This window comes from Prosopis cineraria, unplaced genomic scaffold (genome assembly GCF_029017545.1).
Source record: "Prosopis cineraria cultivar Desert tree isolate PC_DT_omini unplaced genomic scaffold, ASM2901754v1 PC10, whole genome shotgun sequence".
Lineage (NCBI taxonomy): Eukaryota > Viridiplantae > Streptophyta > Magnoliopsida > Fabales > Fabaceae > Prosopis > Prosopis cineraria.
The window spans coordinates 12418432-12484620 of NW_026555341.1; the positions used below are offsets into that span (position 1 = coordinate 12418432).

At 30.9% G+C, this 66189-nt stretch overlaps 6 protein-coding genes across 8 annotated transcripts; 2 read left to right on the forward strand and 4 right to left on the reverse strand.

Annotated features, from left to right (window-relative positions):
* Positions 1–12571: 12571 nt before the first annotated feature.
* On the reverse strand, positions 12572–15964 carry LOC129321653 (probable nucleoredoxin 1). The gene is made up of 4 exons (XM_054967506.1): positions 15574–15964; positions 14479–14958; positions 13847–14326; positions 12572–13445 (listed from the first exon to the last, which is right to left on the reverse strand). Exons 1-4 carry the CDS (start codon positions 15661–15663, stop codon positions 12783–12785), a joined length of 1713 nt encoding a protein of 570 aa, XP_054823481.1. The 5' UTR covers positions 15664–15964; the 3' UTR covers positions 12572–12782.
* A 4165-nt stretch (positions 15965–20129) lies between these two features.
* LOC129323093 (probable nucleoredoxin 1) lies at positions 20130–22580 on the reverse strand. Its single transcript, XM_054969648.1, has 4 exons — positions 22466–22580; positions 22182–22311; positions 21286–21717; positions 20130–20811 (listed from the first exon to the last, which is right to left on the reverse strand). The coding sequence occupies exons 1-4, from the start codon at positions 22543–22545 to the stop codon at positions 20380–20382; spliced, it is 1074 nt and encodes a 357-aa protein (XP_054825623.1). The 5' UTR covers positions 22546–22580; the 3' UTR covers positions 20130–20379.
* Positions 22581–26975: 4395 nt separating this feature from the next.
* Positions 26976–30227, reverse strand: LOC129322715 (probable nucleoredoxin 1). Its single transcript, XM_054969052.1, has 4 exons — positions 29966–30227; positions 28911–29390; positions 28245–28724; positions 26976–27847 (listed from the first exon to the last, which is right to left on the reverse strand). Exons 1-4 carry the CDS (start codon positions 30053–30055, stop codon positions 27191–27193), a joined length of 1707 nt encoding a protein of 568 aa, XP_054825027.1. The 5' UTR covers positions 30056–30227; the 3' UTR covers positions 26976–27190.
* A 15057-nt stretch (positions 30228–45284) lies between these two features.
* LOC129284622 (uncharacterized) lies at positions 45285–46337 on the forward strand. The gene has a single exon (XM_054920147.1). The coding sequence runs from the start codon at positions 45463–45465 to the stop codon at positions 46003–46005; it is 543 nt and encodes a 180-aa protein (XP_054776122.1). The 5' UTR covers positions 45285–45462; the 3' UTR covers positions 46006–46337.
* A 4599-nt stretch (positions 46338–50936) lies between these two features.
* Positions 50937–53366, forward strand: LOC129321737 (transcription factor ABORTED MICROSPORES). 3 transcript variants are annotated; one of them, XM_054967632.1, is made up of 8 exons: positions 50937–51136; positions 51251–51430; positions 51517–51565; positions 51850–51918; positions 52004–52399; positions 52505–52705; positions 52812–52988; positions 53109–53366. In XM_054967632.1, the coding sequence occupies exons 1-8, from the start codon at positions 51114–51116 to the stop codon at positions 53208–53210; spliced, it is 1197 nt and encodes a 398-aa protein (XP_054823607.1). In that variant the 5' UTR covers positions 50937–51113; the 3' UTR covers positions 53211–53366. The 3 variants fall into 3 exon arrangements, with proteins under 3 accessions (XP_054823607.1, XP_054823605.1, XP_054823606.1); XM_054967630.1 differs by having other exon boundaries at positions 50937–51132; XM_054967631.1 differs by having other exon boundaries at positions 50937–51132; positions 52812–52928.
* A 125-nt stretch (positions 53367–53491) lies between these two features.
* Positions 53492–60706, reverse strand: LOC129322412 (proline-rich receptor-like protein kinase PERK13). Its single transcript, XM_054968740.1, has 9 exons — positions 60609–60706; positions 59533–60494; positions 58826–59281; positions 58626–58712; positions 56108–56178; positions 55929–56005; positions 55359–55506; positions 54360–54521; positions 53492–54223 (listed from the first exon to the last, which is right to left on the reverse strand). Exons 1-9 carry the CDS (start codon positions 60704–60706, stop codon positions 53948–53950), a joined length of 2337 nt encoding a protein of 778 aa, XP_054824715.1. The 3' UTR covers positions 53492–53947.
* Between the last annotated feature and the right edge of the window lie 5483 nt (positions 60707–66189).

The following is a 66189-nucleotide window of genomic DNA, read 5'->3' on the forward strand; positions in this document are numbered from 1 at the left end:
AAAAAAATAGACTCACCTGTAATTAAGTAATTATCATGATCCTTAACTGAAATTCTCTCAAAATTTTATGGTAAAATGAACACCCCAAAAAGTAAAAAAGAGTACAAACTGAAAGGGATAATTCCATCAAAGGATTATTCATAGGGCTTATTTACAAATTAAACCCAAAATAATCATAAAACAATCTGAAATATTACTATACTATTTTAGGTCTGAATTAAAATTAAATTATAAAATAAAATTATTCAAATATTTTTCTTCAGTCAAACTGAACAAGACACATAACAGGTAATGGCAGGGGATTAACAGATAATATTAAGCATCAAACATACATTGCTTAAAAACTAACTTGACAAGCATTAATTTGTTACATGTTAATTGCATGTCGTTATTTGTTAAATCAATTACATTATTTGTTTAACATTTAACTTGTCATAATACATTACTTAAGTTACTTGTTAAGTAATGCTTGACATATTGATACCTAATGTTAGTTGTTAATTTTATATTATTGCTTTTTACTTTTATTTATAAGTTACTTTCAGTATATTATATTAAAATTAAGCAAATTATTAAACTTTATTAATTCTATCTTATAATTTAATAAATTTTCATTCCTACCCTCTAGTAAAGATAAAAGGAGCTATTTTTAATAAATTTTATATATTTAATAAGAGTAGAAAGGTGAAAATAAATATAAAAAATAGTAAAGTATTCTATAAATGTGATCAAAATTAATCTTTTCTTCTTATCTTATAAATAAGATTAGAGGAATAAGTCCATTATATTACTTGTTAAACATCTAATATTTAATAAATAACTTTTTGTCAAGTTGCTTTTTAGTAATGTAATTAACTTGTTAGGTCGCTAATATTATTTGTTAATCCCGTGCCGTAACTTGTTAAATCTATCATGTGTCTTGTTCAATTTATCAAAAGAATGATATTTCTGTAATTTTGCTTTCCAATTTAATTTCAATTTAGACGTAAAACCTTGTGCTGATATTTTAGATTATTTTGGTCTTTAATGTCTAAATAAGTCACATCACTGGTTTTTTAGAAATTCTCTCCAAAACTAAATAGTATATTTCAGTGACTTTGTAAGAGTGGGGGAAAAAAACCTGTTCCTCAAATATAAGGATGGCATAAATATACGCTTGGCCACAAAAAAAAAATAATTTAAGATAAAAATACACTAATATTAATTAATATTTTTGTGAACAATATAATTAATTTGTGACAAAAATCTGATCGAAACATGCAAATAACAAAAGAATACTATCAAAGATATTAATTAATATTAAAAAAACGTAGTTGTTAGTTTAGTTTTTTTCATAACAATAGGCTTCATATGCTTAGTTTTTTTAATAACAACAACCACGTTTTTATATTAACTTTATCTTTCTGATAAATAATTTAGTTTATGTTTTAACAATTATACTTTTTATTATTTTTGCGGAGATAAGAAACATAATTTAACAATAAATTCCTATAACTTTAGAGTATTATCTTATTTCATATTAATTTTTTTTATCAGTCTCTTATTTGATGATATTTATTTATCACTCTCCTTTAATTTTTAATGTCAACTATAGATAGATCTAGTGTTTCTTGGAGATTATTCATTTATTGCTCATTTAAGTATTTATTATTTGTCTGGCATAAAAAATATTTACTATTTTATTTGGATATTCCCCAGCCCTGGTTCTCAGTTTCTTTTGAGAGAAAAAAATGTTTAGATGAGTTGGGTTTAAAGATTTATCAAGACTTTGGATATGTTTTTAAACTCCAATAACACTTATAAAAATTATTATAATTATAAATTATCCATCAACAGGAGTTTCACATAAGCCTTGAAAAAGAAGGTAGGAATGATGACCCACAAGTCCCGATTATCGGCCTCAACGATTTAGAATCCAATGATAGATGAGCCAGATTTTTTATTAAAAACAAAAAACAAAGCAAATCAATTTTATTATTTTAGCTTGAAAGGAATAAAAAAAAATAATAACTTATTAACTTTATAGTTAAGTGTTTAAGTAATTCTGTTACTATTTTATTGTATTATGTACAATTTATTCATGAATGTTTCCTTTACTTATAAATTAATATTTTATTTATTTAAATAATGCCCTTATCATGGTTATATAAAAATATTTATATATTTTAATTGAATTATGTTATTTTAATTATGATCAAGTTAATCTCAATTCAACTATGGTTAAACCATTAATTTAAAATTATTACCCTGATTAGCTCAAAGTGTTTAAAATTATTGGATAAATTATACTTTTTATTTTTAAGAATATGAGAAAAATAGTCATCACTATATATATAAAAAAAATATTTAATTATGGGTAAAACGCTATTTTTAAAATTTTTTCTTAACTTTTTATATTTTTTTAGCCCTATATATAAAAGGTATTTACTTTAGTTTATTTTTAATTCTTAAAGAAGTTTGGCATGGATGATAATTAAATAATTATTTAAAAATATTATTTATTTATTATGTTGTTTAGTAGTAGAGTCGGAAATTTGTATATACCCAAATTTATTTTTAAAATTATTTTTAATTTAAAATTAAGTATTTTATTTTTATAAAAAATATAAAATATAATTTTTTGGACAAGAAAATGATGTATATGACTCAACTTTTTTTAAAAAAATTGAGTCTTAAAATATAAAATAAATATTAAAATATATTTTAATTATTATTTTGAGATATTTTATCTTTTATTTGATTAAAAATAATAAAATAGAAAAATATAAATATTTTTATTTTTTTAAAATAAATATAATAATATACTCAATATATGATATTTTAGAATAAAATGATATACAACTTTAAAAAAATTAATATTTATTATATGATATATATTTTTAAAAATTTATTTTTTTTTATTCGGGCATTCGTGCCAAGCCCGAACCCAATCGAGCTTGACCTGAATTTTTTCAGGCCTATTTGGGCCGCCTGAATGGGCCTGAACAATAAAAAATATTTTTTTGAGCTCCAACCTAAATTTTTAGGGTGGGTTCGGGATAGTCCATTGAGCTTGGCCCAAATTACCGGCTCTATATTATAGATAGATAATGAACCTAATGGATAAGCTCTAACTCATATACAGTGAATATTGGGCAATTTAAAAGTAGAGGATTGAGGGTGTAAATGCTTGAAATGGTAATGTTGATAAAATTTAACTTGGTTGATTATAGTTTTGGCTCTTGATCACCTATTGGATTGAAAAATCAAGCTTAGAAGCTAGCAGATTGAGGGATAAATTTTTAACTTCTCAAAGGTTTAAGGTAATCAGGAGAATCATACTTTGGGTAGTTATCTATTAATTGATTGATAATCAATTGTTAAATGTCAATTGTGAATATTACATGTATGGGATTGACTTTCAATGTGAAACCATATATTAGTTTCAATGAGTGTATGAAAATTTGAATGTTCACAATGCTATTTTTGGTTTGAAAATACAAAATGTAAAGTCAATAGGGTTTCGAACTATGAACATGTTGATGCTTTTGAAAATGATGTGATGTTGTGTAAAAGTAATATGTGTTAATGGGAAGTAAATTTTGAGACAAGTGAGAATAATGTTGAGAAAATGATGAGAATACATACTTGGGTAGCACATGGTCGTAAGCCCAACGTGATTATTGTGATAATGAGCAAATGAAAATGAAAATGTGAAAATGAGTGAGTATTGATTATGCATAATCAGTGGCGGGAGTTTGCCTAGGGATTGGGTGCAGAGAAAAATTCATATGATATTTAGGCTACTCTCCAGTGCACGAGGGTATAGGCTTGTCTCATAGTTTATCGAGGGACTGTCCCATAATTTGTCAAGGGACTAGAACCTAGCTATCTCTATCGATTCAATGAGGAGAATAGCCTCGGGGGTATGAGACACCTCAGGGATTTAAGAATGGCAGAAGCCGTGGTCTGAGAGTGAGTCTTGTGATCTTTAGCTGGCTTACACCTTACAATTGGTGAGTTAAGTAGTCCAGTCACACGGACGAAGCCCTAATTAGTGTTAGCCCACGATTTTGGTCTTAGAAAATAAAGAAAATATAAGGTTGGTTGATCATTGCTTAAGTAAATATATGACATGTCACACGTGTTAAGTGGTGGCAAGTCGCTTGAATAATAGGTTATGTCACCTATCTGAGAATATGGTGACAATACACCCAGTTTATGAGAGATAAAGAAGTTATTTAATGATAAATGACAAGTTATGATATATGTGAGCTTGTTTTACATATATGGTTCTTTATGCATGTACTGGTTTAAATTAATATATAACTGTATATGGTAGGTTTAATCTTAATTACTGAGTAGTTAGACTCACCCATTTCATTTAACACTTTTCAGACTCTAGTTTAGTGCAGAGAGAGAGAAAGCTCAAGAGGCTAAAAATTAGCATATTCCTACTATATGCCTCTGGCTTAGATTTATTTTGTGTAATAGTATATAAACGCCAATTCCAGGATGTATGCCATCACACTTGCACTATTTTTGTTGTCGGGAATATTAGATTAATATTTTGGGCCCTGAGTCTTTGCGTATGTTGATAATATATATATATATATATATTAATAAGGCCAAAATACTAGTACAAGTGTAGAAATAGATATTTGAGCATGTTTTGATTGTTTTGGGTATAAAATAATGACAATTTACCTCCCTTTTTATTTTTGGTGAAATGGGGTTGAGGAATGAATTTTTGTTATACTATAGTTTTAATGTGTGTTACGTGTTGTACTAATAGTCCTGAGTCCAATGTATATGGTCCAGGTGTTAGAAAGGCTTTTAACGCATGTTGAGGGTTTTGAACACCCATTTTGTGTGAAAGTTGTGAAAAGTAGTTTAAAATATGTTGGGTGTCCAACTTCTTAGTGTGACTTATTTGAAAGTGAAACCTGTGTCATTAGCTAGTTCATGTAAAGAGCTTTCTGTAGACACCTAAATCACATTATTCGAGTGTCGGACAAAGAATTGAGGCACATCAGAAGTTTCTCGATTCTGTTGTCAAATGACAGTAGAATCAGTTAAATTTTCATGTAACACGCCACGGCACATGGCGCCTGAGCTACAGCGTGTGGCATAGATAGCAACACACCACAGTGCAACATGCATGAGTCACAGCACATTGCCCTGTATCATAGTACATGTTTTGTTTTTCAATCATTTTCAATTTCTTTCACTCCTTTGAGGTATCCTACACTTTTGAAATTTATTGTCACTATGATATAAAGGATTTTGATTGATTTAAACTCATTGTCATTAAAAAACTTAGAATCCCTTGCTTTTGAATTAAACCTTGGTAATCACTCTTTGAGCTAATCATTTGATTATCATGAGTTTTATTTGTTAATTGTATTTAGTGGAGTGAGAATATTTTATTTCACCTTTACTTCTAATAAATATTCTTAAATCTCATTATTGATATTTTTATTCAAAGCATTTTAATAAGGGCAAAAATATAAAGAGAAACATTAAAAATTAGCAAGTGTCCTATAAATAGGACTGAATTTTTTTTTTTCTCTTTATCCTATAAATAGGATTGAAGAAGCACACTGTGAGAAACCACAAAAAACAAAAAAACAAAAAGAAACCATTACCATAACATGTTAGTTATAGTTGTATCAAGAAAAATATTAGTTATAAAATAAATTATTTGATATAAGCTCAAATAATTTATGTCATGGGCAGGGAGACCAAAATATACTATTAAATAAAAATAATTAATATTAAATAATTATTAAATATTTTAAGCAACAATGAATTCTGGATAAGAATAAAAAGGAAATATTAAAGTTAAATATGATGATAAATATAATAAAACATGTAAATATGGGATAATGTAATATAAATAATGAATAAAATGACCCATAAAAGTTATATTGTTGAAATGGTGTGTATTTCTGTCGTACGAAATTGATTAATTCAAACGCATTTAATTTAACTAATATTTTATTTTAAATAAGTACCCATATTTCATTCAAGCACTTAAATTTTTCGTTAAGTAAAATTTTGCTATAGCACTTTTTACTAGAAAATTTACTATAGCATTGACTTATGAGAGAATTAAACATTTTTTTCTTTTGCATGAAAAACAAATTTTCTAAACTCCCACAAACGAAATATCGTTAAAAGAACACAAGTTTGCAGATATGACTCACATTGCTTGAGTTCTTATGGAGACGTCTGATATAACTTAATCTTCCCCTTGTATTAAGACACTCAATAAGACAGTTAATTTTTTTTTTACCTTGACATATCCTATACCATTGTATATAATCTATAATGCACATGAAATAGGTAAAAATCTTTTCTTTTGTAAAATATAATCTTTTGTTACTGTTTGTTCAACACTAAAAACAATAGTAACATATATATATATATATATGTTTTAAAAAACATCAATAACGCTGAGGTGTACCTGTACATCATACAGGGGCATACTCTAGTGTTTATTTATAACATTAAAATCCAACACAATACAAACTCTGAAATACACGCAAGAGGCCTAGGGGCAAATTCAATGCAACAAACAGTCTTCACTCTTAACTCTTGTTCAGGCTTTAGTGCAAACTTCTCCATCACAAACCCCCCCATCTTTCTTATTCTCATCTTCCTCATTGGGACCTTGTTTAGATTTCTCTTCCCTCCAATGCACGTTGTTCTTCAGCTGCTACCTCAAGTTCTTTCACCCTTTCCTCAGTGAAAGGATAGGCTTCATCACCATAAAGCGTGATGAGTCCTCTGGCTTCTTTCGTGATGGTTTAGCCACTAGGTCCGACGGCCACCAACTTGGGAATGCCTTGCACCTTGAACTTGTGACCTAAGAATGCCTTCGTAGAGTCTCCAAAAGGAAGTGCCAGCCATGGCATTTGAGCAAAGAATTTGTCAAACGAGGCTTGGTCCCTGTCACTGGATATGAAGACGACTTCAAGTGCATTGTCTTTGGCCTTGATCTTGTGATATGCTTCTATAAGCTTTGGCTGAAATGCACGGCATGGTGGGCACCATTGAGCTGAGAAGTATATGAGGACTGTCTTCCCCACTAAATCTGACACTGGAATCTGAAATAAGGAAGAGCTACTGTCATTACTATCACAGAATGGAGAGAGAAGAGGATAGGAAGAGAAGCACCATTATGGCACCAGTTCTTCATCCAGACTTCTCTCTCAGTCTCTCCCTCACTCTTCTCAGTCCTCTACTCTCCTTCTCAGTGCTCTCTCCTTCCTTGGCTTTCCTCTCGTTCTCGGGCTCTGTTTCTTTCTTCTCTCTTTTCTGTCTGGTTCTCGTGCGTTTTTTCGCTGAAACTCTCTTCCTCTTTGTTTAGGCTTCTTCTGTCCTTTATTGCTTTCTCCTTCCTCGATTTTCTGTTCTTATTCTCGTGCTCTCTTTTTTCTATTTTTCTGCCTTTTATTCGTGCTCTGTTTTTTAGCATGTTTTCCGTGCATGTGTGTGCTTGCTTTCTGCATTGGTGTTTCGTGTTTCTGTTGCTCTGCTTTGTGTCTGCTTCTTTTTCTGTGTGACTCTTTCTTCTCTCTGGTTCTCTGTCTCTCTTTCTTCATCTCTATCTCTCTGTGTTTTCGACTGGCGTCTGCTCTTCTCCTTCTTTTGTTTTGCTGGGTTTTCGTCTGGTCTTTTCTTCTGTGCTCTTTGGCTAAAAAGTCTGCTCTCTTCATGTTGGTTTTGCTGGCGTGGCTTCCCTTTTTTTCCATGCAGCCCTTTGATTCCTTCGTCTGTGCTGGCGTGGCTTCGCTTTTGTTTCCATGCAGCCCTCTAATTCCTTCGTCTGTGCTGCCCGCGTGTGTTGAAAAAGGGAGGCCCTTTTAGGGCTGTGATGATCAGTGTCATCCGGCCCTCATGTATTATTATTTTTTATTTTTATTAATATTTTTTATTAGATTAACACACACATATTTTAAGTAGAAAATAAGATTTAAAGAGAAAAAAGTTTAACTCTCAAAAAAATAACTTCCAATATTCTTAAATGATTGGAATAATTTGTGAGAGATTTTTTTTTAAAAGATTTAACCTTTGCTTGTTTTGATTTTGTTAAATTATTATATTTTTTTTGAAAATATAATTCTAAAATAGATTAAATTTCATTTTGTGTTTTTTATATTTTTTAATTATTTATTATTAAATTTAAAAATATTCAAATAAAATACGGCCAGCATGATTAAAGACCTCTCCAATAAAACAGCATATCTAGTGGTAGAGTCTATCAAATCTCATGCTCAAAAAAGTCATTCCGATTTATTCTATTTGATTCAGCAGCCTATTTTAACCCATCTTTGTCTTATACTGAAGAACAAGCTGGTGTATCACAACTCACGTGTTTCGTAATTAAAAGATATCCGTGAATCAAACATCAAACATAGAAAATTAAGCAGTTCTCTCTTTTCCCATTGGACAAAGCAGCCACGGAGGGATGACAGGCCAATAAATGTCGTTCATGTTCCAATGACCGAAACGTATAAACGACGACTATTGGCGTCAACCTTCAACGTTTTAAAATCGGATAACTAACGACAGAGAGATGAATAAATTTGTATATAGTACAATCTATTTTAGTTGCGATTTTTTTAATACAAATTTGGACCTTTCAGAATCCAAGTGGCGAATCTTGGAAGAGTTGACATGACATTGATATAATAAATAAATTAATTCCAATTTAATTATATAATAGTGGATTAAAGGATAAATTTGAATTTTTTCACCAAATGCAATGAGTATCCTTAAATTTTGATTGTCATAAAATTATCCTAAAAATTTTAAAAATGATGCAATATTGTCTCGTAATATAATAAGGTTGATTGTTAATTAAACATTTTTTTATAATGGTTAAAAATTAATTTTGCTCCAGAAGTTTTTTTTAAAAGATAAATTAGTATCTTAAACTTTTCAATCAGCGCAATATTTTTAAATTATTAATATTTAAATTATAAAAAAAATCTAACTACACATTATTAATTTAAAAATGAGTTGTGTTTATACCCAAATTATCCTTTTATTTTTGCTTAACAATGTTTATAGATTTTGACAAGAAACATTACTTAATTTTGCTTGAATGTAAAACTAACTCTATTTGAACATTCTGCGAACTTTCCCTTCAATAAAGTCCAAACTTCTCTTTATTTTTTTAATGAGTAAGTTCAAGCATGTGTCCAAACTTAACTGTAAGCAAATATAGATTTTTTTTTTTTTCAAACTGCTTGTGGGCAACATAGATTAATTTAAATTTTGACTTAGAGATGTTTAATATAATTCAATTCAAAATCTTCTATGATTTTAGGTCATAATGACTTGTTAGATCATTCTTTTGATTTAAAAGTTAATAATCTTAAAGTATTGCGCTTGTTAAAAGTTTAGGATGTTAATTTTTTTTAAGATAAATTTCAAGAATAAAATTATCCTTTAATCCTCATAATAACAATAAACATTTGCCAAATGTTATTACAGTAAAGTTAACCTTTAACCCTCATAATAACAGTAAACATTGATCAAATGTTAATATAGGGATAATGTTGCATCATTTTTTTAACTTTTTGGATAATATTGCATCAATTGAAAGGATAACTGTTTCATTATTTAATGAAAAACTTATAGAGCAAATTTGCCCATAACCTTATAATATATAATCATCATCAACTTATTGCTTTGATTTTTATTTCCATTTATTCAACCACACTAATTAATCATATATCATATGATTCATATAATTATTTCAATTCGTATAATAAAAAAGGACGACTACTGGCGTCAACGTTTTATAATCCGATAGCAAAGCGGGCGAACCAGACGCCAAGCAACGAGGTTTAATTCAATAACGTCCTTCTAATTCCCACCCCCCCCCCCCCCCAAAAAAAAATTACTCCTAAGTTTTATTCAAAAAAGAAAAAAAATATGACAAAAGTCAAATATTAGTTATATCGAGTAGGGTTACCACACCCAGTAGTTTTATATCCATGAATAGTTCATTTAATAGTTCATCAATCATAGGTAATATTCAGATCATATAATTTATGTTCTATGTGATTCTTGGATGATTTTTTTTCAAGTTATATAAAAGACTAAAATAGTTCTAATTAGTTATTATCTGTACAAACTAAACTAGAATTTAACCTTGATGTGCTGGACAAAATTTTTTATAGAAAAATGGATTCTAAGTTTTGTGTCGTTAAAGTTTTGATATAATTGTAATTAATATAATTTTTTAAAAAAATTAATTATTCAATCTCTATAATTTTGATTCAATTGTAATTTAATTTTTAAATTTTAACTCATTATGATTCGATCTTTATAATTTTTGATTATAACTATGTCCTTGAATTTTGACTAGATACAATTTAATTCTATAATTTCAATCATTTTAAATATTGGTCCTTCTATTTTAAAAAATAAAATTATCATAATTAAAATTATTTTAAAATTTAGGGACTAATAATTATAATTACCAAAATATTTAATATTTATAAAGAAAATAAAAATTAAAATTTTAAAACAATTTCAAATTTTTAATTTATTTTCTAAAGTATATATACCAATATTTTAAATAGTTATAACTATCGGAAATGAGTTGTGTTGAGTTAAAATTCAAAAATTAAATTAGAATAAATCAAAGTTTAGAGGTTAACCTATAATTAAATTAAAATTATAAGAATCAAATAATTTATTTTTCCTAAATTTGAAGTATTTTACAGTTAAGAATTTTATGTGCAAATTAAATGATTATGAATGGGAAGTGTATCATAACACCTCGTATGTAACAATTAAAAAAATTAAATTGAATTATTAGACCATGAAGCGGGTAGGTTCAATTTATATGGACCCGTAACCAGAAGATAAGGAAAAAAAAATGTTTCTTTAATTCCCTATCCAACCCACAAAAGTGTACATTCCCCAGCAACCATAAAATGAGGTCTCTCATAGGTTGATGCTTTTCCAAACTTGATCGCTTAGGAAGAGTCTGTAACCATCTTTGACTGCATAAATCCTAGAACAATTTCCTTTCCACATTAAAAGAATAACGAAAAAATATAACTTTGAATCTCTATATTTTGTGATAGGTCCTAACACTTCTTTTTGGTGTTTTTAATCCCCATATTTTTATTTTTTTAATATTCTAGATCCTTAAATGAATAAAGTGTAGGAATCTTGAAAGAATCTAAAACACTAAAAAATAAAAATATAAAGACTTAAGAAACCGAAAAAGGTGCAGGAATCAATAGCAAAATGGGAGTAAAGTATGAAAACTTAAAGTTATGTTTTTTTAAAAATATCTCTCACAGATGATATTGCGGCAATATTGTGTATCTCATTTTCTTATGTGAGAATCGAATTTAAGGTCATCTCAAATGAATTTATTACAATAAGAGTTTATTAATTTTACATTTGATATAAAAATACTTATTGTTGTTAAAAGCTGAATTTTAACTTATTAAATTTTTTAAAAAAAGCCCTAACAAAAACAAGTCAAGGTTTAGCTTTTAACAATATATACATGTTTTTCATAAGACAACATCCGACACAGAATTGATAACCTCTTATTGTAATAAATTATCTTAAGAGGGTCTTGTATGTCATTGTATATTTTCCTCGTTATGTGCATTATATGTTTACCCACAATTGAAAGCATTGTATGATAACCTTTCTGCATGAGACACCAGGGGCAGCTAAAGAGGTTAATAATAACATTGGAATCGCTTCCCACTTTCCCTCACAGTTTATGTTGTCAGTTACTAAATTGCCAGATTCTCTAATATATTTTTTTAATTGAAAAAAAAACTAAAATCATAAACGATTACAACCTAACTAATGATCTTCGTACGCACCATTTACTTTATTTAGGTTCTTCAAATTCTAAAAAATACTGTTTTTACTATCTAATTTAAATTTTAGATATATACATTTAAGGTATGTGCATAAAAATTAGGATGTCCATTGTTTGATGCTTGCCATAAAGAAAATAACCTATTTTAATTTTTTTAACACTTTTTTGCTGTATAAAAATTTAAGTGAGTTGTATCCCAAGTCTCCAACTCTAAGGCATGACATAATGTTTAAAAATATATTTATAAATTATCTACTAATAAAATCTTTACATTAATAGTAAGGTTTGAATTCAAAACCTTTGTAAGTTATGAAAATTTTTTACCAACTAGAACGATTAGTCAGTCAAATCACCACTTTTTAATGCCAATATGTCCGCGAAATGACAAAGTAGAAAAATCAGATCAATATACACTTGATGTCATTTAGCTAACATTATTTTCCAAACGTTCACATAAATCCTTACTGTGCGCCTGGCTATCCTGATCATCAGTAGAACAGATTGATATGTATCCCCTGCTTGCTACTTGTTGCTGAAAATTTTTACATTGCATATATACTGCGTGTTGGATTTTTCTTCATTGTGTAATATAAAATAAAGTCTAGCACGTTTCCACAACACCATAACGTGGAAAGTGGACAAGCATGCAAGACAAGTTTTTTTTTTTTTTTTTCGTAATAGAGAAACGCAAGTCAACTTCTTCCCCGCAAGAGATTAAAGCAAAGCATGACCTCTATTTTGTAATACCTCTTTTCCTTTAGGCTTTGACTTGTGCTAGACCATATTTTTATCTCCCGCTAAAATAGAAATTTTTTGGAATAACAAGCATATTATTATTATTATTATAAAAGTTTTGAAATACGCACAAGAAGAAGTCTTCAGACAACTTCGATGCAACAAACAGTCATCACACTTTCACTCTTCTTCAGGCTTTTGAACAGACTTCTCCATCACAAACCCACTCATCTTTTTTACTCTCTTCTTCTTCTTCATTGGTAACTTCTTCAGGCTTCTCTTCCTCCAGAGCACATTTTGGATGGAGATCGAAGTCACATTGGTCACAGTAGAATGACCATGAGTGACCCTCCTCGCCACAACCATCACAGTAATAAATCCTCCTGCGAGTCAACACAAGCTCATGATCATGAGACTTGTGCGTCACCTTCTCAGGCCACCCCTTTGCCATCTCTTCAGACGCTGCCTCAAGTTCCTTCACCCTTTCCTCGGTGAAAGGATAAGCTCCAGCGCCATGGAGCTTGACGAGATCTCTCGCCTCTTTCGTGACGGTCCGGCCACTGGGTCCGATGGCCACCAGCATTGGGATGCCTGACACCTTGAATTTGCGACTCAGGAATGACTTCCTCGAGTCACCGAAGGGAAGAGCCAGCCATGGCATTCCAGCAAAGAAGTCATTGAACGAGGCTTCGTCACTGTCACTAGAGATGAAGACAACTTCAAGTGCATTGTCCTTGGCCTTGATCTTGTGATATGCTTCCATAAGCTTTGGAAGAAATGCACGGCATGGCGGACACCAGTGAGCTGAGAAGTACAAGAGGACTGTCTTCCCCACTAAATCTGACACTGGAACCTGAAAAAAAGGAGAACCACTGTCATTGACTCATTATCACAGAACGGAGACAGAAGAAAACATGAGAGAACCAGCGGAAAGGTTATGAGGATAATGGGTGTAAAATTTCATTTTATCTAAGAGTTTCGTGTTTGGTATGATCTGACAAGTCAAAAGCTGCATTGTAAAAAACATGCTCATCTTTCATCATAAAAGAACTAAATTAAAATTTCAAAGACATCAACATTCAACTCACTGTTATCTTTATCTCCCGATAATTCCAAAACATAAATGTATCTTGCATCTTAAAATATTTTTGGCATATCCAAGACATGTGGATGAAGATGACCAATCACAAGATATTGAACATATCTAAGAAGCAAGACAAGAACGTGAGGTTCGATTGTTTTCAAGAAAAATACCTTGACTCCATCTTTCCCCAAGACAAAATCTAGATCCCCAGAAACAAGAATGGACTCGAGGGTCTGCGTTTCCTCTTTGACCTTCTCTATCTCAGCGAGCTCTGAAAACTTCTCAGGAGTAAAAGGGTATGCAGTAACACCATGCTCTTCAATGGCTTCAACCACGTTGGAATGAAGGGTTTTTCCATCCGGACCAATAATAACCAAAGCGGGTAAAGTCGACAGCTCAAAGTAGCGAGCTAGCTTCTCACAGCTCTTGTCCTTGTACGGCAATGCTAACCAGGGCACATTTTTCAGTCCTTGCTTGAACGATGCTTCATCATCACGAATGGATATCAACACAATCTCAAAGTCCTCACTCTTTTCTTTCAGCTTCCCATAAACCTCCACAAGCTTTTGGGTAAACTCAGCAGATGCTCCGCGCGAAAAAGATGAGAAATACAGTCCCACCGTCTTCCCCTCAAGTTCAGACACGGGAACCTGCGTGTAAATAGAAGGTGAAATTCTGAAATTCAAACAGCAACATTCTAAATATATATTTCTAAGATTTACGCTGGTCTTTAATGTAAATAAGTAAAGAGAACACTTCTTCAGTTGTGTCTCATGAAGAGCATAATGTTACAGAAACTTGCTTGCTTTCCATCAGAAGATATAACGAAGTCGCGTGACTTGAAGACCAGGAAAGATCTCAAGGACTGGTTCCTCTTGGCTTCCTCTTCTTGGTCTTTCAAATCTTTGATCCTTTCTGGTGTGAAAGGGTATGCTTCAGCTCCATACTCAAGTACAACCGCAGTTCCATCTTCAGTGGCTACTTTCCCATTCTCATCGAGGATTACAAGGTAAGGAATCCCCTTAACCCGGAACAATTCATCGAGGCAGCTACGTGTGCCAGAATCAGAAAATGGGATGGCAAGCCATGGCATCTTGGAAAAGTAACCTTTGAAGGCATCTTCATCTCGGTCAGCCGACACAAAAATTATCTCAAAATCACCTTTATGAGAGACTTCATTGTACAATTCCACCAATGTAGGGGTGAATTGTTTGCAGGGACCGCACCAAGATGCTGAAAAATATAAGCCAACTTTCTTCCCTTTCAAGCTCTCAATTTTAACCTGAATATGTCAGGAGCATAAACAAAGACTTCCTCAATTCTTCATGAATACGATCATAATCATTTAAAATAATACCTATGAGCTATCATTTCCAATGAAACAATGTATCTAACAGTAGAGTCTATCAGAGTTCACACTCAAAAAAAATCATTTCGTGTTTTATTTGTTTGATTTAGCAGAAGCGGCTTTCTGTCAAAAGGGAGAAAAAAAAGGCAGAAGCAGCTACGTATTCTATCTAACCCAGAGTATATCTTATATCGAAAACTCTTAAGAACATGCTGGGTCATCACAATAATTCACATGTTTCGTTATTTAAACAAATTTTTGAATCAAACATGACAGAAAATACAAAAAGATAGTGATCAAATCAGACGGGCAGCAAGTATAGGCAAGAAAATAGAAAATTACACACCCTAATGACTCAGAAGACTACAAATCTAGTGCTAAGGCCGTTGATCAAAAACTTCAAATATCACTGGAGTCTGATTGACCTACGATGGGTTCATAAAGAAACACAGAGTTCGAGTTTTCCAAATGCTAGAGTTGGACAAATTTTCGAGAAAATGAAAGGTAGAAATCACGTCAAATTATTAAATGAGATAACCAAATACGTACTTGATCGCCGTTGTTCCGAAGGAGATAGTCCCTCTCTGAAGAAGAGAGGACAGATTGAATATCGTGGGCGACATCATCGACACCGGACATTTCTTTCACTGTGAAACCTCGATGCTCCGACCTCACAGTACCGAACTGAAAAGTAACTTTGGTGAAGAAGATTCACACTCAATCGCTCATTTATAGGGGTAAAAAACTGAGGACAAAAACGTAGCACTATTTTGAACATTCGTAATAAAAGAGGAGACAAAATTCTTCGTTCTTTCTCTCTTCACGCTCTTGGAGGTGACTTCCTTGGTGACCGAGAAAGCAATTGAGCATTTTTGTGGGTCCAAAAATAAATGATTGAGCATCTCTCTCCTACATAGCCTGGATTGGTCGGCCCATGGGATTGAGCAGTGTCGTTCACGGGCCAAATACCCAGTAAAACGACGACGACTTTGGCGTCAGCGTTTTAATTTCACGCGACAATGTCCATCATATATATAAAAGCGTACATATATTGGAGGCCAGCTGGTGCCTAGTGGTTGGGTGTAATAATTTGAAGATTACGTCAGCCATGATGTTGAATGAGTTAGACGTCAGCAAGCTTACGCAACACGATAAGGAACGGTGCAATACCAAACAAGAAAACACGACAGGTACCAACAGGGGAGAAGACAGGAACCAGTACGGAACACGGTCATTTTTATTTTTAATTTTTTTAATAAAATATAAAGGTTATATACTTTCCACCTTTTAAATTGATACATTATAGAATACTTAAAATATTAAATAAAATTTTTATTTTAATTTTATAAAAAAAATTTATACATGTATAATCCAACTGTTTCAGTAACTCAAAAATATAATTATTATAAGATTTATTTATTTTCAACAAAATAATATTACAGTTGCTTTTAAAAGTATTAATGTCATTTAATTTTGTTCTATCGAGCATTGTAAGAAAAATCTTAAAATATATTAAATGCTATATACTTGATATTTATCATAAAATTACTTATCTAAAAGTTAAGAGGAATTGGTTGAGATTTTTTTTAGAAAAAAAAAATTTTAGTAATAATCAAGGTATTGAAATTTATTATATAAAAAATTTTTACTATGATATACTTAAATCTCATAGACATAAAGAATTAGTGACAATTAAGCATTATTATCGTGTTGATATATTTATTTATTATCATTATCAATTAAAAAAATTAAATAGTAAATTCAGTAAGTAAGTGATGAGCGTTTTTTAAATTGAACAGAACTTTAAATTCTAAAGATATATTTAAATTATTCAATGCTCATGGAAAATATTAAATCTTCTCCAGTTTAATGATAGTTTATATTGAGAAAAAAATTATTAAAAATTTTATTTTAAACATGATAATTAATTATTCTCATACCATGAAAAATTGATGAGCAAAACTTAAAAAATAAAGGTATATATTTATTTTTGTTATATATATGTATATAAAATTGAATATAAATAAATATGTTGAAATATATCTGTTATGTTAGTGACATATATAGATTTATTTTTTTTTAATTATCATATATTCTCTCCGTTAAAAAATATAAGACATTTTTAATTGAATCTTATTCTCCAATAAAATAGTTACCTACTTTTAAACTAATCCTATCTTTTCATATTTATCCCTATTAAATAGCTTACAATAAATTTAAAGTTATTATCAATAGAGGTACTTTTAGAAAATACAATGATTACATTTTGAAAGACTAAAACTATCTTATATTTTTAACATTTAACTTCTCTAAAAATATCTTATATTTTTTAATGAAGGGAGTATGCTTTGTTGTCTTGGCTTCCTTTAATGAAATTTTCTGGCTCCATCTCTAAGTACAAAACAAAACTTCTTTGCTAAGGTACTAAGGCAAAGCATGTCCTCTATCTTACTCTACCAGATTTTTTTTTTGTAATGTTTAGATTAGTAAATTTGAATTTAAATTATATATTTGTTGGTCAAAAATAGAATTTAAATTATATATTTAAAATCTCATAGTTAAAATTCATGTATTTAAACTTCATTGTTTAGGTAATTAATTAATTAATTAATATTAATTAATATTTTTGTGAACAATATTAATTAATTTGTGAGCAATATCTGATGGAAACATGCAAATAACAAAAGAATACTATCAAATATATTAATTAATATTAAAAAATGTACTCCCTCAGTTTAAAAATATAAGACATTTTTTGAAGGGTTAGATGTTAACAAATGTAAGGCATTTTTAATTTTTTGAGGTGTAATTGTTGCTTTTAATGACTTTATATTTATTATAGTGTATTTAATAGAGATAAATATAAAAAGATAGAATTAGTTTTATCTTTATTAAATGCTTTGAATAAAATTAATAATGAAATTTAAGAATATTTATTAGAAGTAAAAGTAAAATCTTGTTAAGTTTTAAGACAAAGTTAATAAAATTTATGATTTTTTTTAATTTTGATAAAACATGCTGAAAATAATTTATAAATAAAATGAGAAGGAATATCTTTTCATTAAAGGCAACTATTTGAGGCATCTCTGGTAAGGATTCAAACTTGGTTCATTATGTTGCAGAAGATGAGCCCTTTTCACTAGACTTAACTCCATTACTAGCAAGATTAATTTAGTTAATTCAAATTGATTATTTTTTGTTAGGGTTTATTTTTGTTTTGCTTTGTTTTTTGTTTTTAATAAAAAATCTGGCTCGTCTATCATTGGATTTTAAATCGTTGAGGCCAATAATGGGGACTCGTGGGTCATCATTCCTACCTTCTTTCTCAAGGCTTATGTGAAAATTCTATTGATAGACAATTTATAATAATTTTTATAAGTGTTATTGGAGTTTAAAAATATGTCCAAGATCTTGATAAATCTTTAAACTCAAACTCTTCTAAACATTTTTTTTTTATCTAAAAAGAAACTGAGAACCAGGGCTGGGGAATATCTAAAATAAAATAGTAAATATTTTTTATGCCAGACAAATAATAAATACTTAAATGAGCAATAAATGAATAATCTTCAAGAAACACTAGATCTACCTAATAGTTGACATTAAAAAATTAAAGGAGAATGATGGATAAATATCATCGAAATAAGAAACTGATAAAAAAAAAAGTAATATGAAATAAGATAATACTCTAGAGTTATAGGAATTTATTCTTAAATTATGTCTCTTATCTACGCAAAAATAATAAAAAATATAGTTGTTAAAACATAAACTAAAATTATTTATAAGAAAGATAAAGTTAACATAAAAAACGTGGCTGTTGTTATTAAAAAAACTAAGCATATTAAGCCTATTGTTATTAAAAAAAACTAAACTAACAAATACTCCCTCTGTTAAAAAATGTAAGATATTTTTAATCAAATCTCACCCTCCAATAAAATAGTTACTTACTTTCTAACTAACTTCCTTATAATTTGATTCTTATTTTTTAATTTTTTTAAAAATTTTCTTATCAAATAAAAAGGATAAAAAAAAGTTCATATATTATTCTAAAATACCCTCCTTTTACTTTTTGATGTGAAATTTAAACTACCAAAAAAAAGTAAAATAAAAAAAGGTGAGGGACTAAATTATAAATGATTCAAAAGTTGAGAGACTGAGTCATAGGCGAGTCATAGTTGAGGAACTAAGTCACAGCGAGTCATAGTTGAAAGACTGAGTTACAAGTAAGTAAAAAGTTAGAAGACTAAAAGATTAATTTTTTTTTTAAAAAAACCATTACCATAACATGTTAGTTATAGTTGTATCATCAAGAAAAATATTAGTTATAAAATCAATTATTTGATATAAGCTCAAATAATTTATGTCATGGGCAGGGAGACCAAAATATACTATTAAATAAAAATAATTAAAATTAAATAATTATTAAATATTTTAAGCAACAATGAATTCTGGATAAGAATAAAAAGGAAATATTAAAGTTAAATATGATGATAAATATAATAAAACATGTAAACATGGGATAATGTAATATAAATAATGAATAAAATGACCCATAAAAGTTATATTGTTGAAATGGTGTAATTTCTGTCGTACGAAGTTGATTAATTCAAACGCATTTAATTTAACTAATATTTTATTTTAAATAAGTACCCATATTTCATTCAAGCACTTAAATTTTTAAGTAAAATTTTGCTATAGCACTTTTTACCAGAAAATTTACTATAGCACTGACTTATGAGAGAATTAAATATTTTTTTCTTTTGCATGAAAAAAAAATGCCTAAGCTCCCCCAAACAAAAAATCGTTAAAAGAACACAAGTTTGCTGATATGACTCACATTGCTCGAGTTCTTATGGAGACGTCTGATATAACTTAATCTTCCCCTTGTATTAAGACACTCAAAAAGACAGTTAATTTTTTTTTTTTTTACCTTGACATATGCTATACCATTGTATATAATCTATAATGTATATAAAATAGGTAAAAATCTTTTCTTTCGTAAAATATAATCTTTTGTTGCCGTTTGTTCTACAGTAAAAACAATAATAACATATACATACATACATATATATATATATATATATATATTTAAAAAAGAAAAACATCAATAAAGCTTAAGTATACCTGTACATCGTACAGGGGCATACTCTAGTGTTTATTTATAACATTAAAATCCAACACAACATCATACAAACTCTGAAATACACACAAGAGATACACACAAGAGGCCTAGGGGCAAACTTCACTCTTAACTTTAGTGCAAACTTCACTCTTAACTTTTATTTAGGCTATAGTGCAAACTTCTATATCCCAAACCCCAAATCTTTCTTATTCTCATCTTCCTCATTGGGACCTTGTTTAGATTTCTCTTCCCTCCAATGCACGTCGTTCTTCAGCTGCTGCCTCAAGTTCTTTCACCCTTTCCTCAGTGAAAGGATAGGCTTCATCACCATAAAGCGTGATGAGTCCTCTGGCTTCTTTCGTGATGGTTCGGCCACTAGGTCCGATGGCCACCAACATGGGAATGCCTTGCACCTTGAACTTGCGACCTAAGAATGCCTTCCTAGAGTCTCCAAAAGGAAGCGCCAGCCATGGCATTTCAGCAAAGAATTTGTCAAACGAGGCCTGGTCCCTGTCACTGGATATGAAGACGACTTCAAGTGCATTGTCCTTGGCCTTGATCTTGTGATATGCTTCTATAAGCTTTGGTAGAAATGCACGGCATGGTGGGCACCATTGAGCTGAGAAGTATAGGAGGACTGTCTTTCCCACTAAATCTGACACTGGAATCTGAAATGAAGAAGAGCTACTATCATTACTATCACAGAATGGAGAGAGAAGAGGATAGGAAGAGAAGCACCATTATGGGTTCAGATGATACACAAGTTTCAAATATCATCTTATCGTAGTATAAATAGTTTCATGTTTGGAATAACAAATCAAAAGCCTTCATATAAAGCATAGACTAAAGTTCAAAGATATTCAATTCATATATTTATTGTATCCTGATTTAAATGATACTCAAGTGTCAAATATCAGCATTCTAGAGTTTCATGTTTGAAATGACAAACCAAAAGCTATCATACAGAGCATATTAATTTTTGCTGTAAAAGAATAAACTAAAAAGTTATCAAATTCACAGTTCTTTCTATCACGATTTGTGTTTTTTGACATCCAATACATCAGAATGTACAAGACCATTTTCAAGCTATTGAAAATATCTAAGAAGCAACAGGGAAAAAAATTCGATTGTTTTACTCATACCTTGACCCCATCTTTCCCCAAGACAAAATCTAGATCTCCAGAAACTAGAATAGATTCAAGGGTCTGAGCTGTAAAAGGGTATGCAGCAACGCCGTGCTCGTTAATGGCCTCAGTTCCATCTTCAGTGGCGACTTTCCCATTCTCGTCCAGAATCACGAGGTGGGGAATCCCCTGCACTTGGAACAATTCATCGAGGCTACTGCGCGTGTCGGAATCAGAAAATGGGACAGCAAGCCATGGCATCTTTGAAAAGTAACCGTTGAAGGAATCTTCATCTTCATCAGCCGACACAAAAATGATCTCAAAGTCACCTTTAGGAGAGACTTCATTGTACAACTCCACCAAAGTAGGGGTGAATCGTCGGCAGGGGCCGCACCAAGATCCTGAAAAATATAAACCAACTTTCTTCCCTTTCAAGCTCTCAATTTGTACCTGAAAATATTTACAGCATGATTAAAGACCTCTCAAATAAAACAGCATATCCAGTGGCAGAGTCTATCAGATCTCATGCTCAAAAAAATCATTCCGATTTATTCTATTTGATTCAGCAGCCTATTTTAACCCATATTTGTCTTATACTGAAGAACAAGCTGGTGTATCACAACTCACGTGTTTCGTAATTAAAAGATATCCGTGAATCAAACATCAAACATAGAAAATACAGAAAGACAGTAATCAAATCAGATATGCTGCAAGTACAGACACCCTATTCACTCAGAAGACAAAATTTAGTGAGAAGGCCGTTGCTCATAACTTCAGATATGGTTGGAGTCTTATGGAAGAAAGATGGATTCGTGAATAAATGAAGAGTTCGAGCTTTCCGAATCTCAGACGTGGAAATTTTCCGAGAAAATTAAAGGAAGAAATCGCGTTAAACGTAAGAACAAAAGAAGCACCTGATCGCCGTTGTTCCGAACGAGATAATCCCTCCCCGAAGAAGAGAGGATAGATTGAATATCATGGGCGACATTATCAGCACCAGCCATTTCCGTCACTGAAACTAGCTCTGAAAGCAGCCCTGCACAACTAAAAGAATCGCACTTCCATTGGTTATTTATAGGCAGAAAAAATCTGGGGGGCCTTTTCTCGTTGCTTCTTGTCCGAGACACGAGAGAGAGAGAGAGAGAGAGAGAGTTAACGTAAAAAAAAAAAAAATTAATTGCGTTCATAAACAACTAACTCTTTCTGAAAAATAGTCTCTCTAACTTCAATCTGGGTCCGTAATTTTGTATTACTGATTATCACTGAGGATGAGAACATGCTCTTCTTCCCACTATAATTTCTGGAATATTCGAGCTTTCATTGTCGGCTGATTTTCTTAGTGGCTAAGGGAGAAAGAAACAAAATAAGCAGTTCTCTCTTTTCCCATTGGACAAAGCAGCCAGGGAGTGATGATCGGACAAGAAATGTCGTTCATGTTCCAATGACCGAAACGCATGTCGCTCGCATAAACGACGACTATTGGCGTCAACCTTCAACGTTTTAAAATCGGATATCTAACGACAGAGAGGTGAATAAATTTGTATATAGTACAATATCTTTTAGTGGCGATTTTTTTAATATAAATTTGGACCTTTCAGAATCCAAGTGGCGAATCTTGGAAGAGTTGACATGACATTGATATAATAAATAAATTAATTCCAATTTAATTATATAATAGTGGATTAAAGGATAAATTTGTCCTTATTTTTTTCACCAAATGCAATGAGTATCCTTAAATTTTGATTGTCATAAAATTATCCTAAAAATTTAAAAAATGATGCAATACTGTCTAGTAATATAGTAAGGTTGATTGTTAGTTAAACATTTTTTAAAATGGTTAAAGATTAATTTTACTCTAGAAGATTTTTTTAAAATAAATTAGTATCTTAAACTTTTCAATCAGCACAATATTTTTAAATTATCAATAGTTAAATTATAAGAAAAATCTAACAACACATTATTGATTTTAAAAATGATTTATGCTTGCACCCAAATTGCCCTTTTATTTTTGCAATTTGTACTTACAGATTTTGACAAGAAACATTACTTAATTTTGCTTGAATGTAAAACTAACTCTATTTGAACATTCTGCGAACTTTCCCTTCAATAAAATCCAAACTTCTCTTTATTTTTTTTAATGAGTAAGTTCAAGCATGTGTCCAAACTTAACTGTAAGCAAATATAGATTTTTTTTTTTTTTTCAAACTGCTTGTGGGCAACATAGATTAATTTAAATTTTGACTTAGAGATGTTTAATATAATTCAATTCAAAATCTTCTATGATTTTAGGTCATAATGACTTGTTAGATCATTCTTTTGATTTAAAAGTTAATAATCTTAAAGTATTGCGCTTGTTAATAGTTTAGGATGCCAATTTTTTTTTAAGATAAATTCAAGAATAAAATTATCCTTTAATCCTCATAATAACAATAAACATTTGCCAAATGTTATTATAACCCTCATAATAACAGTAAACATTTATCAAATATTATTATAGGGTAATATTGCATAATTTTTAGAACTTTCAAGTAACATTGCATCAATTGAAAAGATAAATGTTTCATTATTTAATCAAAAATTTATAGGACAAATTTGCCCATAACCTTATAATAAACAATAATCATCGGCTTATTGCTTTGATTTTTATTTCCATTTATTCAACTTCACTAATTAATGATATATCATATGAGTCATATAATTATTTCAATTCGTATAATAAAAAGGAGGACTATTGGCGTCAACGTTTTATAATCCGATAGGATAGCTGGCGAATCAGATGCCAAACAACGAGGTTTAATACGATAACGTCCTTCTAATTCCCCCCCCCTTAAATTACTCCTAAGTTTTATTCAAAAAAGAAAAAACATGACAACAGTCAAATATTAGTTATATTGAGTGGGGTCACCACACCCAGTAGTTTCATATCCATGAATAGTTCATTTAATAATTCATCAATCATGGGTAATATACAGATCATATAATTTATGTTCTATGTTTCTTGGATGATTTTTTATTTTTTTCAAGTTATATAAAAGACTAAAATAGTTCTAATTAGTTATTATTTGTACAAACCAAACTAGAAATTAACCTTGATGTGCTGCACAAAATTTTTTATAGAAAAATGGATTATAAGTCTTGAGTTGTTAAAGTTTTGATCTACTTGTAATTAATATAAGTTTTAAAAAAAATTAATTATGTAATTTTAATTTAATTATAATTTAGTTTATGAATTTTGATTCATTATAATTCAGTCTTTATAATTTTTTATTATAACTGTGTCTTTAAATTTTAATTAGGTACAATTCAATTCTATAATTTCAATCATTTTAAATATTGATCCTTCTAAATTTGAAAATAAAATTATCATAATTAAAATTATTTTAAAATTTAGGGACTAATATTTTCAATTACCAAAACATTTAATATTTATAAAGAATATAAAAAATTAAAATTTTAGAATAATTTTAAAATTTTTAATTTATTTTTTAAAGTATATGGACTAATATTTTAAATGGTTATAACTACAAGGAATAAGTTGTATTGAATCAAAATTCAAACACTGAATTATAATAAATTAAATTTAGAGATTAAATTATAATTGAGTTAAAATTATAAAAATTAAATAATTAATTTTTTATAAATTTGAAGTATTTTAGAATTAAGAATTTTATGTGAAAATTACGTTATTATGAATAGGAAGTGTATCATAACACCTTGTATGTAACAATTACAAAAATTAAATTGAATTGAATTATTAAACCATAAAGCGGGTAGGTTCAATTTACAAGAGCTCGATTTTTCCGGGTCCAGGTCCAGAAGATAACTAAAGAAAAATATGTTTCCTTAATTCTCCGCCCAACCCACAAAAGTGTATATTCCCCAGCAACCATAAAATGGTGGTCTCTCATAGTTTGATGCTTTACCAAATTTGATCACCTAGGAAGAGTCTGTAACTATCTTTGACTGCATAAATCGCAGAACAATTTCCTTTCTACATGAAAAGAATATCTAAAAAATATAATTTTTGATTCATATATTTTGCTGACGTTTAGTATAAATCCTTACATTTTTTTAATATTTTAAATCCCCACATTTTTATTTTTTAATATTTTAGGTCCTTAAGTGAACAAAGTGTAGAGACTTTGAACATCAAAAAATAAAAATATAGGGACATAAAACATAAAAAAAAATATAAAGATCAATAATAAAATGCAAGCAAAATATATGGATTCAAAGTAATGTTTTTTTAAAAATATCTCTCATGAATGATATTGCAGTAATATTTTTATATCCCATTTTCTTATGTGAGAATCAAATTTAAAGTCATCTCAAATTAATTTATCATAATAAGGGCTTATCAATTTTGCATTGGATATAAAAATATTTGTATATTGTTATTAAAAATTGAACTTTAACTTGTTAAATTTTTAAGAAAACTCTAACAAAAAAAAAAGTGAAGGTTTACTTTTTAACAATATGTACGTGTTTTCATAAAATGACACAAAATTGATAACCTTTTATTGTAATGAATTCTCTTAAGAGGCATTAAATGTCATTCTTCATTTTCCTCTTTTGTGTATTATAAGATTACCCACAATTGAAAGCATTGTAGGATAACCTTTCTGCATGAGACACCAGAGTCGGCTAAAGAGGTTAATAATAATATTGGAATCACTTCTCGCTTTCCCTCAAAGTCTAACTTGTCACTTGTCAGTTACTAAATTGCCAGATTCTCTAATATATTTTTTTTTGAATTGAAAAAAAGAAACTAAAATCATAAACGATTACTGCCTAACTAATGATCTTCGTACTTAGCATTTACTTTATTTAGGTTCTTCAAATTCTGAAAAAAATATTGTTTTTACTATCTAATTTAAATTTTAGATATATACATTTAAGGTATGTGCACAAAAATTGGGGCGTCCATTCATTTTGATACCTGTCATTAAACAAATCACCTATTTTAATTTTTTTTTAACACTTTTTTGCTATGTAAAAATTTAAGTGAGTGGTATCCCAAGCCTCCAAGGCTAAGGCACGATTTAAATAGTATTTATAAATATATTTATAGATTATTCACTAAAAATTTTTATATTAATAGTGGAGTTTGAATTCAAAATCTCTGTAAGTTATGAAAATTTTTTACCAACTAGAACGGTTAGTCAGTCAAATCACCACTTTTTAATGCCAATATGTCCATGAAATGACAAAGTAGAAAAATTAGATAATAAAGATAACATTTTATACCAGATCAATACTTGATGTCATTTGGCTAACATTATTTTCTAAACGTTTTGTTGATTTATTTGACATAACGTGTGTAGATAGCACAAGTCATGTAGTAGTTTTTTTTTACTACAATATAAATATTATATATTTCTCGCCTTCAAAATTTATACAAATTATATACATACATATATATATATATATATATTTCAATCTCAAACTCTTTCATACATAAATCCCAACTCTGCGCCTGGTCATATTGATCATTAGTAGAACAGATTGATATGTATCCCCGCCTTGCTATTTGTTGCTGAAAAATTTTACATTGCATATACACTGCGTGTTGGATTTTTCTTCGTTGTGTGATATAAATTAAAGCCTAGCCAAGTTTCCACAACACCATAACGTGGAAAGTGAACGAGTATGAAAGACCATTTTTTTTTTAATCGAAAAACGCAAGTCAACTTCTTCCCTGCAAAAGATTAAAGCCAAGCATGACGTCTATTTTTGTAACACCTCTTTTCCTTCGGGCTTTGACTTGTACTAGACCATTTTTTTATCCCCCGATAAAAAAGTATTTTTTTCGAACAACTAACATACTGTTACTATTACTACTACTACACATGTTTTGAAATCCACACAAGAAGTCTTCAGACAACTTCGATACAACAAACAGTCTTCACACTTTCACTCTTCTTCAGGCTTTTGAACAGACTTCTCCATCACAAACCCACCCATCTTCTTTACTCTCTTCTTCATTGGTAACTTCTCCAGGTTTCTCTTCCTCCAGAGCACATTTTGGATGGAGATCGAAGTCACATTGGTCACAGTAGAATGACCACGAGTGACCCTCCTCGTCACAACCATCACAGTAATAAATCCTCCTGCGAGTCAACACAAGCTCATGATCATGAGACTTGTGTGTCACCTTCTCAGGCCACCCCTTTGCCATCTCTTCAGATGCTGCCTCAAGTTCCTTCACCCTTTCCTCGGTGAAAGGATAAGCTTCAGCACCATAGAGCATGACGAGATCTCTCGCTTCTTTCGTGACGGTCCGGCCACTGGGTCCGATGGCCACCAGCATTGGGATGCCTGGCACCTTGAATTTGCGACTCAGGAATGACTTCCTCGAGTCACCGAAGGGAAGAGCCAGCCATGGCATTCCAGCAAAGAAGTCATTGAACGAGGCTTCGTCCCTGTCACTAGAGATGAAGACAACTTCAAGTGCATTGTCCCTGGCCTTGATATTCTCATATGCTTCCACAAGCTTTGGAAGAAATGCACGGCATGGTGGGCACCAGTGAGCTGAGAAGTACAGGAGGACTGTCTTCGCCACTAAATCTGACACTGGAATCTGTAAAAGAGGAGAACCACTGTCATTAACTCATTATCACAGAATTGTGACAGAAGACATACGAGAATCAGCGGAAAGGTTATGAGGATAATAGTTGTAAAATTTCGTTTTATCTAAAGAGTTTCATGTTTTATATGATCTAACAAGTCAAAAGCTGCATTGTAAAACATGCTAATCTTTCATCATAAAGAACTAAATTAAAACTTCAAAGACATCGACATTCAACTCATACTTTTCTTTATCTCCCTGTAATTCCAAAACAAAAATGTATCTTGCGTCTTAAAATATTTTTGGCATATCCAAGACATGCCGATGAAGACGACTACTCACAAGATATTGATACAAATCTAAGAAGCAGGACAAAAACGTGAGGTTCGATTGTTTTCGAGAAAAATACCTTGACTCCATCTTTCCCCAAGACGAAATTTAGATCCCCAGAAACTAGAATGGACTCGAGAGTCTGAGTTTCCTCTTTGGCCTTCTCTATCTCAGTGAGCTCTGAAAACTTCTCAGGAGTAAAAGGGTATGCAGTAACACCATGCTCTTCAATGGCTTCAGCCACGTTTGAATGAAGGGTTTTTCCATCCGGACCAATAATAACCAAAGTGGGTAAGGTCGACAGCTCAAAGTGGCGAGCTAGCTTCTCACAGCTCTTGTCCTTATACGGCAATGCCAACCAGGGCACATTTTTCAGTCCTTGGTGGAACGATTCTTCATCATCATGAATGGATATCAGCACAATCTCAAAGTCCTCACTCTTCTCTTTCAGCTTCCCATAAACCTCCACAAGCTTTTGTGTAAACTCAGCAGATGGACCGTATGAAAAACATGAGAAATACAGACCCACTGTCTTCCCCTCCAGTTCGGACACAGGAATCTGCATGTAAATGTAAGGCGAAATTCAAACCATGTCCTGTATTGTCCAACATTAATATAGATTTTACGCTAAAACAGAAACAATCTAAATTTACATTTCCAGGATTTGTTGGTCTTTGATGTAATAAGTAAAGGGAACACTACCTCTGTTCTGTCATATGCAGAGAGTAAAGTTCTAGAAACTTACTTGATTTCCATCAGAAGATATAACGAAGTCACGTGACTTGAATACTAGAAGAGATCTCAAGGACTGGTTGTTCTTGGCTTCCTCTTCTTGGTCTTTGAGCTCTTTGATCCTTTCTGATGTGAAAGGGTATGCATCAACTCCATACTCACGAACAACCTCGACTCCACCTTCAATGGTGACTTTTCCATTCTCATCAAGGATTATAAGGTGGGGGATTCCCTGAACCTGGAACAATTCATTGAGGTGGCTGCGCGTGCCGGAATCAGAAAAGGGGATGGCAAGCCATGGCATCATGGAAAAGTAGTCTTTAAAAGCATCTTCATCTCGGTCAGCCGACACAAAGATTATCTCAAAGTCACCTTTGCCAAAGCCTTCATTGTACAGCTCCACCAAAGTAGGGGTGAATCGTCTGCAAGGACCGCACCAAGATGCTGAAAAATATAAGCCAACTTTCTTCCCTTTCAAACTCTCAATTTTAACCTGAATATGTCCAGCAAAGACTTTATCAATTCTTCATCAATACGATCATAATCATTTAAAATAATAACTATGAGCTATCATTTCCAATGAAACAATGTATCTAATTGTTGAGTCTATCAGAGTTGAGAGTTCACACTCAAAATCATTTCGCTTTTTATTATTTTGATTTAGCAGAAGCAGCTCCCTATTCGAACAGTCTAACCCAGAGTATATCTTATATCAAAAACTCATAAGAACATGATGGCTCCTCATAATTCACATATTTCGTTATTTAAAGAAATTCGCGAATCAAACATGACAGAAAATACAGAGAGATAGTGATCAAATCAGACAGGCAGCAGGTATAGGCAAGAAGATAGAAAATTTCACACCCAATCGACTCAGAAGACTATAAATCTAGTGCTAAGGCTGTTGATCAAAACTTCAAATATCACTGGAGCCTCATGGACCTATGACGGGTTCATAAAGAAACACACAGTTCGAGTTTTCCAAATGCCAGAGCAGGATACTTTTTTGAGAAAATGAAAAGTAGAAATCATGTCAAAGTATTAGATGAAAAAAAACCAAATAAGTACCTGATCGCCGTTGTTCCGATGGAGATAGTCCCTCTCCGAAGAAGAGAGGACAGATCGAATATCGTGGGCGATATTATCAACACCAGACATTTTTCTCACTGCGAAACCTCGAAGCTCTCCCCTGACACTAACAGCACCGAACTGAAAGTAACTTGGGACAAGAAGAGTCGCACTGAATCGCTGATTTATAAAGAAAAAGGGTGGATCTGAGGACAAAGACAAGGCATTATTTTCAGCATTTGTCCTTTCTCTCCTCACACTCTAATTTCTGGAACGTTCCGACATCTGGATATTTCCTTGGTGACCAAGGAAGCAATTAAGCATTTTAGTGAGTCCAAAAAATAATTAAGCATTTCTCTCTTTCCAATTCCCATTGGCATTCATCCAATAAAACGACGACAACTATCATTCTTTCCAATTCCCATTTGGCATTCATCCAATAAAACGACGACAACTATCATTCTCCGTCTTGCCCTGCCCATGAAATGTCTTGTCCTGGGCAATCAAGCTCTTTCATTTTTCATCACATTTTATCATAAACTTGGTCCGTGCGATTAGCAAATTTGTTCTATAGTCCGGCACTAAACTTTTCTTTTTTCTTTTGTTTTTTTAGATTCCACATTTCATTTCATTTAAATAAATTCAATTAAAATAAAAAAATACTTATAATAAAAAAAATATACAACAATCTTCAACAAAAAAAGAATTACTTTAATTATAATTTAAATGATTTTCCATGTAGCCGATCCCACCTAGTGGGATAAAGGTTTGTTGTTGTTGTTGTATAATTTAAATGATTTAAATTTATAATTTTAACAACAACAACGTTTAATAAACTTTAACAACATATTTAATTTACGTTACAACAATAATTTAACAATAAATTAAATTAAAATTATATTAAATAAAATAATAAAATGTGAATAAAAAAATGCTATGTTAAATTAAAATTATGTTGAAGAGAAAATGAAGAGAGATCCCTTCAATTTGAATTTGATGGTGTGTTCTCTGTTTTGATTTGTAATGTGTGTTTCAGTTTTAATTAGGAAAAAAAAACTTGCAATAATTTGAATATTACGTCAGCACATGATGTTGAATGAATTCGACGCTAGCAAGTTTCCGAATCCGGTGCTTAGCAAGGTGCTCATCACTCACGAAGATCTGGTCCACATTTTTTTAATTTTAATTTTAATTTTAATTTTAATTTTATAAAAGTAAAATTTATAATTTTTTATAACTATATTTATCATCAATCTGGATGATACTGATTTAATTTGAATGGTTCAATTTAATATTATAATTTTCATAAATTGATCATCTAGATATATTCTGAACAATTCAAATTCAATATTAAATTTTTATTTCAAGGTTTAGATTTAAAATTTTTATTTTAGTTTTATTAAAATAAAAAATTATTAAAAAATTTAATATGAAATCTGTCTTATCCCGAATATATTTAGATTGTTAGTTTATGAAAATTATAATATTAAATTAAACTATTTAAAGGCTTAGATTGAATTAATACTAATACTATCTAGATTGATGATGAATATATTTATTAAAAAAATTTATAAGTTTTATTTTTATAAAAATTAAAATTAAAATTAAAATTGAAAAAAATCTCGGATCTTTCTGGATGATGGTGCTCAGCAGCACCGAAGCCGGATTCCAAGTTTCCACAACAGACGACACCATGAGGTGCATGGCGTGGAAAGGGTATGTGCAGTGCACCCTATCTGTACGTAATGTGTAAACTTCACCTTCGATTCTAAACAAGACAAATATGCAAAACCACTTCGTTAAGGTATTTTTGAACTCGAGATTTCTTTCAGGCAAAGAAAGAAGCGCTGTTACTGGTGAAATTAGAAATATAAGTCAACTTGAATGATATGAATTAACCTATACTCCATCTATTTAAAAATATAAAATATTTTAATTAAATCTCATCTCTCAATAAAATAATTACTTACTTTTAAATTAATTTTATCTTTTTATATTTATCTCTATTAAACAAATTACAATAAATATAAAGTCATTCATCAATAGAGGCACTTTTAAAAAAAAGCAATGATTATGCATCAAAAAACTAAAAATGCTTTACATTTTTAAATATTCAACTCCTCAAAAAACGCCTTACATTTTTTAACGAAAGGAGTATAAGTTAAAAAAATATAAATTGAGTTAAATTTAATTTATTTTTATATAATTTTTAAAAAAATTCTAACTCAACCTTTGTGAGTTGGTGGGTCAAATGGGCCAACTCACCAACCCATTTATTATTTTTTAAAAATATTTTAATGAGAAGTTCTATTATGATATTTTATATAAATAAAAAAAATTATATCATAAATATATGAAATTGATCAATTTTATCATGATTTATTTCAAAATCTACTTGTCTTGTTGGATCTTGGTGCTAAAACTCCCTCCATTTTTTTCAATTTTTTTATTTTTTTAAAAAATATGGATTGAATAAGCTAACGCTAACCTATCAGGGTTAACCCATTTGGGTAACTAATACTTGGTCCAGGCCATAAAAGATCCATTTTAATATTGGTTAATATTTTTTCAACCTGACTTAACCCTTATAATATACTATTTGTGCTAATCCATATAACTCAATCCATATTCTTAACATTCATGGGAACAACTAGTTTCCTTTCATTTTCATTTATTATTATTTCATAGTACTTGTGATTATTATTTTATTCAATAAGGATTGGGTTTAGCAGAATATGCTAGTATTTCACAATATAGTGAACTAGAGTTCAAGTATCCATTAAAAGAGGTGTCTATATTTAATGCCAACTATGCCTAAAATAATATTATTTCCAATAAGAGGAGACATATAAGGAACCAAGAAATATAGGAGACTAGAAAAGAAACAAAATAAATTAATAACTTTGATTTTATTATGAATATTATATGATTAGATGAGTAGATGCCCATAATTCCCAATGCTTAGGATTCTTTATCTCCCATAACCTCTCAATGAATAACTTAGAATGAGTTTCTTAAGGTTAATGCTTTATAACTTTTAAAGGTTACATACTATGTTATTATATTCTTCTTTATTCATTTATAATATTAAGGTTAGGTTTGAATAGTTAAAGGCCTATAAATAAAGGTCACGCAAAAAGAATTGAGTACTCAAGTGAATGACCTATACTCGATTATTTTTTCTCCCAATTTTTCTTGCCTTGTTATTCTCTTTTCTTCCTCTCTTTCTTCTTATTTTCATAATACAATATCAGCACAAATTGGCTCTGAAAATAAGGTATAAGATTTTAGCTAGATTAATGTGTTCTTATCTTATACATATAATTATATTTTATATCATTGTTCTATTAATGTTCATTATATTTTATTGTTTTATTTTCCTATCCCTTTCCTTTTTTTTTTAAGTTACAAAGTGATTTTACATTTCTCCATTTTATTCATTTAAAAATAATTATGTGATTAGTGATTCAATTTAATCAAGTCTCATTAACCATTCATTGCTTTATTTTTATTATTTGTTGTTCTATATTTTTATCAAAATTGATATATTTATTTTTCTTTATTTATGTTTATGTATTTGATGTCGTTTTTTTAGTCCTCCATTAAATTAATACCATATATATACATATTATACATTCTATGTTTGTTTGTTTTTGTGTGTGTTTGTGTTTATATTGATCAATTTATGTTATTAATATAATTTATTTTATTTGTTAATATCATATGAATTGTTTGATCTATCGATCAATTTATTTACTTTATTGCATTTCTTTATCTTTATTATGCTTTATTGTTTAATAAGTTGGGTTGTTTATATTTGTGTTTTTTTTTATCTTGTGCCTTATTATGAATTATATTCTATAATCTTTTTGTTGTTATTAATCATTTTAGTGTGTGTGTGTGTGTGAAGGATTTTTTTACTATAATATTTATTTATTATGCTTTATTTATTAATTTTGTCATAATTCTTATTGTTATTATTATTTTAGTTTGAATCATGACAATCTTATCAAACTTAAATTTATGGCTCTTGATATTATAGGAAAGAATTATCTGTCATGGGTGCTAGATACTGAAATTCACCTAATTGCCAAAGGTCTAGAAAATGTAATTTTACTTGAAAATAAAGTAAGTAGTTAAGATAAGGTCTAGATGGGTTGAGATAACCGAATAACTTTCTCCATTTGATTGTCTATTGTAACTATTTAAAAGTATGGGTATTGTTGCATAAGGAGAGTTTTAGAATATGCATTTTTGCCAAATGAGTTGTCTTGCATGAAATTGATTTCTGAAGATTAGAGTTTACGAATTTGCATGATATAACATTTTCTACATGTGTGTGTATATATATGAGTTTATATGAGAATATGTTATTTATACAAAAGCATGATCATAAGGGTGTGAGTTTACCCGTAAGGAGAAGTAGTGAAAGATCATATGACATTATTTTCTTTAGTACTCGACGGGGTGCGGGATTAGAGAATTGTATCTCCTTATTACCTTTTGAGGTGTGGTATTGAAGATTATCTCTTTAATGTCTATTAAGGTGCGGTGTTGGTGATTTGTGCCCCTTAGCATTTGTAATGCGGTGTTTGAGCCAATGACAACCCATTATGTGAAATGAGGAGAAATCATAGTCTGAAAAGTGTGTTAGAACACCTTTGGTCGAGTGATTCTACTATTGAAGGTGTGTTTAGGGCTAATGAGTATGTACATTGATCTGAGGTGAGCATATTTCAGTCAGGGTGATTCAAAGGTTTGGATGGTAATGATCATGTTATAAGTGGTGAATAGTGGTGAGTATAGTTGTGAAAATGTAAAATACTATATTGATGTAATTTGCAGTGAAACTTGTATTATATAATATGTTTAACTATATATATATATATATGTGTGAAATACTATATTGATGTAATTTGAAGTGAAACCCGTATTATATAATATGTTTAACTATATATATATATATATATATTATGTAACACTTGCTTATGGTTGCATGTAATAATCAGTAGTAGTGAGTTATTCTGTTACTGAGATATTTATCTCACTCCCATGGTTACATTTTTATAGGTCAAGTTAGTGAGCTGAGTAAAGGAAAAGACACAAGACTGACTTAAAGTTGTGAAAGCTGTGTGAAAGTGAAGTTTGTGTAATGAACTTTTCTTTTGTATACGTATAATAAGTTGCCATAAGACTTATGTACATGTGCATAGTAATGACTTGTTGAGATTTGTGGTGACTTTGTAAATCTTAGCCATATATGTGAATATATGGTGAAATGAATAGTAGAGGCTAAGCTTTAGAAGTGAATGTGGATATATGTGCATTAGTAATGAAATTGTGGAGAATATGATCAAACTAGTATTTTTGAGTAAAGTTATAAAAAGTTGCCTGAAGTGAAGTTAGGCTGTTGAGTAGCCAATTCTTGATGTATATGTGTGTATGATATAAATTGTGGTCAATCAAGTGAATAAGATCCTTTTGAACTTGGTTCAAGATCTAGAATAATTTAATGAGACAATGTGAGTGATTTGAGTGCTTGGGTGCCATAAATTTATTGAAAAAATAGCTTTTTACACCCCAAGTATTCAAATTTTGATTAGATTATTGGATTGTGTCCAAGCTTATTTCATTAGCTAGCTTATGAAATGAGCTTCGTGTAGGTGCTTGAATTACTCCAATCGGATCTCGTATGCGGAAATTGCGCACGTTAGAGGTTCGCCTTGCAAACTGTCATTTGACAGTAGATTTTGCTTTTATGTACACCGTAGGGCATACGTGCCATGTCACGGTTAATGGCACAGAGTAGGCTGAACGTGGCTGTGCCATATGTTGCGGCACATCTCTTATTTTCAGACCTTATTTCTTTGTTTTAAAGGCATGCATTGATTGTGATAAATGTAAGAATTAGTCTTCCGCTATGCAATGATTATTGTGTACAGTATTTCAAATGATTATGATGATTGGCAAAATAAGTCTTGGGTCCCAAGTTTTTCAAATGAGATTTGGAATACAGTTTGTTGGTTTGTAAATATGGTGATTTGATTAACCCCTTCTAATGTCAGGTGGATATTAGGAGAGATTATACCTGTAGCAACAATATCGTGAAAAAGGTTTTAAAAACTATTCTGAATTAATTTCATATCTTCTTGTAGCTAAACAAAATAATGAGTTACTGATGAAAAATTATGAAATTCGTCCTGCTGAATCAACTCCATTCCTTGAAGCGAATGTGACTATAAGTAATAATTACCATGGTCATGGTCGCGGTCGCAACCATGGATGTGGTCTTGGAAAGGGACATGCTAGCTACCGTTATCATGATGGTAGTGGTACTAATTATAATCCTAATACCAACCAAAAGAAGAAAAATAATGAAGGGCAAAAAAGAAATAAGAACGGTCCTTCAAAAACTATTGAAAATCAATGTTACTGATGTGATATGAAGGGGCATTGATCACGTGCCTATTGTATGCCCAAGCATCTAACAAAGTTTTATCAAGCCTCCATCAAAATAAATTCAAATAATATAGAATCAAAGTTCACTTTTCAAAATAATGATGTTAAGGCAAATTTTGCATACAAAAATAATGATATCAATGAGTTGGATGATATTAATGGCTTTGATGCTATGACACACTTAGAGGTGGTTGATTTATTTGAAAAATCAAGATTAGATAAGTTTGGTTGAAAAATAATTAGAATAATTTAGATTGTGTTTTCAGATTATGTTTTATTTAGCTTTCTTGTCTTCTTGTAATAAAAGCATTATTTCTTGAAATAAATTTCATTTTATTAAATATTTATTTTAATACATTTTTTTCTTTTGTTGAAGAATATGGATATTTTTTTTCTTTTATTGGACACAAGAATGAAAATATATTTCTCGTGGATAGTGCTACAACTCACACCATACTTAAAAATAAAAAATATTTTACTAATTTAACAATAAGAGATAAAAGTGTCAATACCATAACAAGTAATACTAAATTAATTGATGGCTCCGAAAGAGCAATTATAATATTACCCAAAAGAATAAAAATTAGTATAGATAACGCCTTATATTTATCTAAGTCTTAAAGAAATTTATCAATTTTTAAAGACATTTGCTGAAATGGGTATCATTTTAAGAGTACAAATGAGAAAGATGTTGAATATCTGTATATTGCAGATTTTAGATCTGAAAAGAAATGCGTCCTAAAAAAAATTATCCACATTATCTTCTAGTTTGTGCTATACTACTATTAGTATAGTTGAAATAAATGCAATAAGTTTACCAATTAAGATATATTTATCGTTTGGCATGACCGGTTAGGCCATCCCGACTCAACTATGCTGCAAAGAATTGTTGAAAATTCACATAGACATCCACTGAAGAACTAGAAGATTATTCAATTTAAGAATTTTCCTCGTGCTGTTTGTTCTCAAGAAAAATTAATTAAAAGACCTTTAATTACAAAAGTAAGAATTAAATCCCATACTTTTCTTGAACGTATCTAAGGGGATATATGTGAACCTATCAATCCATCATGTAGACCATTTAAAATTTTTATGGTTTTAATATATGCATTTACAAGATGGTCATATTTGTATTTGTTATCAAGACGTAATTTAGCATTTGCTAGATTACTTGCCCAAATAGTTCAATTAAGAACACAATTTTTAGATTATGTAATTAAGACAATTCGTCTTGCTAATGCAAGTGAATTTTTATTGTAAATTTTTGATGATTATTACATATCAATTGAAATAATAGTTGAAAAATATGTTGTTTATGTCCATGCTCAAAATGGTATGCCAAAATCATTCATTAAATGCCTCCAATTGATAGTTAGAACAATGCTCTTAAGGACAAAACTTCTTATTTCTACATAAGGACATGCGATTTTACATGCAATAGCACTTATGTGCATTAAGCTAACAAGTTATCATAAATTTTTCCCTTACAAATTGGCTTTTGGTCAGGAGCGAAATATTTTCTATCTTAAAATTTTTAGATGTGCGGTGTTTGCTCCTCTTGCTCCACCACAACGCATAAAGATGGGATCTCAAAGAAGGTTAGGAATGTATGTTAATTTTGAATCTTGCTCTATAATCAAGTATTTGGAACCATTAATTAGAGATTTATTCACAGCATGTTTTGATGATTTCCATTTTGGAGAAACAAAAGAGGTCTGAGTACCTGAAGATAATGACAAGATCTCGATAAATTATATCATCATGGGAAAAGATGGAATAGAAACATATAGTTGTTGATGACATATTTTCATATAATGTTGCTGTGGAAATAATGAATTAAAATAAGGATCTAGAATCGAAATGGGTTGAAGAATGTAGACATAAAAATGATTGGCCAAAATGAAAAGATGCAATTCAAGCAAAGTTAAATTCACTTTCAAAATGTGAAATTTTTGGACTTGTAGTCCTAATACCTAATAGTGTAGAGTTAGTTGGATATAGATGAGTATTTTTGTGAAAATGAAATGGAAAAAAATAAATAAAGTTGTTAGATATAAATCACGACCTATAGCGTAAGGATTTTTACAAAAACTTAGTATTGATTATAAAGAAACATATTCTTCTATGGTGGATGTAATCACTTTAAAATATCTAATTATTTGACAGTACATAAAAAACTTGATATGGGGCCTAATGGATGTTATTATAGCCTATTTATATGGCTCTTAAGATACAAAAATATATATATATGAAAATCCTTGAAGGATTTAAATTGCCAGAAGCATATAAAGATTTTTGAGAAAAATATGCAATCAATTTGCATAAATCTTTGTATGGATTGAAACAATATAGAAGAGTTGAATGAAGGTTATAAAAATGATCTAATTTTTTTATGTGTTTTTATAAAGAGAAATGGATAAGAGTTTGTTATAATTTCTGTATGTGTAGATGATTTAAAAATAATTGAAACTCTTAAAGAGCTCCAAAAGGCAGTTGATTGTTTAAAAAAAAATTAAAATGAAAGATCTAGGATGAACAAAATTTTGCCTCGATTTACAAATTCAACACTTAGCAAATGGAATTTTTCTTCATCAATCAACTTATATTAAAAAAATATTAAAGCGATTTTATATGGACAAAGCACATTCATTAACTATTCTGATGGTTGTAAGATCTTTCGATGATAAAAAAAATCATTTTTCTTCCCTCAATAGAAAGATGAAAAACTTCTTGGTCCAAAGTACCATATCTCAGTGCTATAGGTGCACTGATGCATTTTGCTAATTTAATAAGACCTAATATTGCATTTATTGTAAATTTATTAGCAAGATTTATTTCTTCCCCAACAAAAAGGCATTAAAATGGAGTTAAACACTTATTTCAATATCTCTAATGGATAATGAATATGGGATTATTTTATTTTAATAAATTTGGATCACAACTTATTGGTTATGCAAATACATGATTTTGATCATATCCACATAAAGATAGATCACAAACTGAATATTTGTTTACTTGTGGGGGTACAAAAATATCTTGGTGTTCAACAAAACAAACTTTAGCTGCTACCTCATTAAATCATGTAGAAATAATTGCAATTCACGAAACAAGTAGAGAATGTGTTTGGTTAAGATCAGTGATCCATCATATCTAAAAGATGTATAGTTTATTGTTGGAAAAAAGATTTCAAAAATATTATATGGAAGTAATACATCGTACATAGCTCAATTGAAAGGAGGATACATTAAAGGAGATAAAACAAAACATATTTATCTAAAATTCTTTTTCACTCATGACCTTTTGAATGGCGGTGATATAGATGTTTATCAAATTCGGTCATGTGGCAATTTTTCATATTTGTTTACTAAGACACTACCAACTTTGACATTTGAAAAGTTAATGTATGATATTGGAATGCGCAGATTTAGAGACATAAAGTGATGGCGTCACCAGGGCGAGTGAAGTAATATTATTATCAAGGAGAGATTATGAGGAGTAAATATCATATTGTCCTCTTTTTTCCCTTTTAAGGTTTTGTTCTACTGGGTTTTCCTAAAAATATTTTTAATAAGGCAATTTTAACGAGTGATTAAAAATATTGTATACTCGTTTTCTTCACTAAGTTTTTATCCCATTAAGTTTTTTTTAATAAGATTTTAATGAGGCCAATATTTTGTATGAACATCCAAGGGGAAATATTATGAGTGGATGCCCATAACTCCTAATACTTAAGATTCTTCATCTCCCATAACCTCCCAATAAATGACTTAGAAGGAGTTTCTCAAGGTTAATGCCTTATAACCTCCAAAGTAACATATTATGTTGTTATGTCCTTCTTTATTCATTTGCAACATTAAGGTTAGGTTTCAATAGTTGAAAGTTTATAAATAGAGGTCATGTATAAAAATATTGGATATCCAAATAAATGAATTATACTCTATTATTTTCTCTCTCAATCCTTCTTACCTTGCTATTCTCTTTTCTTTTTCTCTGTCTTCTTATTTTCATAATATATTCATATTTAATTCAGTCCATTGTTTTCATTACATTGTTATTTTTTTATATGAAAAGTTTTTGTTCTCAGACGAAAGAAAGCTGACTGGGAGTGGTTGATATTTTCTTTTTAATTCCAAGTCAATTTTTGTATCTAGTACAACTTTTTTTTAAATTTTTTTTGGATTTTAAAAATTACTAGTTAAACACATTAGCACAAGCTTGATAGAATCTTTGAACATGTTAGCAATCTCAACGTTGGTTGTGCTATATTAACATCCCTTTAAAAATAGAGAAATTAATATTGTAGATGAAAAAAATATAGAGACCTAAAATATATATATATATATATATATATATAAAAGAATTTAAATCAAAACTCAAGTAAAATATAAGAATCAAAAATAGTGTTTCTAATCAAATTTGTTATACAGCGTGTTTAATCTATCAAATCAATTTACTATAATATATCAAATGAGTTAAAAATTATAAAATGGGTTCACAAAAGAAATAGGCACTAACAACTTAAAATTATAATAAGAATCCATGACTTCCTACCACACTTTTAAAAAAGATAAGGATATGACTTAATTATTAGTAGTTTTTAATTTTTTTTTGAAATTTCAATTCAATTTAAAAGGAGTGGAGTAGAAATAATTTTAATGGTGAAAAGACTGAATTATTCTTCACTTGTTAATTTTGTTTAAGGTACAGAATCATTAGTTAATAATTTTTTTACTTAACTTGTTGATTTACTAATATAATGTATAAATTACATAAATTGACCTATCAATAATTATACAAGACTTAAACATCAGTTGTTCAATTACAAGTTGCAACATCAATTGTTAAATTGCTAACATTACTTGTTAATTTACTAACACTCATTGTATATTATTGACAGGTCTTGTAATTTACAACTACTGTTAGTAAATTAATAAATAAAGTTTTTAGATTAACAATTGATGTTCCTGCTTGTTTGATAACTGATACAATTTATAACTCGCATTGGTAAATTAATAAGTGAAGTAAAAAATTAATAATTAATAATTTTGCATCTCAAAAAAATTAATAAATGAACGCTACTTTAATCTTTTTATCATTAAAATTATTTTTACTTCAATTTTTTTAAACCAAACTGAAGTTTCAATTTTTTAAATCTATCAATAATTAAATCACATTCCTTATCCTTCAAATTCTCCAATAAAAAAAACCTACGTCTATAAATAGAGGACGTGTTGTACCAGAAAGTAACTAATAAATCTGAAATTTTATATAATTATATTTGTATTCGTTTCATTTATTTATTTTAGACAAAATAAAACTGAAAATATCCATGTTTTGCTTCGGTAGCCATCTTGTGACTAAGCCAATTGTTTCCAAATATCGTAGAAGTTTGATCAATTCAAAGAGGCCTCAAGTTCGGCCCAAAATTGTCCATCGTCAACTTATACGATGTTCCTTCTACTTTTTTAAAACAAAATATCTCAGACTAAATAAATTAATCAATTTTCTGGTTAAAAATAAATAAATAATCAATTTACTATTAGATTATCATTTTAAAATTTTAATATGGAAGTGAGCAATACATGTGTGTGTTTGTGTCATCCAACTTAAACAAAAGGACTATATAAAAATGGAGCAGGTAATCTATTTTTGCTCGGTAACATAGTTGAAATAAAATTAGTCTCAATCTAGGGTGATAATATATATTAAAGTATTTAAAATTTAAAATTTAAATATTATTATAATAATCAAAAATTTTATTTTATTTTTATATAAAAAAGTAAAAGGGACGTTGTATACTTGTATTTTGTTTAAAAATAATTAATTGGAATGTATATACCATGAACCAAAAAAAGAAATTATTAATGTGGAGTAGCACGAGCAAAAAATTATTCTCACGTTTCCGAGGAATCTTCGTGCCTTCTTGGGTTGTTTCAGTATTTGTGCTTTTAATAACTTCCCTTCACATTTAACAAAATAACAATACATTACCAAAAAGTTAACAAGAACATCTCGTGCTTGAATCAATGAGTAAGAGACAATTTAATTAAAGATCTCGAGTCTGAATTTTAGATATAAAGTAGTGATTAAACTTTTGGTGAAAGACATGTTTAAAAAAAAAATATCCATAAGCTATTGACAAAATTAATTTGGATCTGACATGGAATATTAAAGCTCATGAAAACAAATAACAATTAAATAATAGAACGAACAAAAGTGAGAAGAGCCATGACACTCGTGTGAATTTAACTTTCTTTGCTCTTTATTCTCAGGCCTCTTTTTGAGGAGAATCGCATTTGAAGCCTTCATAAGCAAAATAGTTATACTGCAGACTTTTCAATTTTGAAATAGTCATTCAGGCCCAATAACCCTCTTTACAAATAAAATTTTCACTGAAAATACTAAAATACCCTAACTTTGAAGTATAAGTTCATATATTTACTATCAAATGTTCACTTATTCATAAATAAAAGTTCAAATATTCACAATAACAAGTTTACGTGTTCACTTATACGCTAATAGCATAGGTTCAAATATTTTCAGAAATAATTTCACATATTTATAATTATAACTTCACATATTTATAACCATATACTTATATATATATATATATATATATTTATGTTCACAATTAGTGAGTATGTAAACCTATTGTTATAAATATGTAAACACATACTTGTGTTAGGGCTATTTTTGTCTTTTTAGCAGAAATCTTATTCATAAAAAGAGCCCTTGGCCTAAACAATTATTTCATAATTGAAAGAGCATGCAATGGTATTACTTTATTTTTGAAGGTCCTAAGTGTAATTCTCCCTCCTTTTTATTAAACAAAAGATAGTTTATCAAGATTCTCAATGAATAATATTTTATGATTATGCACGCATTTTTTTGACATGATTATATGATGTGAGATTTCTTCTTTTGAGAATGTTAAATTTATGTTTTAATTTCATATATAGTGGATAAAATTTAACTCTAATTGTCTGCTCCATTCTAGTTGCATGTATAATAAAGTAAACAAATAAATAATTTCATAAATTTTAGATTTAGTAACATCATAGACCTTAAATTTATTTACAATAAAAATTATTTTTTCAATTTTTAAAAATAGCACACTCTAACCTATACTTTTAACAAAAATTAACTTTAGCTATTAGTTAATTAAGAAATGACAAAAAAGAATAAAAAAATTTAAAAAAGACTTTTAACTCTTATATGTGTAGTAACCGAAAATATTAGAATTTTTTAAAAAATAAAAAATAAAATCCCATATCATGTCAAATTCCAAACTCATGAAAAAAAAAATTAAATATAAATAATTGATAGTTGCTATTTAGAGGGAAGTACGAACACAAAATTCAACAACTTTCGAGGTGACGTACCTTATGCATGAACCATAATTGGGAATCTTCGTTCGTTCCTTGTTGGAGTGTTGTCGCTTCTCTGCTTTTATTCTTCGTTATCGATCAAAATAACAATAAATTAAAACAAAAAGCAACAAAAAATTAAACCAAAATGAATAAAGGGGCTTGCCCTTGTCAATCAGCGTTTCATGGTCCTTTTGGTATTATTTAAAATCATGAAGCTAATCAGTTAGTTCCAAGCCCATTAACTCAACGTTTCTCTCCCATATTCCCTCCCCATTCGCCAAAAAAAAAAAAGGCAAAAAGGAAACCATAAGCCTGATTAAAAGTGCACTAAATACCCATCTTAAATTTAATTGTATTATAAATAGCTGGTAATTTGGGCACATGAATAAGCCTGAAGAATCTAAGCCAAATCCGAACCTCAATGAATTTAGTTTGAATACTCAGATTTTTTTATTAATAAAATAAAATTAAAACTAGATAAAATTTGAAAAATATTAATTTTTTAACATAAAAATTGAAATTGGCTAATAAAATAATATTTAACAATTCGGATATTTAAACTAGCCCAAATAAATTTAAAAGTTTGATGTGTTAAGGTCAAGTTTGTTTACATGAACTTTTTTATATGTTTAAGTATTTTAAATATAATATAAATAAGTCTAGCATGGATTGAGCCCTGTTTAAACAACCTCACTTTATCTAAATTACCAGCTCTAATGTTATACACTTTCTATTAACATCTTCCCCAAATTTTTCACAAACTAGGAACAAAAACTTTTACAAATATATATATTTGGTGAGATTAAAATCATCTTTCGCCCATCATAATAGAAACTAAATCTCCCTCAAAATAGATAGTCTACAAAGGACAAATCCTTTTCAATTAGGTTTGTTTTCGAAAATCAAATTACTAAGTATCAGTTTACTGAATGAGAATGAGAGTTCTTGTCCCTCACCCATAATGTAAAGCCAGTGTACTGCGGGTAACCACACCAATTTTTTAACTGCCATAATAATTTCTAACCACTGTAAAATCCTATTTTCACTCCAATTGGTTATAGTTGAATTGATGTCAGCCAAGTCGGAGTAACGCTTAAGAGCTTTTTTTTTTTTTTTTGGGGGTGGAGAGAAGCAATGCTTGACTCCAAGTTGAGTGTTGCTACACGCAGAGACTTAACCATACAGTGAATAGCCTTATCAGATGAAGCAATCAATTGCCACATGACATATTTATTTTCTTTGAAATAAATCCAAAAGAGCCTATCTATCACATTCCCATGATTAAAAACTACAGTATATAATGTGTACGTAACAAAAGCTCCGAAAAGAAAACTCAATCTTACTCTCTTCTTCTTGTGTAAAGTAACACACAGAATATGTACTTTTACTTGGGTTGTCTCTTTACAGAAGAAAGCCTCTCGCATTAGGTGTTTGTTGAGCTACTTATTTGAAGTACTTAACCTCTTCTCACAAGGTAAATCAAATCAACTCAATCTACTTGGGATTGCTTCACCACTTAACCATTCCATAGTTCCCTTTCTCTGCACTCAAAGAACAAACCACTTCACAAACTTATACCCAAATTGATCCTTCCTCTTCCTTCCACATCCTCACTAGCTGCTTCCCCTCCTTCTTCTCTCGACTTGTGTTCTTCTCACGGAACAGAACATGTCCTTTCAGGCACAGCCTCAGCAGCCAGTTCAGGTGTACCCCATCAGTGTCACAAACCAGCCACCTTCCCATCATTCCAATGGATCTTTTGGGGCAGTTTTCATTGTCCTCGCTGTCATTTTAGTCATTTCTCTCATTGCTTGCTTTCTCGGTCGCCTCTGCAGCCGCCGCCGTCCCGGCCCCGAGAGCCATGGTGGTGGTCATAGCCATAAGCCCTTCAAGCAGCAAAACATGAATCATAATCACGACCAGAATCAGAACCAAAACCATCTTTTTCAACCCAATGAGGGTGATGTTGAACTTGGGTTCGACAAGAGAATCCCAACCACCAAACCCAATGGACCTGGGCATGGGCCTGGCGGGCGTGGGCTCGGCTACGGAGGCAGAGGACCCAGGCCACTTGTCTTTGGTAGTGGCGGTGGCCGTGGTGGCAGTGAAGAGAAGGGCTTTGAGATGAATGGGGGAAAAGGAAGTCTTAGAGGCCACGGGCACGGCCAAGGGCACGGGCACGGGCACGGGCACGGGCATGATAGTCCTTGAAGGTTTACCTTGTGAATGAATAACATAATTGTTCCTATCATGTAATTGGTTTTCTATTCAAGTTTCTATGTTCTTCTAGTGTTTTAGATTTGAACCGAAAGTTTATCTGCTTTGGTGTGATTTATCTGAATATATATATATATATATATAAAGGAAGCTTACTTTTATACATCTAGCAAGTTAGGATCCAATCATCTTAAGAAGAGTGTTTGACCCATTTTATGAATTGTATGGTTGTTCATGGTGTGATATGAGAGTCTCTTGGCTTTGTTTTTTATGCATGAAAGTATGTGTCACTGTTATTGATTTTATGCAGAAGATGATTTTGGTCATTTGATAAATATGTGACACTATTGGATGCAGATATTTGAAGAAAATAATATCAAGTGAGGTTTATTTAGGGGAAAATTGAAGAAAAGGACCTATTAAACAAACTAATTGAAAAAAGGACTTAACTCGCGGCACATAGAACAAAAGTGCAGGACCATGGAAGATAAAATGCAGGTTGGAGAAGGAAAATAGCAGATTTTGGATTTGGTCCTTTTCCCCCAATTAATTTGCCTATTTAGTCCTTTTCCACAATTTTCCCGAGTATTTACCAGTCTCTTCTTTATGGGAGTAAAAATTTTCATACTGTGTTCGTTTTGTTTTTGTTTTTTTAGTCAAAGAGCAAATTACATTAATGAAAACATAAAACGATTCAACAAAGCCTAAGATATTGATATTAGTGAGCTAATATCCTAAGCCCATAAACAAAAAGAAAAGGCAGAAAACAAAAAGAAAACAGACAAACCCAAAAGAGACCTACAGGAACAAAGAAGAAAGATAAAAAATATAACGAAGTAAATGGAAGGACACAACAACAACGATCCTCCAACTTAACAAATCCACCTAAAAGCGAACCCTTGATAGTGACATGCTTCCTCCGTCTTTATATATATAAAACAAAAAAATTATATCACAATTAAAAAAAATAAATTAACTATAATAATTATGTTTGAAAATAAAAAAATTAAATTAAAATATTTTATATTAATCAACATAAATATATATTAATTATTTTTTATTAATATAAATTATGAGGTGCAATTTAAAAAATGTGTAATAAATGTTTATTGATATATGTAATTTTGCTTATATATAAAAACAAGTAAAAAGTTATATTTTTTTTACAAATAGAAATGAAGTAGTATTGTTAGAAAACGTGTTGGGATAATAACATATTTTATATGTTTTTTACTATGTTAATGAAGGTGGAGTTATTTCATGGGTTATTTTTATTTCCAAACACTCTGAAGCAAACAAGTCTTAAAATTATCCACCTAAAAACTGTTCCAAATAAATAAGCCCTTGCCTTTGTCTCTCTCTCTACACACACACAGAGAGGCAATTATGTTATGAAAATATTTTCTATGCCTTGAGGTAAATTTAAAAATAAAATAAAATAATAAAAATGATTTTATGATTAAAAAAGTGATATTTACACATTTACTTTAAAATTAAAAAATAAAATATGTATAAAAAACAAATAAAATATCACACTACCAAATTACAATAAATAATATAATAAATATTAAGTATATCTTGGATGTTTATAATAAATTAACAAAATATAAGCATTGATCCTTAAGCTTTGTTTTTTTTTGGTTGTTGTCCGTAGTCCATTAAATTTAATTAATGGTAATCTTTATATTTTTAAATAAAATGATAAGAAGTAAGAACTTAACTTTGTTGGGGTGCACACAAACTCCGATAATTGTTTTGGTAATTATGATGAGTTTGATAAAAAATGAGTACAAGAGAAAAAATAAAAGGGGATTGAGGAAGAAAATGGACAAAGATTTTGAAGAATGGGTACTAACCTTTCTACTATAGTCGTCTCATTCTTTTTTCCTCTGAAATTTCCCCCATCGCTTGTTTAACGATTTTGATTTAATCCCCTTTGGTTTTTTTTTTTGTATGACTTCTGCTCATTTTTTACTCAACACATCATAATTTTAACATGTTAATACAAGAAATAATATAATCTATATACACATAAACTACAATTAAGTCTTTATAGAGATATATTTCAAATTATAGTAACTAATGTTGTAGGCGGACTAAAGGATTAAGAACAAGAAAAATATGGAGATTAATAGCAAAACATGTTAAAAGTATAGGCATCTATAATTGCATTTTCTCTAATAAATTCCTCCCATTAAGCTGCCACTCTGATATAGTGTTTAAATATTATCAAGGCCACGCAATAATGTAGGGTAGAGAGATTCACCCGAGGCTAACTTGGTTGGGGTGAGTGTGAGATGTAGATACAGATTTTAGAGTTTTAATATTTTTAGTCAAAAAGAAAAGAAGACTAGCTAGGTTGAATATGCAATATACTACATACACAATCACACATTTTGGCAATTTCTTTAATCATGATCGAAGTAGTAATGTGGGCATTATTGTACTAACAAGTTACAAGGGATAATGATATGTGAAAAAAAAAAAAATTCACTGAATCAAGATCTAATAAACAGCATTTTAAGAAATCAATATATTCCATAATTTCACATAAAAAAAATGTAAATACTACTCCATAATTCCAAATCAAAATCCATGTTCCAAAAATCTACAACATAAAAGTACAAGTCTCCAACTTGAAATATAAAGGGTTAATGGGTATGTAAGAGCCTGAACTCTTACTCGAAAATTACTCAGGACTCTGAACTCTTAAAATATATAAAATAAACCCTAAATTTTTAAATTTATAGTAAAATAAATCCTGACCGTTAACTTTTTTAACACCGTTACTATTAACATGGGTATTGTAACAGTTAGAGTTAAATTCATAAAAAAATAAACTTTAAACAATATCTGCGTAGATAGTAATGGTGTTAAAAATTAACGATTATGGTTTATTTTGTTATAAATTTAAAAGTTTAGAGTTTATTTTGCATATTTTAAAAATTCAGGGTTTAAGGTGATTTTTGAGCAATAATTCAGAGTTATTTATTCATTAATCCAAATATAAATTTTACTCTAAGTCTTGACAAGTTGACTTTCCCTTTGCCTCATAATATCAATCTATATCAATATACATACATATATATATATATATATATGTATGTATATATATATATATATATATATATATATATATATAAACCAAAAATTATGAAAAAAAATCAATGTGTAAATTTTAATTCTCTTTCTTTGTTCATAATAGACTTTTTTAAACTTTTAACGAAAGGCCTTTTTCTTACATTTTTTAAGAAAATGACTTTGATCTGATTTATCCATATTAATTTCTGTTCATATTATTCTATATTAATATTTAATAATTATAAAAAAAAATGTACTAAACACTTGTTGAACTAACTTTTCATTCATACATTTATACTAAATGAATAATTAATATTCATTATTTCATTATTTTTTTTAATTTCTAGTTCAAATTTTGTTATTTTATTAATTTTATTTGTTTTTATTTATTAATTCTCAATTTCATTTTAATATTTTATTAAAATATAAAATATTATTTTATTAAAATATAAGATTTCAATATTGATTATTTATTGAAAGTAATAATTATGGAAATTCATACTATAAAATATTAAAATTAATTAAATATTGAATATTATATTGTATTACATACGTATAATTTACACTCACACATATAGAGCATGACCAAATGGGTAAGGTAGCATGCCTAGCCCAATGTCCAGACCGGCTTGAACATGCTAATTTTTTTTTAGCTTGGTTTGGCAATTTTTTGTCGAGCTAGGGTAGGTATACCGGATATATAGGCTGCATGAACACCCCTAAAATATTTCGAGAAAAGTAATTGACAACGTAAAGGATTTATGGAGTAATTTAGCACATAGTCTTTTAAAATCAGTATAATGTTACCTAATTTTAACAGAGATCCAATATTAATTCTTAGCATAGGTTGATAGACTTTTATGGCTTTCTTTTATACCTAGTTACTCCTATAATTGCTCTTTCACGAATACTTTTGAAAGCAACATTGAGTCAAACATCATAATAAAAATATCTCTCTAACTTGCACTAACGAATAACGATCAACGTTAGGCTTCTATTACAATTAGATAGTGATACACTAATTTTAAAAGCTTATTAATGCTAGATTGCTCTATACTTTTTTTCACAGTACTAATTGCTTCTTGCAAATTGAGGGGCAAAATACACTCTAAGCTAATAATAATAGTAATGAGGTAAAACCTCATGCTTCTAACAATTATTCTCTTTTCTCTGACATATTGTAACGGCACTCTCTTGCGATTTTCACTAGGCATTCGCTCTACTTTTCGCAAATATATGCTGTACCAGCAGCAGCACTCTTCAAAACATACACAAGTGGAAATCGAAATATATGAATTATTAAAAATAAAAAAGAATTATTCCCCACAAACAATCATCTCCCATGTGACACATGACGCTTTGATTTACTTTATCTTTAACGGATTTGGGCTAAGCTAACCATGAATTAACGGACACGAACATATCTGAAGGTAATTTTTTTCCTGCACTAGAGTATCAAACAAGTAGATTTTCGGTGAAAAAAAAAGGAAAAATAAATGAATAAAAAGTAAATGAATAAAGGAATGTGGATCAGACTGAGCAGTTAAGGGTTGCTTTCGCTGCAGCTTCTGGACTGTGAAGCATTTTGGACAGTAGGAGCAAAAAAAAGCGTAAAGAGAGTCAAAAACTGCTTTCTGGGGGTGTAAGAGTAAGATTCCCACTGCAAAAGATACGATTCTGATTAGAATGATACAATTACAGCATACCCTTTTCCTTTCTCCAACCATATATTGGAAAGGACGAATTGGTTAGCCTTGTCGTGTACCATGTGCTTCAAATCGCCCTTACATTACACAAACACAGACACTGATATATATAAATATATATATATATATATATATAGAGAGAGAGAGAGAGAGAGCAAACATGAAGCATGTTTTTTTGCTTCTCCATCGCAGAACAAAAGGCAAAATTTGCAGTATTAGGAGACACAGAAATGACAGGCTTGGATGCAGCAGCAGTGGAGGGATTCAGAACCTTGACTGAGACTAAAGCTTGGGACTATATTGTAGTATGGAAGTATGGCGATGATCCTACAAGGTAGGTAACTACTATTACAAACAGTGAAATGAAGCAAACCCATTTCTTAAACCAGTTGGTTCCATTGAAAAATCTGACCTTTCTTAATCCTCATCATCATCTTCATCTTCTTCTGTAGGTTTATCGAGTGGATGGACTGCTGTTGTGTTGGAGGATATCGTGGAAGCAACGAGGTGAAGACCGAAGAGGAATGTAGACTGAATCGAAGATGTAGAGATACTCACTATCAGCATCCAGTGAGAACGAAGGCTTGTGAGGCTCTTGCTCAGCTTCCTTATACAATGCCACTCTATTCTGGGTATTAACTCCTTCTGAAATTTTGGTTCTGGTTTTGCTTATTCTTTACACAAGTAAAATCACTAATGGGGTAATGATTTGATTCAGTGTTCATGGAGATGTGGCAATATCAAAACAACCTCAGTGGCTTACCCAGGTAAGTCTTCAGAATTCAAATATGATGTTAGGAAGAACAAACTAATATGTACATTATCAGCACATGATTCCGGTAATGAGGCTTATTTCTGGGAGTAAGATGTTGACCTAAGTAGAAGATAACCTGTTTGATTCCCCCCCCTCCCCTCTCTTGGTAGCTGACATATTGCTATTCTTTTCCATTTCATCTGAAAATTGTCAAATTGATAAAATTTTCATGGCTTGTGAATATTATATATTCATATGTTATGTAAAATCTATCTGAAAAAAGCAAAATTATGACAGGATTCAACTGGAACTCAAGTTTTGGTTCCTATTACTGGTGGCATTATAGAGCTCTTCACATCAGAGATTGTAAGATCTATGTGTCTTGATACTTTACTTTCATCAGCATTCTATCCGAAAGTTCAAACGTTAAACTATTAAACCTTCATCACAGGTAGCAAAAGATTCAAGGATAATAGAATTGATAACTGCACGTTGCTGTCTCTCTATGATGATCAAGGAAGCCATCTCTGAACATCCACCATTGGATGCATACCGTCCACAAAGCTTAATTTCTAGCTTACATGCATCTGCAGGAGAGCAGTGCAGGTCTCATCCAAGCATTGAAGGATCCTCCAGTGGATCAAATCCTTCCAATGAAACTTCAAAAGAGCACCAAAGAGGTTTGGATTTCCAGTGTGGTGGCACTCTAGAAGATAAACCAGACCTGGTCAACAGACCTTATGGGGAAGGCTATACATCTAAAAATCTTGTCACAGAGAGGAATAGGAGGAGCAGGATCAAAGATGGGCTATATGCTCTACGAGCTTTGGTCCCAAAGATAAGCAAGGTACATAGATAAATTATGTGACTCAAAACTGTGTGTGTGTGAACCATGTTATTGAATCTCCTTCATCTATTTCAGTATCTAATCTGCTGATTTTTTTTCTGGCAGATGGATAGGGCATCCATTGTTGCAGATGCCATTGATTATATAAAGGAGCTGCAGGGACAAGAAAAAGGACTTAGAGATGAGATGACAGCTTCGGAAGGAGAGGATCATGAAAGGAACAAACCACAGTCCAGGAGGCCAATAGTGAAGGAACAAGGAGGGACTAGAAGTTCCTCTAATTGCACAAAAAGGACCCAGACGGAGGTACACAAGATAGAAACAGCTTGAATTCTGCTCCACTGCTTTTTCAAAGCCGTGAACGAAACTATGCTTTAGAGACTGACTGAATTTTTGTCCAACATGTTTTTAGGTGCAGGTTGAAGTGAACCAGATTGGGAAGAGAGAATTTCTTGTGAAGATACACTGTGAGAAGAAGAGAGGAGGGTTTGCTAAATTGATGGAGGCTATTCATTTGTTTGGACTTCAGGTAACTAATGCTAATGTGAACACAGTTGGTGAAAAAGTCATGAACATTCTGACTGTTAAGGTGAGGGTCTAAGAAATTGAAGCCAACACTAATTAGTGAATTTGCTGCTATATTGGTCAAAGGATTCCATGTTTAAACACTTCATCACACATTTGATTAGGCATTTTTTTCCATACACAGGCAAACAAGCTTGATGTTCACCCAGACAAACTTAGAGAGTATTTAACAAAGCAAGCTGGTTCTCAGGAAAGAGGAGCTGATGTTGAGCTCAAGAAAGCTTAGAGATCCTTTAAGCAATTGTCAATGCCTCTTGCATGAAAGTTTCAGCTAGTTAACAACTAGTTAGTTATGTGTAAATCACCATACATACTGTAGTTAAATGAAAAAAGTTGAGATCGAAGCGTGTATAGTATATCAACATTTTATTGTGGTGGCAACTATGAATTTTGTTGTGAGGGACTATGGTAATTACTTGCAAGTACTCTATTAGAAGTCCATGAAGAAAGATTATATGACACTAACATGACTTACCGGCCTCTCTCTATAATAGCAAGATTACATGATTAATCAGCCTGATCCAGCATCACAATATATCATAATATAAATGCCATGTAGGAGGTCTCAATAAATGAATAAGAGACGTCTATTGATACAAGTAATAGAATGGTAACCTCAACAAGTTTGTGTTTTAAGAAGCCTGTGAACATCCCGAGTATTTGAAAAACAGGGGACAATAAAATTTGATGGAAGCGAGGAAAGAAGCAAATGATGGTTCGACGTTCAAGCAAAGGCAGTCTTATGTCCCATTTCGTCGGCCTTCCTTCGTCGTGGGCTGAAACAAATGCTTTCCCAAACCAAAAACAACAGAGTAATTTCAGAGAAGGTGAAAAATTTGGCCTTTGGAAGAAGCACAAGAAGAGTTTCAAGCTTTTCAGTATTCTGAGTGCTGCTATTCTCCATTTCCTCACATGAATATGCTCATATTACTACTATGTGTGCGCCCTCATATTTGCCCCCTACTAAGTCCTTTTACTTGCATTGAAAGCTCGGGACTCTGACTCGCCACTTGAAGCACCCGTGAGCCATGTATGTTGTCCAGAGAACTCTGCTGAAGAAGAGTAATTTCCGCTGTCCCTATCAAATTCAGATTCACTACAGCTACCAATGGCCATCTTCCTGAATTTCATAATAGCATCTTCACTATAGTGGCCGGCATCATAAATAGTGCTCTGACCATATTTAACCCCATTTGATAAATCACATGATTCATCTTGACTATCTAATGCTCTTTCCACCTGATAAAAACCAATAGAGAGGTTAACTTGACATTCATTTCACTTAAAGGAGCTGACTTAAAAAATGCTAGAGAATGAAGCAATTGTGTCAAAAGACAGTTTATGTACACCAAAAATTGCTGTTTCTTAGTATTACCTGAATCATACGAGGCCGTTTAGGAGCAGAGTGGCGAACACAAGCTGCGGCAGCTTCAATCATTCGAAACATCTCATTCTCCACAAATTGCATGTTAAGCCTTTTGTCCACTAATTCAGTGAAGTCTCGGGTCTCAATAGCATGATTCAGAAGTGGACGAGCCTGCAGATAATGACAACATTAAATTTCAAGGTATGTTAACCTGGATCACAAGAAACCATAACTGCATTGAGAAGTTGAATGAGGCAAGCCTGATGGTCTTAAAAAGCAAATGAGGAAAATGGAAAACTCAAATTGATTGAGTCGGCACAGGGAACTCTAGAATACCATATTGGATTGAAGACAATACGGGAACATTGTAATTTCAAGCAACAGTAAAGAATGATGGACATGTCTGTGAGTTCCTAGACCCTTTCCATTGCTTTTCAAAAGAAAATTTTAAGAGTGTGTCTTAAACTTCATTTTTGTAAGCCGCCAGATTTTTAATTAGTCCCCTGAATATAAATTCCACAAAAAGGGGGGGGGGGAAGATTACTTGGATATATTTCTGATATCTTAAAATGGAATCAACAGAAATATATCTTTTTACTAATTTCACATGATCTAATTGGTTAGTGGATTTGAAAGCGTTTCCTTAAACATACTTGCAGACAAAATATTAGTTTGCCGCGAATCACAAATTAAAGCATCACCTATATCGAAATTGAAACAGGGTATCTACAAGAAATAAGCTTTTGTGACAATAGCCATATTACATGAGTCACTCTTGGCATCTGTTCGCAAAAAACTAAATGCCAAAGAACCAAATAATCACAATATCAGGACAATGATTGAAAACGGACGTTATTTAATGTTATTTATTATACCCAAAAAAAAATCCATTTTCACTCCTATAAAGTAGTCTTACGTACCAAATGGATAGCAGAGACAGGGAAAAAGAATATGAAAACAAAAATTTCAAAATTTACTTGATAAAGTAAATGGAAGGTTCATGCATACCCATTCAACCAAACTCTCTTCTCCCACTGGCCGAGTTTGATCAACAGGTTTCCTCCCTGTTATAAGTTCAAGGAGGACAACTCCGAAGGAGAAAACATCTGATCTATCGGTCAATTTTCCACTGGTTGCATACTCTGGAGCCAAGTACCTGCAAAGTGGATGAGAAAATATCAGTTCTATCCGGCAATTTTCCACTGGCTGCATACATAGGCATTACCAAAGTACGTTTTCTATCCATTATACCCCTTCGCAGACAAATTTACTCGGAATACACCTTAAAGGTGGTTTCATAACCCTAAAAGACAAGCCAGCTTACATAAGTCCATCCTGCCTTCTACAGTGCAGTGATGGATTAATTAATTAATTGTGATCATAAACCATGACAATAATCTAACTCTGGCTGGTGAGTAATGAACATCTCCAGACCAAAGCTTAAAAAGAAGTCCACCAATTCTTTTCCATATGATCGTAAATAAGGGGATCTTTTTCTTTCTTCCGTCCTGGAAGGCATATCCTAATGAAAGCTAACGCCAGAATTTACGGCTTTATGTTCAGACAAATAAAACCTACCCAAAAGTCCCCACAACCCGAGTTGATACGTGCGTGTTAGCATCGTCGTGTAGCCTAGCAAGTCCAAAGTCTGCAACCTGTGTTAAAACAACGTCAAACTAGAACCAGGAATAGCACATTTTGGTTAAAAACAAAAACAGAAAACAGAAAACAGAAAACAAAAGTATTCACAAGCATACCTTTGCTTCAAACGCATTATCCAAAAGTATGTTCGCTGACTTAATATCTCTGTGGATAATTTTTGGGTTGCCTGGAAATAGTAAAATATGTAGCAACTTTTAAAAGCTCGCAGTTGCCATGAGCAAGGACAAATTGACGTAAAACATGAAAGATTAGTGATCATTTAACTTGTGCGTGAAATACATATACAAAACACAGTCAATTTCACTCTGCTTTTGTTTTAACGAAACAAACAATGAATATGAAAGTGGTCTTAGAATTGATGAAAAACGTGGAGTGGAGAGAAGATATAAAGTGATTCAACAATGAACACCTGGAATGTGAAACGTACAATTTGAAATGCTAAATCTTGAAGGCAAGTCATTTTTGAATGATATAATACCAGTATAAAATTGCTGATCTACTAATGCTAACATGCTTTTCTAAGTGTGTCGTCAAACATCATGCGCAGCTAAGAGATAACGTTGTTGTAATGAAGTTATCAAATTGTTTGCCCCGAACTACATGAAGAGGTTGTAGCCTGAGCGCTTTCAGAAAATACAATATCATAAAAATATAATTATTTACAGTCAAGCAATATATAGAGTTTTCTCAGTTATAGACATTAATCCCTACAATTAAAATCCGTTAATTTCAGAATGTAATCACGTTACAGCTGTCTGCTGAGATGGTTGACAAATGATGACCAGGTTTTGACTTAGAGTATACATGGATTAAAATTGCCATGTAGCTTTAAAAAAATAGAGTAGATAATTCGGGCAGATTGAGCTTATTTGGATTGGGCTTATTTTAATCGAACTTAAAATATTCTATCCTCTTAAAAAAACTCATATAGTCAAGCTCAATCCTAATTTTTTTCAATTGGGTTCGGGATGGTTGATCAGGCTTAACTAAAATTAATAACTTTATGTACATATAAATTTAGAAATTTCAGTGATTGGGCTTATTCAAATCAAGTTTAAAATATACTACTCTCTTTAAAAAAAAACTCATACAGTTAAATCCAACCCTAACTTTTTTTTGGGCGGGCTCTAATTGGCTTGTCAGGTTTAATCCAGATTACTGGCTTCGTAAAAAGGGAGGACAATTTTAATCCCATTTTCACGTGATATTCTAACATAACCCTCGTCCTCTCTTCCAAAACCCTCAACCAACAACTTTAACCCATCCCTTTCTTCTCCAGCATTCGGTCTCTGCAACTTCAATCGTCAAATTATAATTTGCTTCATACACTTCCCCTCACTGAATTCTCTCCAATCCAAAATGGCCTCGTGAACTTCAATCCTCAAGTTATAATTTTGGAACCGCCCCCTCTTTGAAGAAGCCCAATTGCTCTTATTCCAAAACTCTCTCTGGGTCAGAAGCTCGACGATTCACTTCCCTTCTTGGGTTCCCTTACTCAGCATTTCTCAAGCTTAAGAGCGAAACCATTACCAGGAGGAAGTTGTAAGTAGCAAAAATCAGAGAAAGTAGTGAATATGTACTTGGGGACCGCGAATTTTCCGCCATGAAAGGGGGAAAGCAGACCATCACAACCAACGCCGAGGATCAGAGGACGACGCAATCCGTCGTGGCTTATACGAAGAACGGTGATAAACTTGTTAGGATGATTGCGAAGCGGCAGGCGGTCGTGAAACCAGAGAAACCCCTTTTTTCGGTGAAGAGATTCACTGGGATAAAGATGTCCGAGGTGGACGAAGAATCGAAGCAGGTTCGTACAACGTGGTAGGGGATGAAAATGGTTTGGTGAAACTTGAGCACCAGACATGAAATTAGGTTTCTGATCGCTTTTTTCCCGACCCTTTTTATTCTATGTGGCAGTTTTAATCCACGTATACGCTGAGTCAGAGCCTAATATCAGCCATCTCAGCAGCAATTAACACCCTTCCACAAGAAATTCTTTGGATACTTACTTCCAGTGGCCATATGATTTATTGTTATTCCAATCAGAATGCTTTAAATTATTTAAATAAATATTATATAATATTATTTTAATTAATTTTATTTTTATAATAGAATGTACGTTTAATTTTTTTTTACTTTTTTTATTTATTATTATTAATGACAAAATTAATTTATATTTAATGTCATCTAAATATTATGCTTTTATTAGACTAATCACACAGCACATCCTATTTATATAAAAATTTCTCCTATTGCACTTAGAAAGACTGATTTTAATCAAAAAACTAACGTTTATAACTGAGAAAAGATTCAATAAAAAGGGAAAAAAAACTACAGAAAGTTAATTAAAAATTGGATGCAACTATAAGAATTAGAGGATTAATTGTCTATGTATATGTTTGCTTACAGGGATAAGTTTTGTAAGTTCGTTGACATCAAGCAAAAGAAATCATCAGATGGTGAGAAGTTCCCTAAATCGTACAGGCAAAAGTAGTCGTTCTAATGAAACGGCAAATCATGAAAATATGATTTGTGATTCACTTTAAGAACTTCGAACAAATTAACCAATAAATTGAATGCAAGGTGTGTATATATATATATATATATACTTACAGTCTTCATGCAAATATGCTAAGCCTTTTGCAGAGCCAATTGCAATCTTCATCCTCATGTTCCAATCTAAGACTTTCACTCCTCTGGCTGTCAGCAGATACAAATAATCCCGCAAATGAGAATCAAGTTATAAATAGAGGAAATATAAAAAAGTTTTATCTATGGAGTAGACAAGCCAAAAAAAAAAAAACTCACATTACCATGCAAGTGATATTCTAGAGTTTTATTGGGAAGGAACTCGTAAATAAGAACTCTTCGGTGATCGGCTATGCAATAACCAACTAACGATACCAAATGCCGATGATGAACACGGCTGATAATCTCAACCTCTGCCCTAAATTCCCGTTCACCTTGGCCGCTGCCAGCCTTAAGCTGCTTCACAGCCACTTGTTTACCATCTGAAAGCCATCCCTTGTATACACATCCAAATCCCCCCTCCCCTACAATATTTTCACTAGAAAATCTTTGAGTTATCTCTGTAATCTGCTCATAGCTAAAAGATATCTGACCATTACTCCAGGGCGAGTCTGGAGTCCCAAAATGTTGTACTGCTCCTGCTTTACCCCCATTTCCCTTGTTGGGAGAGCTTGTTGCACAGCCCTCTTGTGCATAATTCGCTTTCCCAGGCTGCTGCGCATGGTAAAGCCCTTCCGTACCTGATGACCAAAATCGTTAGATAGGAAGTGCTGAAGACCATTCCAACTCCGAACTCAAAAGGTGAAGTAAAAGCTTGTGAGCAGTTGACAGTTTCTAACACTTTCCTTCAGACAAAAAAGTCAATTGAAAATGAATGTAAACAAAACAAACTCGAACTCAAAAGCTCATGAATAATGTTACTATAATCTCTAACAAAATCAGGTGTCAAACGAAGCATAGGAGAGTAGTAATTTGCCACAAAACATAATACCTGGTTTCTTATGCAAGTTATTGGCAGCGTCATAGTGTGTAGCATGGGCCACTTTTCTTTTTCTTTTCCTCTTTACCACGAAAACAATCAATATGGCAAGCAGGATAAAACCGAGCACTCCGGCCACAGCATAACCAATGTACTTTTCGGAATTACCACCGCTGCTGTTCCCTCTTGACGATGAGAGGGACATGGAGTCACTCGATGAACCACTTGAGTTTGTGGTGGAAGGTGAGTGCGGCAGCGGAGGAGGGCTCCACACCCTTGTTGGCGGAGCAAAGCTTGGCGTATTTGGCGGGGAAACGGCAACTGGAGGGGAAACAGTAGTTGAAGGAGGTGGTGAAGGGTTGCCGGTGGCTGATGAGTTATTTGGGGATCCTGGTGTCAGTGGTGTAGACGAGTTCTGCAGTTGAGGCGGAGATGAAGGTGAAGTTGGAGGCGAGGATGGAAGCGGAGAAGATTGATCAGGTGGAGGTGGGGGTCGTGATTGTGATGGAGGTGACGATGACTTAGGGGGAGGAGACGATGGCGGTGGAGACAGTTTAGGGGGAGGAGACGATGGCGGTGGCAACCGTTTAGAGGGAGGAGACGATGGTGGAGGTGGCGAAGACTGTGGTGGTGATGGAGGCGGCGAAGAAAGAGGGGACGAAGAAGGGGTTGGTCGTGGCGATGGAGGCGGACTTGCTGAAGGCGGTGAACCCGACGGCGGCGAAGTCGATGGAGGCGGAGATCTCGTACTATTGGATGACGAGGGAGAATCTGGCGATGGAGCCGCATCCTCGGTCAACAATCTAGAAGAAAACGAGATCCCGCTTGATTTCGAATTGGAACCAACGTTGAAGCTCCGGGAAGCCATTTCTGATTCAACGATCAGAAATTTCCCAACGCGATTCCCAAAACGACGGGCCAATCTAAATCTTCCTCGATTCTTCGACATCCATTCCAAGCAGAGGCAAACAGATCTGTAAATAAAGATTAAAAAAAAAAGCGAAACTATATTCCAATAAAAACAGTTCCTGTAGAACCAAAACTGGGTTTTGCAAATTAAAACAGAAAGAACAGCAAAAACAGAGCACAAAACTGATAAGTTGGCTGGAAAAGCAGCTGGAATTATGAAAACGAGAAGCCATTTGAGCAATGCAACTGAATCGTAAGCCCCGAAAAATTCTCGCATTTCTAAATATAAGAAGGCAGGGAGGATGTTTGTTTCATAATTTTGGCGCGTTTTTTTCTTGCTTCTTCTTCGAATCGCTCTCTGAAGTGTGTCGCAAGCCAAGTGGTCGCTCTTGCTTGTTTTATTTATTTATTTTTCAAATAAAATGCTTGGTTTGTTTTTATTTCCCTTCTCCTTAACTTTCGGGTTGCCGCGCAACTGATACTGGATCCAGCTTCCGAACCATAACGGTAAGATCCGACCCACCACACATATTCCCCCACTCGTAGTATAGCTATAATTTTACCCTACAGAACTGGACTATATTCAAACTCTCATTACTTATATAAATAACAAGAGTTCCTATTATTCGCAATAATTTTAATTAATAATAAAAAATATATTATATCTCAGTAGTATCAAACTAGACTTATATTTTAAAATGGGAGAGTGGTTGATAACTTCTATTTAAGGTGTGTTTGGATCAAAAGTTGTAAAATTGAAGTTAAAATAAATGTTTACAAACTGAAATTAGGGTAAAAGTCAATAATTTATATTTGCATAATTTTTTCTTAAAAGCTAGTTTGAAAAATAAAATCTTGTTTAGATGATAAAAATTCAAAAGTAAGTTTCGATGTATAACGATAGAAAAGAAAAGAATTCTATCATAAACATTTTTGTTTCTGCTTTGATTTTATAATAAAATAATTAAAATTTAAATTATAATTTTTTTAAAAATGAGTCTATATATAATAATTTATTATTTTATAAACTATAAAAAACATAAATAAATTAATAAAATATTAAATATTAAAAACTAAAATATATTGAAAATTCATCTGGCATGTTCCTCTTCTCTCTCGTTGGTTACAGCATATCAACCTCTCCCAGACAGAAGGGAACGGGGAGATCAGTTAATGTATAAAAGTAAATTTCTAAAGGAAAAAAAATTGATCCTTTAATATTTGAGAGTCAATCTATGGCATTTGGAAGTCTACATAGTACGTTTACAAGTGAATTTACATCATTTTATGAGAAATTCTTGCATGCATGGACCCAATGCATTATGTTATATATTCATACTCTGTTTAATAAAATTATACAATTTTAATTAAATAAAATCTTATGTTTTGTTGTTTGTTTATTAATGAATTTATTTTTATAATATAGTTCTTCTTTAATTTATCCTCTTTTCTCTATCTATCATCATCAATGACAAAACTAATTTATATTTATAACCATATGACATGGCTGATCTTTAATGAATAGAATGTGAATAATATGATATATTGGTTTTATGCAAAAATGTATCTAAGGTTCAGTTTGTTTTGGAAGTGAAACGTGATGGCTAATGAAGTTAATTAAAGAAACTTATTAAGCCAAGTCTCTTGGAAGAGGAGAGTATATAAATTTAGGCTACCCAATGATTTTAAGAAAATATATATATATAAATAAATATAACATCATATCTTAACTTAAAATATTAAGACATTGAGTCTGTGGATCTTTTTACTTATATTAAAGCTAAGGAAAATACAATCATCAGTTCATATAATTTTATCGGGTTTTGCTTTTAATCTTTAAAGTTTTTTTAGTATTATTAATCCTTATAATTTTAATAAAATTGAGTAACATTTGTCATTTAGATCCCTATAATTTTGGTGTTTTCAGTGTTTTGGTCTCTACAAGAACTAAAAATGTTAGAAAAAAACTATGAAAGCTAAAAGCCAAATTTAATAAAATTATAAAGACTAATAATTATATATTTCTTTTTCAACCTAACTCTATTTAATGTGGGATTTACTAAATTAAATTAACTTACACTTGACTTCCCAACAAATTAATAAGCCTTGGCTATATGTATTGTTTTTATTTTTGCAATTTTTATGTTAAAGGATGTCATAAATTGTGCATAAGCTATTAGGTTAATAAACTACCATGTTCAAAAAAATTTAACCATATGAGATGTTAATATCGTATAGTTATTTAGTTTCTAATTCTATATTATATGTGTTTTAAATTTCTGGAGTCTATTGTAATTTGTGCCCAAGGGATGTGGTATTGTGTATAAGGTTACATAATAATGTAATTATAGAACATTATTGTATAATTAATTATTGAATTTAAATTATATATTGTTGGCAGTGAACGACAGTGGAGAACGGGACATGCGTGGACGACAAATGCTTTGAACTTGCTCTTGAGTTGTATCCAGAGGACTGCTCAAACCGCTGGCTAAAGATCGTCAACTTGATCTCTGACCTATCGCCGGAATTGGTCCGCCGACGATTTCGTGAGATGGCCCATGATATGCCGCCGGAGCCTAAATTTCCGGTAAAGCCACCGGAACATAGTCGTGCCTAGGGCTAGAATATAAATACAGGCTCTTGGGCTCCAGCAGAACACATGCATGTGTTTTTTTTAAAAAAAAAAAATTCAATTCAGTTGGAATTTCTTTAGAGAGACTAAAAGAGAAAAGGAATGATAAATAGAAAGGTAAAAGAGTAAATAAAATTCAAAACTATAAGTTTAAGAGTGTATAAAATTTTAAACATATTTTTTATGTAATGTTTTCTTTTAATATTTAAAAACAGTACGATATGACCTTTACAATTAACAAGAGTTAATTTTAATCATTAATTAATTAAAAAATAATAGAAAATAATCTCAAAAATTAAAAAAATGATCAATAAAATTTTCTTGGCTCTTTTTGGTAATTTTTTGAATTCTTGATTGTAATTTGTGTATCTTTTATTGTAAATTTTTGGTCATTTTTTAAAATTTTTAAAATTTTTTTATGTTATTTTCTGATCAACTAACAATTAATATTAACTTTTGTTAATAATAAAAGTTATAACTATTTTTAAAAATTAAATAAAAATATTATATAAAAAATGAGTTTAAAATTTTGAACATTATAGTTTTGCGGTCAATTTGTTTTTTAACCATAGATAGGAAAAAAAAAATCAACGTACCCCTTACGCATCCGTTCTTTCTTTTTGCACTATTTTGGTTGAGTTGACTTGGAAAAACTTTGGTTGGGAATGAAAATGAAACCTTGTTTTCTTTTGGGTTATATTAATGTTGATAATTAATATTAATGTCCTAAAATGTATATTATTCAACAGGTAATTCTCGGAAGGATTGAAGAAATATGGGAAGGGAGATGGGATGAATATTTCCCAAAATTTTGTGGTAACAAGAACACATAACCAAGTATTTAGTTATGCTCAGAAATACTTCAAGCGTCTAAGCGATAAAGGCAATGAGAAGAAGAGAAAGAGATCAAGTATTCATGATATGACTCTTTCAAATCTTCCAATATTATCAACGCATTATCAATCCAACCTAATCTACAAAATTCTTCGAAAGATGAATCCATTGTATTTGGAAATCCAAATATATGCCTCTCCAATCTACAGACTCTTCTAAACCTCAACCTCAAGCCTCATAATAATCAAAACCACATTGTTTCTTCAAGTCTTCCAATATTGTCAACGCATGCACAAAATTCTTGGAATGATCGATCCCTTGGATTTGGAAATCCAAATATATTATCGGCACATCAATCTTAAGCAAACCCACAATGTAATATCTGGAATGATCAATCCCTTGGATTTGGAAATCCAAACAATGAATACCTCTCCAATTTACAGACCCTTGCAAATCCTCAGGACCAAGACTGTCAACTGATTGTTTTTTCAAATCTTCCAATGTCAGTGCATCAATCTCAATTTGACCATGAAAATTCCTGGAATGGTCAATCTCTTGGATTTGAAAATCCAAATAATGAATGCTGCTAGCAGATTGTTTCTTCCAGCCCTGCATTTCCAGCCCATCAGTCTCAACTTGAACTACAAAATTCAAGTAGATAGTACTGATCATTGATGGGCCTAGAAAAATCACGCAGTGGAGGCAAAGATTAAAACTAACATTAAAATTATTATTTATTTTAAAAAATATCATTTAAAATTTATTAAATTACATTGAAGGTGAGATTTATTAAAATTAAATACTAAAAATTACGCATGAAACATAAAATAATAATAACATAAAAATAATGTTTTCTTAATGTAAAGAGGAAGCAAAACTTTTATAGTAGTTGGAATCATGCTTTTTTATTATATAAAAATTATTTATCTCAAAAAATACATAGATAAGATCTTAATTAAATAAAATCTTTAGTTAAGACAAGTGGAAGTTTTTTTAGGGGGAAAATTACGTTATGTAGTGGATTTGAATATGTTGGATGTTGACTGGACTTGAAACTTGAATGTAAATGTTGCTGAAATTTTTGCCCCTTGTCCCCTTATTTGCTAATTAATCTTGTGTTTAGGGTTCCTGCGTTGGGTTAGATCGTATTTTGTGTTTAATTGCTTGATTGGTTGTTTTAATTGTCTAATTGGTTAATTAAGTGATTTGGGCATAATTTTCTAGAATTTAAATAGTCTAATTAACTTCTGGTTTATTGGGTTTAATAATCTTTAACAAGAATATGTAGGTTGGCTTAGTTTTGAGGTCTCTTGTTTAGGCTTAATTGCAGTGTACTTGTATGAAAGTGTTCTTAGGTATTTAAGTCCAATTGGAGACTTTGTTGTTTGAATTGTGTATTGGTCTTCCAAATGCCCATTTTAAAAGCCCACCGTAATGCTCTAAACAGCCCAACCCCCAACATAACAGATACCCATGCTCTTTTTCTTAAAAAAAAAAATTTTGAGTTAGGTTGTAGCAAAAAAAAAAAAATGAATTGGGGTATTAAAAAATTTAAGGGAAAACATAACTTTGAATTCCTACACCTTGCTCAAGTTTTGTTATAGATCTTTGTACTTTTTTTTTAATTCTACATTCTTGCATTTTTTTTTTTTGTATTCTAAATCTCTCTATGAGTGATATTGTAGGGACATAAAACATTTAAAAATAAAATTATAGGGACTTCAAACATTTAAAAAATACAGAAACCTATAACAAAACTCAAGTTAAATGTAAGAGTTCAAAGTTATGTTTTTTCTAAATCTTAAGTATTTTCCCTACACTTTTCTTCTGAAACCTCTCATTCATGTTCCTTTTGCAGGCACAATATATTTGTTAGAATAGTTTTAAGAAAAAAATGGTAAAGATGTTATTATTGCAATTTAATAATAGTATGGAATGAGGGACGAGAAATTTTATAATATTTATAACAAAAAATATATTTTATATTATTTATAATTTTTACTACATATATTTTCTAACATTTCAAATTTTATTTTATTTATAATTTTTTATCATGTACATCGTTCAACATATAAAATTTTATATTATTTGTACATTTTTATTATATAAAATTTTCATCATATTTAGTTTCACACCATTTATTTTTTTTAATATATCAATTATATAATAAAAATTGCATATTATAAAACTCATTTCCTTTTTAGTGATTATATATTTAAAAGTATTTTTCATTATATTATATATATGATTCAAACAACTTTTCATAAATCAAATTGGCTTTTAAAAGTTTG

Bases quoted from the DNA above. Each gene is read 5' to 3' on its own strand.
- LOC129321653 (XM_054967506.1), bottom strand. From the start codon at position 15,663: ATGTCCGGTGTCGATGATGTCGCCCACGATATTCAATCTGTCCTCTCT. The intron at 14,959-15,573 runs GTACGTATTTGG...TGACATATTCAG, and splicing joins TTCGGAACAACGGCGATCAA to GTTAAAATTGAGAGCTTGAA. The intron at 13,446-13,846 runs GTATTTTTCTTG...CCTTTTTTTCAG, and splicing joins TGGGGAAAGATGGAGTCAAG to GTTCCAGTGTCAGATTTAGT.
- LOC129323093 (XM_054969648.1), bottom strand. From the start codon at position 22,545: ATGTTCTCATCCTCAGTGATAATCAGTAATACAAAATTACGGACCCAG. The intron at 22,312-22,465 runs GTTAGTTGTTTA...CGATTCTTTTAG, and splicing joins GAGACTATTTTTCAGAAAGA to TTGTGCAGGGCTGCTTTCAG. The intron at 21,718-22,181 runs GTGCTTCTTTTG...AAATATTTTCAG, and splicing joins TTCGGAACAACGGCGATCAG to GTACAAATTGAGAGCTTGAA.
- LOC129322715 (XM_054969052.1), bottom strand. From the start codon at position 30,055: ATGTCTGGTGTTGATAATATCGCCCACGATATTCGATCTGTCCTCTCT. The intron at 28,725-28,910 runs GTAAGTTTCTAG...ATTTACATGCAG, and splicing joins TATCTTCTGATGGAAATCAA to ATTCCTGTGTCCGAACTGGA. The intron at 27,848-28,244 runs GTATTTTTCTCG...CCTCTTTTACAG, and splicing joins TGGGGAAAGATGGAGTCAAG to ATTCCAGTGTCAGATTTAGT.
- LOC129284622 (XM_054920147.1), top strand. From the start codon at position 45,463: ATGTCCTTTCAGGCACAGCCTCAGCAGCCAGTTCAGGTGTACCCCATC.
- LOC129321737 (XM_054967630.1), top strand. From the start codon at position 50,966: ATGTTTTTTTGCTTCTCCATCGCAGAACAAAAGGCAAAATTTGCAGTA. The intron at 52,706-52,811 runs GTACACAAGATA...ACATGTTTTTAG, and splicing joins CAAAAAGGACCCAGACGGAG to GTGCAGGTTGAAGTGAACCA. The intron at 52,989-53,108 runs GTGAGGGTCTAA...TTCCATACACAG, and splicing joins TGAACATTCTGACTGTTAAG to GCAAACAAGCTTGATGTTCA.
- LOC129322412 (XM_054968740.1), bottom strand. From the start codon at position 60,706: ATGCGAGAATTTTTCGGGGCTTACGATTCAGTTGCATTGCTCAAATGG. The intron at 58,713-58,825 runs GTAATGTGAGTT...ATCTGCTGACAG, and splicing joins TCTAGAATATCACTTGCATG to CCAGAGGAGTGAAAGTCTTA. The intron at 54,522-55,358 runs GTATGCATGAAC...CATTATCTGCAG, and splicing joins AAGAGAGTTTGGTTGAATGG to GCTCGTCCACTTCTGAATCA.